At 39.6% G+C, this 60,042-nt stretch overlaps 2 protein-coding genes across 2 annotated transcripts; both read right to left on the bottom strand.

Moving 5' to 3' along the window:
• Positions 1-21,604: 21,604 nt before the first annotated feature.
• LOC121315437 (CMP-sialic acid transporter-like) lies at positions 21,605-36,177 on the bottom strand. Its single transcript, XM_041249537.1, has 8 exons — positions 36,026-36,177; positions 32,630-32,807; positions 31,218-31,377; positions 30,465-30,617; positions 29,948-30,014; positions 27,183-27,359; positions 24,991-25,125; positions 21,605-22,984 (listed from the first exon to the last, which is right to left on the bottom strand). Exons 1-8 carry the CDS (start codon positions 36,033-36,035, stop codon positions 22,851-22,853), a joined length of 1,014 nt encoding a protein of 337 aa, XP_041105471.1. The 5' UTR covers positions 36,036-36,177; the 3' UTR covers positions 21,605-22,850.
• A 4,991-nt stretch (positions 36,178-41,168) lies between these two features.
• On the bottom strand, positions 41,169-58,923 carry cfap206 (cilia and flagella associated protein 206). Its single transcript, XM_041249536.1, has 13 exons — positions 58,829-58,923; positions 57,396-57,504; positions 56,475-56,558; positions 53,842-53,932; positions 52,956-53,144; positions 51,157-51,315; positions 50,541-50,755; positions 49,973-50,092; positions 49,380-49,578; positions 46,065-46,205; positions 45,500-45,693; positions 42,146-42,289; positions 41,169-41,674 (listed from the first exon to the last, which is right to left on the bottom strand). The coding sequence occupies exons 2-13, from the start codon at positions 57,501-57,503 to the stop codon at positions 41,444-41,446; spliced, it is 1,875 nt and encodes a 624-aa protein (XP_041105470.1). The 5' UTR covers position 57,504; positions 58,829-58,923; the 3' UTR covers positions 41,169-41,443.
• Positions 58,924-60,042: the final 1,119 nt, after the last annotated feature.

Genomic DNA, 60,042 nt, shown 5'->3' with positions numbered 1-60,042 from the left:
AAAAATAAATGACTTGAGCCTACAATAATAATTTTCATCCTATTTCCAATCTCTCTTTTGTAGGGGAAGATACTTGAGCGAATTATTGCCAGACAGCTACTTTTGTATCTCATTGTCATGGCAAAATTCCACTCTTGCTTTAGAACCTTTCATAGCATTGAAACTGTGCTGGTTAGGGTTGTCGGCGATCTTCTCAGTGTGGAGGACAGTGCTTCATCAGTGCTTGTTCTTCTAGACATTATGGCTGCGTTTGCTACTACTGACCATTGGATTCTTTTGGAAGCCTGGGCTATGCGAGTGGTTCTGCTCATACCTGTCAGGGCCACATCAGTACATGTCCTATGTTGGTTCTAATTTTACCGCTCAAGTAGTTCATGGCCCTCTCCTTTTTAATATAATGCTGTTATTGGGAGATCCTACACGGCAGCATGGGCTACATTTTACTCGCCCACATTTTACTAAAAAATTAATTCTAGTGCTAGAGCAGTTCTATCTGCATGTCTGGCTGATGTAATAGCATGGATGTCAAGTCATTTCTTGAAATTAAATGCTAACGAAACTGAGTTGCTGGTAGTTGAGCTAAACCCCAGCTTTACAGTCTCCTTGGGTTTTCTTGTTCTTTCAGTGATTGTTCCGTTAATGCTTCTGTGGTGGTCCAAGGGTTAGGTGTTCAGTTAGACTCTAAGTTAATGTTTGATACACACATCTCTACAGGGGTGAAGGCAGGGTTCTTCCACCTAAAGAACATTTCTAGAATTTGTCCTTTCCTGTCTCACAGGAATGCTCTGATTCTGATTCCGGTGTTTCCACTTCTGTATAACTATACCCCATACTTTTACTTTTTCACTGGATCTACGTGAACATATGGTGTCCTATTTGTCAATTGAAATTTGACAATTGGGGGGGGGGATATATTGTATGTCTGACATGTGTGCAACCAAGACATCTCTACAAGGTCCTGACAGATTAAATTTTTTTAATCATAAAAGTGAATACCCAGTACCGAGTGTACACTGATAGCAAGTCCTTTAGGCGCCTGTATTTCACCAAGCATATCAAAGAGCATTTTGGGATATTGGAGGATACACAAAAAATGTAGTTTGGTATTACAGCGTCCACACTGATAAACGGCACTAGCTGATGTGATCTAATTTAGAACTGGACTCGAGACTACCCCCTGACGTGAAATAAAACTAAAAACAACTCTGCAAGATTAATGATTGAACTGTGCAGATCAGTGGAATGACCCTGTGCACTTCACATTGTACTACGAAAATAAGTAGTTATGTCAGTATAAATTTGCTTAAACAAATGCATTAAAAATTAGAGATACAAGAAGCAATCCTGAATAACTGGCACAACAGTGAAGAAACTAAACAAACCCCAATACAGCCTGCTGCACAAACACCTCCCTGCAGGGAATAATCCACACAGACCCCTTTAGGCCATTTCAACACACTGCTGTCAAGAGGAGCACGAAGCCACAGAACTGTGCCAAAAGCTCATCAACGCACAGCACCTACTGTTCTGGGAAGAGAATGCTTGTCAGCTTCATGAATGTGAATGCGTCTTTTCAACAGTGTGTTCAGAATGGGAAGTGCTTGTGAAAAGCACATTAACTGCCACGTGTAGAGTAGTCCATGCAAGCAAGCAGCCAGTAAACAGAACCCTGCTCTAAGTGTCGAGGGGAAGTGTGGAAGGTAATGATAATGAGGCTCCTGCCACGTACTGAAAATCTGGCTTCCTCAGACCCACTTCACTCCATTAAGCCTCCATTTGACACAAAATAAAAAACATTCTCTTGCATGTTGATAGGTAGGGTTAGAGTTCTCTTGGATGCTGATGGGCAGGTCCAGTAAAAATTGTGGTGTATGGATTATGAGAGGTGCCCTGAATAGGTTCTCTAAAAAAGATTTTGCTTACCAACAGATTTTTTTTTTTTTTGGGGGGGAGGTTTTAACCACATAATTAAAAATAAAATAATAATAATTTCCAGAAAATTGTTTGAGATGGCAATATGAAGCACAATTACCTGCCTGTGAAATTGTGGAATATCAAGCCTTTCCAGCACACGGCCTCAAAGTAATGAGCTCAGAGGAATGACAGGTGTAAATAGAGAGCGTGACGCAGCCCAGCCGTACCTACAGCATATCCAGAATAGTGAACCCCTTACTACTCCAAATGATACAGCCCAGTCATACCTACAGTATATCCAGAATAGCGAACCCATTGCTATTCCAAACCCAAGGAAAGACGGTCCATTAATTGCAAGCAAATCATATAAGGATCAACATGACTGTAGGTAACAGTGCTAACACTGATATCTTACTTGGGACATATTGAGCAATGCTGAGATCTGTATCCGTAAATACTCCCTTGTTTGTTTTTCCCTGACCGAGGTTTGAATAAGTTTCCTGTTAAAAAAAAAAAAAAAAAAGAAAGCACCGATTTTCAATAGATGAACCTGTTTGGGGTTCATGTACTTAAAACTGCACTTGAAGAAACAGGCAGTTTCCTGGAGGGTAATATAATATAAATATACTGCACTAGAACCCATTAACAAAATGTTTGGTTAGGGCTTAAAAAAGTATGGGTAAGGCAGGTTACAGCTAACCAACATTTGCTTTTATTATGGCCTAAAGTATTACCATATCTACAGGCCTTTGGTAAGTATAGAAATAATAAAAATCTATAATAAAGAGGTATATTTACCTCCAGGGAGTCATACAGGTTGATCAGTCCCCATCACTCCAGGTGCAGCTTATAGACAATGCAGATATTTGGAGCTGCGTTTGAAATGGCCCCTCCTTCACTCTTCAGGGCTTCACTTTGTAACCAAGTCAAATTGAAAGAAGCTAAAACATTTATTTTTTACAGTTAGTTGCTGATTAGCTAATCCAGTTGTGTGTTGTTTTTAAAATTGCGTCTCACCATTTTACATGCCAATACACTATCCTGTCTCACAAATTCTATTGTGCTGAAACAGGCCATCCATCTCTTTTCAAGTGTGCTGTAACAGGATTATTTGGGCTCAGTAACCCTATTAACTACTCGATATGCGCACCTATCAAGACACAACTGGAACTAATTTAAAAAGGTAACTTGGCTGGTGGCACTAGCCAGATAAAAAAGAATAGACACACAATCAGAATTATAAAACACACAATCAAAATTATTAAACACACAACCCTTAAGTCTGGTTGTTTTATATTGAAATGGCGCTAACACAACCTCATCCATTACTGCGAACTTGCTGAGCACACAGGTACAAATATGCTTGCATCACAGCCTTCAAATTCCAAGCGGATGTTTTGCTGGTAGATGTAAAAACTCACAGCAAATTGTGTCACGTCAATTTGGGTTTGTAGCTTTGCTTGCGCAAGCAGTATGTGTTTTTAACTGTGAAAGTCTGCTCTGCCCCTCAGTAAATTGTTACATGTGTGAAGCAGTTCAGACATGCCTAAAACAGCATGCTTACGAATTCCAGCAGTTACTAACTACATAACATTTTAAGGCAAACAGCAACCTTCAACTGGTTTCCATTTAAAAACTAGGATCTGCCATCAAAACAAGATTCTGGAAGCAGGCATTTCTTTCCATTGTGGCCTGTGTTAGTTATGTGCAGTGCGCTTTGTTTACAAGACCATGATCACTGCCTGACGCAGTCCTTAGAGGTCCACCAAAACTAACTGATTAAATAAACCAGTCTCACTTCATGCCTTGGTTGTAGTGTGTTACCTGGAGGTAGCAGTAGGGGTTGCTGAGGGCGGTCTGGATGGCAGTGCGGGGCACAGTCTTTAAGTGTCTGCGCAGGGTACTGGCTGAACTGTAATAGAAAACATCATGCAGGGGCTGAGACTTGGGAGGCAGGAGATGCTTCCTTAGAGAACAGGAAACAAAAGGAAGCTATGAGCCCTCACAATCACACTGGATTGTTCATTAATACAGAAAGACTGTCCAGATCACTGGCCAGTAATCAAACGCATGCTGGTAAATTCAGAGAAATGAAATAATTCACAAACACATTTGTAAATAAGCATTTCATTGTTATGGCTTGTGCGTGAAATGAGAGGCACCTTGGAACAGGCAGCTCACAGACGCTATGAAGGAGACTCCAGCTTGCAGCTCTGAGCGCTCCTCAATCAGCAATAGTTCAAGCAGACAATGCCAATTGTGCTACATGTATGCAATGTGGTCTCAGGGATGGAAATGTGAATCCTATCACACAACAGTTTCACCCATTCCATATTTTACTATGAGCTTGATTAGCTAGTGTGTATGGATAATAAGCTCAGGTGTGTCGTATTAAACTCATAGTAAAACCAGGTATTGATCAAACCGCTATGCAGTGGGAGTCTTATTTCCATCCCTGCAGTCTATTGTCCACTAGGTTGAGAGACCACCGGATTCATTTTAACAGACAGGGATCTTACCCAGGCTTATACTGAGACGCCTGTTGTTCAATACAATCTAAGACGGCAAGCCTCAGCAACACAAACTTGCTCGTTTTTTTTGGTTCTTCTGGACTCACTAATCTCCAACGAAGTCTAAAAGCAAACAAGTTTGTTTGTAATGTTACCATTATTTTTTTTTAACATGATCCAAATAGGGGTCCTGTTGCTAATGTACTGGAGCCAGCACAAAGTGCACTGTGCTTCAGTTCTGTATGCAACTCCCACAGTAAACCACTGCACATGAAAGCAATGCCACTTCAAGATCGCCTGCAGAAACAGGGGACAGATGCAGAGCATAGATACATGCAGTAAGGTGCAGGGGAGCCAGGAAACAACTGAGCCTTTGTGTTCTCTGCAATGCCAGCACACCTCACCTCCTCTTCCAGCAGCCATTCCCACACACTGCTGTATCCTTGACAACCTAGCCCTGCATGGCACTGCTGTCTTGGTGCTCTTGTATAATTTTATTTCTGGACTCTGTTTTGTAATTGTCTTTAACCTGTAGCCAAGAGGCTTGTAACTTTTCAATCGCAATCTTGTCCTGCATTCTTTGCCACCCCTGGTTTTCTCCAATGGCCCAGCAGCAAGGCTTGTCCTGCAAAGTGATCTGTAACCAGGTAGATAACTATTGTCTCCAATGCAATGCTTATCTTCTCTGTCTCTCACATCCCACAGACAGCTGTTGAGCCTAATATCTTCTCTGCATATCTCATCTACTTCATCTGCTGTTCAGTATACTTTGTGCTTGTGAAGTGGTCAAGAGACTTTTGACCCTAGACAAAAGTGCCGTCTAACGTGATGTGTTCATCAACAGACAGAAAGACTGACCTCTATACTTCATGTCTTTATTTATAAAAAATACTTAGCAGTCCAAAGGTTTGTCAAAAGATTTGACTAGTTTCTTTTAGTCTTGTTACATATCTAATGATTTTATATAGTTAGGGATGATTGACACACCATTGACATTAAACTTTGAAAGATGTCACACAGCACTTCAGTTATTGTCAAATGCACATTCCTGGAACACAAGTGTATAGTATATTGCATTAAGGGTCCAGAAAAGTCCATCCAATATATATGCATTTCATTTTTAAAAGCTGGAACCTTAACCTCTAACCTCTCCTTTGTCCTCAGGACCCTGACCCCTGCTTGCGCCTATTGTTCTGGATGGTACCTGGATGACATACTCATCTATGTATGGTGCTTTCTGAATGCACCTGCTGACTGCGAGCACTTCTGCTTATTCATGTGTGTGTGCGCACACACACACACACACACACACACACACACACACACAGACACACAGACAGAAACAGACAGAGACACACACACACACACACACACAGACAGAAACATGCACACACACACACACACACACACACACACACACACACACACACACACACACACACACACACACACACACACAGACAGACAGACAGAAACAGACAGAGACAGAGACACACACACACTGACACGCACACAGACAGACACACACACACACACACACACACACACACACAGACACACACACACACACACACACACACACACACACACACACACACAGACACACACACACACACACACACACACACACACACACACACACACACACACACAGACAGACACAGACACACACACAGACAGAGACAGACAGAAACAGATAGAGACAGACAGAGACACACACACACACACACACACACACACACACACACACACACACACACACACACACACACACACACAGACACACAGAGACAGACAGAGACAGACACACACACACACACACACACACAGACAGAGACAGACAGAAACAGACAGAGACAGATAGAGACACACACACACTGACACACAAACAAACACAGACAGAGACAGACAGAAACAGACACACACACACAACAGACAGAGACGTGAGACTGAAACAGACACACACACACAGACAGAGACAGACAGTCTTTGTCTGTCTCTGACTCTGTCTACAGTGTGTGTGTGTGTGTCTCTGACAGAGGACACACACGCACACTGACACACAGACAGAGACAGACAGAAACAGACAGAGATAGATAGACACACACACACACACACTGACACACAAACAAACACAGTGACAGAGAAGACAGTCTGTCTGACAGTCTGTGTATGTCTGTCTGTGTGTGTCTGTGACATCTGACACACACGCACACTGACACACTGGTGTGTCTGATCTGTCTGTCATTGTCTGTCTCTATCTAGATCTATGTGTGGTGGTGTCTCAGATGGTCTGTCTTGTCTGTCTGTGTGACTGGGGTGTGACACACACAAAGAAACAGACAGGTTGCTGGGATACCTATACTGTCAACGGAGGCTCCCAGCTGCAGGGTTTGACTATTGTTAGACTATCATTGGCCTTAATTGGCCCACACCTGTAACCTGTAACAGCCAAATGCCTGACTGGTAAAAGGGAGCATGTGCCGCCAGTCTGGTGGGTTGTTTGTTTTGTTTGTCTGCCTGAGAACTTCTGAGGATTATCTACAATAAGACCGGAATGGGATAACTGGAATCAGGGTCGGATAACGTTGTGGTACTTTGCATCTGCAATTCCCTGTTCTCTACAGGGGCTACGAGGAACGGCCTGAAACGCTGCTGGGATTCACAAAGGGACTGGACTGCAGAATAAGGGTAGGAGAAGGGTTTCCTAAAGAAGAAACCAAGCAAGCTAGGAAAAACCCAAAACCCAGGTGGAATTACCTATTCACCAACTGGGTGTGGTTATTCGTCCAGTTGGTTTAGATCAGCATTTTTGTTTTGATGGTTTTGTTTTTGTTTGAAATCTTGTTTGAACTGTTTACTTTCTTTTGGACATTGCAATATAAGAGCAAGCCGTATAGAACACTGGAATAAAGACTTGCTTTGTTTTGGAAACTACTGTCTGTTTTCTTCGTGTGCACCTACCCGCTCACAATATATATATATATATATATATATATATATATATATATATATATATATATATTGATCTAACATGGAGTGTCTAAGCCATGTCCATTCACCTGCTGATCACTATGAACTCTGGGAGTGAAGCTCTCTAGGTCTTTAAAAATCACCACCACTGGAGGGCGCTGTCCACAACCCTTACTGGAGGAGAGACGCTTCTTCCCTGGAGAAAGGGAGGCAGATTTCTGAAGAATAAAACAAACAAGGTATGTCAGGCAAGCTCAGTGAATACAGTTCCGGTGACAGCAACCAGACTGACATCTATACTAGACAGATCCATCATCATGAAACATGCTTCACCAGGACATACTGTACCATCTGTGGGACACAGCTCTCAATTTACTTGGGTGCATTTGCCAGGATAAAGATGTTTCAGTGTATTCAGATCATGCACCTAAACATGCTAGTTTTGCCTTCACAATATGCCACTCATTTCAATCAGATCACCAGCACTCTTGTAAAAGGGAGCATGAACTGGATACACAGCGATGTTTAGATTGAAAAGATCTGTCTCCTGGTGAACTATCTTGTGCTGAAGATATTTAGGTTCTTAGCTTGTTTTTATTTTTTACATCTGATTTTGGGGTCTAGCTCATTTCTTGTATAGGAACATGAGAGAGATATATTGCGGTAATAATACAGAGTACGACTTATTGGAATGATTCATCAGATGTAAGGCCTTGGACCGAGGAGCCTGTGTCTGAACTCTATACTGCCTTCTGGCCTGGATTCACATCATGACAAGTGGAGTCTCTGACCTGTGTACCAGCTGTGTACCAGCCACAGAGCGTGACCATGGAGATGAGCCTCTTCCTGGAGGGGATCTCCGCGGGGCGTGCACCAGGCTGGACCTCCTACTCACCGTCATCCTCCATGTAGCCGAGCACTCCTTCAACTGCAAGCAGACCACATAGGGGGCAAGAGACTCCTGGAGGAGTGCAGACAAGCTCTGGAAGGTCATGGCATGGTCCAGCACATTCACCCCTGCAGGGAAAAAGAGAACAAAATAGATATAATTAAGTTTCACTTATTCAAACAGATGAAGAACACCATTTCAACAATACCACCAACGAGCCATCCTGTTCACTAACCTATAAGAGCACATGCATAGACAGTGGCTCTCAAAAGTATTGACCCCCCCCTTGGTCTTTTTCACATTTTACTATGTTACAACATGGAATCAAACTAGATTTAATTAGGAATTTTTGCCACTGGTCAACACAAAAAGTCTGTAATGTCAAAGTGAAAAATAAAATCTACAAATTGTTCTAAATTAATTATAAATAGAAAACAAAAAATAATCGATTGCATAAGTATTCACCCCCTTGAGTCAATATTTGTTAGAGGCACCTTTGGCAGCAATTACAATCATGAGTCTATTTGGATAAGTCTCTACCAGCTTTGCACATCTGGACACTGCAATTTCTGCCCATTCTTCTCTGCCAAACTGCCTAACTTCCGTCAAGATGGATGGGGACCTTTGATGAACAGCAATTTTCAACTCTTTCCACATATTCTCAATTGGATTGAAGTCTGGGCTTTGACTGGGCTACTCCAGGACACTGACCTTTTAGTTTTTAAGCCACTCCAGTGTGGCTTTGGCTGTATGTTTGGGATCATTGTCCTGCTGGAAGATAAATCTTCTCCCAAGTCCCAGGTCTCTTGCAGACTTCAGCAGGTTTTCCTCCAGGATTTCTCTGTTCTTTGCTGCATCCATTTTGCCCTCTATCTTCACGAGCTTTCCAGGCCCTGACGCAGAGAGGCATCCCCATAGCATGATGCTGCCAGCACCATGCTTCATGGTAGGGATGGTGTTATCAGGATGATGTGCGGTGTTAGGCTTGCACCAAACATAGCACTTAGCGTTGAGGCCAAAAAGCTCTATTTTGGTCTCATCAGACCATAGAATCTTCTACCACTTGGTTTCAGTGTCTCCCACATGCCTTCAGGCAAACTAGCCGAGATTTGATGTGTTTTTTTCAACAGTGGCTTTCTTTTTGCCACTCTCCCATAAAGGCCAGTTTTGTGAAGCACCCAGGCTATTGTTGCCGTATGCACAGTATCTCCCAGCTCAGCCGTGGAAAACTGTAACTCCTTTGAGAGTTGTTATAGGCCTCTTGGTGGCCTCTCTGACCAGTGCCCTTCTCACCCGGGTACTCAGTTTTTGAGGACGGCCTGTTCTAGACAGATTCACAGTTGTGCCATATTCTCTCAATTTCTTAATAATGGACTTTACTGTGCTCCGGGGGATATTCAATGCCTTGGAAATGTTATTATATCCTACCCCTTGAAGAACCTTATTCCGGATTTGCTTTGAATGTTCCTTCATCTTCATGATGTAGTTTTTGTTAGGAAATGTACTAACCAACTGTGGGACCTCCCAGAGACAGGTGTATTTAACCTGAAATCATGTGAAACACCTTAATTGGACACAGGTGGACTCCATTCAACTAATTATGTGACTTCTAAAGACAATTGGTTGCACCAGAGCTTATTTAGGTGTGTCATAGCAAAGGGCCTTTTTCACTTTGACATTATGGACTTTTTTGTGTTGATCAGTGGCAAAAACTTCTAATTAAATCCATTTTGATTTCATGTTGTAACACAATAAAATGTGGAAAAGTCCAAGGGGGGTGAATACTTTTGAGAGCCACTGTATATCTGTAAAGATATATAGAGCAAATAAATATTCAGTCATAAGAAAACCAGCGTGCAAAATCAGCAACCTTATTTGTGGTATATTTTGCCAAAAATGGAACAAAATAAAATATGTAGGACAGACAGGAACAACATTATATAAAAGAATACAGATTCACCTATCAAACGTAAGAAATAAAAAAATTAAACCAACAGTTCAACACTCAATAATTGAATTATTAGTTTCAAGTTTAAAAAAAAAAACCAAAAAACCCCAGGAAAACAATATATACCAGTATAATATTGTGAGAGAGATGCATGGGCATTTACCTCAGTTTCAGCCTTCCTCTGTTACCATAGTGATTGGCAGGTTTTAAACCATGACTCGCTGCTCTGGGAATCGTCTTTCCCATCATGTAACTAATCGCCTAGGAGTGAAATACCAGCCTTTGTACACACATTTTCAAGGGTACGGTTTGAAAAGTTTAAACTGTAATAAAGGCAATCAATGATGTTGGCAAGTTGAAACTAAAGTGAGTGCAAATATTTTTCAGAAACGCCCCTCTATCTTTCAGTAACACCCCTCTGTCTTTCAGAAATGCTGCTCTGTCTTTCAGAAACGCCCCTCTATCTTTCAGTAACACCCCTCTGTCTTTCAGAAATGCTTCTCTGTCTTTCAGAAACGCCCCTCTATCTTTCAGAAACGCCCCTTTATCTTTCTGCAGCACAACCATGTCCTCTTAAATCCCTTGTAAATGGGCTCTCGTCCTGCGCACTGTTCTAGACTTGATCTTCGACTCTGTGATCAGTAATGGTATTGGACCTCCCTGATGTTGGTAGATTAGAGCTGCCTGTGGCCTGTGAAAGCAGCTGTTTACGTGTCCTTCCTGTGCCACAGACGCACCCACCAGGACCCAGGTGAACCTCCTTGTCTCCCACTATGCTTCACACAGGATTCTCCCTGGGTTCAGGAGGTAACCCTATGTGTTCTCTGGCAAGAGAGTCAAAGTAATTGAAATGATAGAACAGTAAGGGGAATGTATGATTTTGAGGTGTAAGGAAATGGATTCTGCCTTCAGGACAGTGCTGTATATTCAGTAACAGTACCCTTCACTATATGAACTGTGCAGAGCTGCAGAACAGTATCCATGCTGTCATTTGCAGGTTGCTAACCTTTTTCATAAAGTGTCATTACTGGCAAGGCAACAAGGCAGGTCAGTTGTAAAATGAGCGTCTCCTACACAGAAAATTACCATTTCCATCCATCACACAAACTCCCATTTCTCCAGCTTCATATTTTACAGTAACATTAGACCCTGGCAAAGAGGAGGTCGTTTCTTGTCTAATGCAGTCTTCAAGCCTTTACATGAGTGTCCAGGGATCCAGCCTGCCTCTACTTTAGATCTCTGTCGGCCAGCACGGCTTCTGCCAACAGGCATGAAACGGAGAATGCACTCAACCAATCTGCATTAATGAACACGCAGCAGAAAACGGGGCATTTCATTTTTTGATGGAGAACATCGTATGGCGAGCTAGGAGTCCCTAATCTGCATATTTAAAAAGTCTAAATATTGATACTATACTATAGAACCAGTCAGACTGAGTCAAGGCAACAGCTTTGAATCAGAATGACATGAACAGGTAGGAATACAAGGTTAGGGTTAGAGTTGTGACTGGGTATAAAATGACTCACTGCAAAGTGACTTGTTATTATGATGTCTTTTACCAGTTAGAATTGCAGAGATTTCCAAGCACCAGAGACTCCAGTGTAAAACAACCTAGGGCTTCCTGCCTGCTTCTAGCAACTGAACGACAACAGCAGGAATGTGACAGGGCAGTAGATTTTGATGTTCATAGTTTTCATATGAAATTTTCACCAAATTGCTTAACAGGTTGGAATGACCAGCAAAGTACAAGCCCAGGATCATCAGGGTGGACACTGAATTGGACTAGCAGGTCAGTTTAAGCGAGATCTCCTGGGAGGCAGCACTCACTTTACAGCTTTTAAGGAATCCTTACTCTTTTTTTTTTTTTTCAAACTTGGTTTGAAAACAAAGTAGCCCTAAAAACAAAGGAAAATCAGAATTAACATCTAACTTTTTTTGTATTACACATGCTTTTTATACTGGCACTTTTCATGTTACATAAATGGGCTGGAGTGCCTTTGGAAGATTAAGCATGGCTCTGAAAGAGAAACTACCCTTATGCATCAAGAGGAAAGTCTTCGACCAATGTGTGCTGCCAGTACTAACTTACAGATGCAAAACCTGGACCCTCAATACAAAAATCACAAAAAAATTACAAACGACTCAATGGCGTATGGAAAGATGCATGCTGGGAATAATAAGAAGAGACAGGAAAAGGAAGGAATGGCTAAGAATGCAAACAAAAGTATGCAATGTTATTGTAAGAGTGAAAAAACTGAAATGGCAGTGTGGGCCGGACATGCAGCAAGAAGAACAGACCATCGCTGGACCAAGAGATACTGGACTGGATCCCAAGAGATATAAAAGCGACCAAGAAGAAGACCTCCAGAAAGATGGCAAGATGAAATTAGGAAACACGTCGGAGTAGCATGGATGAGAGTTGCAGCAGACAGGCTTTTGTGGGAGAATCTTATGGAGGCCGGAAAGTCCCAGGCTGACTAAAAAGGAGGGGTCAGGGTCAGCGCACTGACCACGCCCCCGATCCACGGGGCGCCTACTTCCTGGTTGGTGATGATCAGTCAGCACGCTGGCCCTGCCCCTCTCTCCAGCCTGCCTCGGGATGCGCCATTACTCTCTCTCTCTCTCTATATCTCTCTCTCTCTCTCTCTCTCTCTCTCTCTATATATATATATATATATACACACAAAAGTCCATCTTTAATCCTTTAAAATGGACCTGTGGTTTTCGGCAACACAATTGAGAAAAGCAATGAGCGTGATGCAGCTGTACAATGAAAGTTACTCTGCATGGGAGTGAAACTAAAAGCACACACAGTATCAGTCACTAAACAAACCTTTACCAAGCCCCTACCTTTGCTATAGAGGAGGCTGATGTATGTTATGAACTTTTAAAACTTCTGCAGAAAAAAAAAACTATCAAATTACGAAGCACCTAAGCACATTGGTCTTTCCCGCGGTAGTGACATTGACGGGTCTAATGAGGGCTATACAGAGAATGAGCATTCTCATTGGTTCAGTATGAAAAGAACACAGAAAAAGCACCGACAGAGGTCACATGTTTGAAAAGTGAAACAAGCACTCATTGTACTGTGAATGTTATGCGATTGTACAAATACCTGTGGTACCCTGTATGCCAATGGCTTGTTATTTCCCAAGGGCGATCGCATCGCAGGTAATTTATACTCTGTATAAATATATTTCTATGGTATGCTAATAAACCATAAAGGCACTCCAAATAATAATATCAATGTCAAGACATTTTGAACTTAGCTAGATATGACTATTTTATCACTCTATTTTATTATGCAGTGCATGTCCTGAATGTTAATGTTCTGATTTTGCAATGGATATGCTTAAGAATGGCAAGGCTGACAAAGTAGAATGACAAAGTAGCATCAAGCAAGCATCGGTGGGAAAGGATACTTGTGTCCCTGTCACTACAATGACCTCTGGGGAATGCATCTGCTTGCAAACTGAGAATTGAACCTGTTCTAGAACGGTCAGGTATACCCAACTCATTCTAGAACTGTGTAGAATGGGACAACGAATTTAAGATTTCTCATTTTGATTCAGAAGAGATTTATTTGCCTCAAACAGATCTTTTGGGTTTTACTGGTCAATAATAATAAAATGTATGTTATTCATTGTGCAGTGTGTATGCAGCATATGCAAAGTACAAACTAGACACGATAAGCTAGAGGCCCTGTGGTAGAATAGCTCTGACTGGAGTTGTGGGTAATTGCTTACTGTATATTGTATATGAAATATCAAATTGATTTTCTGTTTTCTGCCCAAGCTCTCCTGGGTTTTGGGACCACCAGAAGAGACATTTATTACAGCAGTGTCAGCTGTCCTTGTCTCCAAAAAACAGTGTTACAGAAACGTAGAGCCGAGATTTTTTTAGACAAAAAATAATGGGATTCAAAATTTATTTTTAAAAGTATGATATGAAATAATAGATACATTATGAGATATACGTTTTAATATTTATGAAAGTGATGTTGACTGTTGTGAGTTTCCCAGATGCTTAAAATAAAGAATAATTTTATTTTTTTGGTTTGATATGGATGCAACAGCCAGCTGAGGATGGCAATATGAAGGATGGCATTACAAGAACGTTTACACAATAGGGAGATCTGCAGGTGGCACATTCTAATTTCAGTCCAGTCCAGTTTCTAAAGCAAAGAATCATGCAATTAAATGTATTTCTGTTTTCCCCCTCTATTTGTGTTTGCCCTTGTTTACAATGTGCTACGGGGCACATTTGAATTGTAACAGCAGCCCCAGGTCAGTGCTGGCATCATCGCCTTCTAGCCGCCTAGCTGGAAGGAATAATGCTTTCAGTGTTGTCAGTATAAAAATATAATAACATCTGCTTTTCTTATTGGCTCAAAGCATAGCAGACTTTTATATGCATGAGAGCCTTTGTCAGCAGGGACAAGCAAACCATCCTCAGAAATGACCTTCTTTACTTTTTATAGTGAAACTGGGCTTAGAAAGTAAGAAAGGGTGCAGAGTGTGGCTTTGGTACTTTAATAGCTAATAACCCTAAGCAGGGCTCTCTCTGAATTGAGATCTGTCATGATTAGCTCAGGCCAGTACTGTCATAGCTCTCTTAATACAAAGAAATATTGCCTTTTGGCTTTCTATAAAAGGATATCCCTGCAACCACATCATATTTGCTCTAATTTGTTAGAAAGAACGCCTGTTCATCCATGAATTGAAGTACACCCTCTGACAGCACTAGGCTGCTGTCGCTTCCTTGTCCTGAGGAGCAAGCATTTACTGCTTGATTGTTTTTTCGAATGTTTTTTTCTCCAGGAAGCTTGAATACAAGCACTTTTAATCACAGGCATTGAGTAGATGTATTTGTGGTGCACAAATAAAGGTTGTGATCATTGACAGTCCTAATTAATCTTTGTATTTGTTTAAAGGGTTTGTGTGTATGGTGTATCCTTTCTAAAGCAACGAATCCTGAAATTAAATACATCTGCCAACTTTTTATTTGTTGAAGTAATGGGTGTAAAACTGTTTATTTAACCCAATGCTATGAAAACGGTTCTTTACAAGCACAAAACGAAAAAGTCTGCAAATGTCAATGGAAGGAACGTTTGAGAGTAAGCCATAAAATCAGAATTGTCATTGAGCGTTTTTGTTTTCTTGTTCAATTCTTTTGCCTGTGATATCTTTCAGTATTTGTCTATATAGCTACAATTTCAGATGTAATACTGAATACTGACAGCTGAGTGTCTTCACCAGTTTATTTATTTTGTCTTTTACATAAAATAACCAAATGTGACTGAAATCTGCTTAAATTGCTTAATACAACTCCACAAAAGCTGGCATTGTTTTATTGAAGATATTGATTTTATCATTTAACATCTATAGAGGTTTGGGGTTTAAGCACATAAGCCTACATTTTAACTGTGCATGCTGCCCATGTATGTGCAAAATGCCAGGGGTTGTGTATTTAGTATTAGTATTTTAGATCTATACTGTGTTTAAACAGCGAAATTGTTTAGATCTGCACTGTGTTTAAACAGCAACCGTGTTTAGATCTGCATTGTATTTAAACAGTGACCGTGTTTAGATCTGCATTGTATTTAAACAGCGACAGTGTTTAGATCTGCACTGTATTTAAACAGCGACAGTGTTTAGATCTGCACTGTATTGCTGGATAGATACATGACTACTCCAATTTCATCAGAGAAGGCTGTGTCTCCAGAATGGCCCAAAAAGTCCTCTCGTTTGAGACTGCTCCTGGTAAAATCGTGTCCCCAGTGCTTCATCCAGTGTGTTTTTGTTCAGCATCTGGGTGTGCACTTTGGGCAGTCCTCTGGAGAATCTCTATACTGGGGGAAGTCTCAGGACATGTTAAACCAGCTGGGAGTGCTTGGACTCCGGAAGAAAACGGAGTATGAGAACTCAAACACCCCAGTGCTGTAAAAGATGGACGGCTCATGCCAATGAAACATGCTGCGCACTGCAGCATTCACAGTCCTCTAATACATAATGCAGTGTGTACGTTTATTAGACATTAGCAATAGATGCACAGGCCTTATGAAATTCATGCAGTGCTTTACATTGCCATGCCCTTTGTAGATCAGTCGATAAATACTAAATACCTTCCCAAGTGGCTGTTTTAGGTGAGCAGAGGTACTGGTGTGGTTGATCTCTCCCCAGCTAGCAACATGCCATTCTATGCCACCATGGTACGAAGTGATGAGACGTCTCTACAAAACCAGGCACGTAGAGAGACAGAATGACAAGCTGTGCACATTTCCTTTGCTTGTAATACATGTATAACTCTCGAACAGTTTACTGGTCAGTGCCTTTACTGGAGCAGCCTCCTTAACTTCACCATGTAGCTAAGCAGGTCATTAATGGTTTGAACAAAAACAAAAAGCTTAAAAAAAGCCCAATCATAACCTCTAACCACCTACGGGTATAAAATTGCAGTGATGGTAACTGGATTAGACCGATATTGAGATAAGTTTTTCACTTTTAAAAAATTCACGACGACGACTTCACGCGCATGTATAAATTTCAAATTGCAGCATAAAATAAGAACATTTCGCGAGCATGACATGTTTGCTGATTTCGCGTGTATTAAAAATCTACAAATTTAATGTGCCGTGAAATATATTTTTCATACATGTTCTGTACATTAAAAGAAAAAGAAGCTTAAACATTTATCGCAGCTAAAATAGACCTTGAAGGCCATTAGCGGAATTAAGTTGCCGCAAAAAAAATCCTATTTTACAGGAACCGGATCATTTGAAACGAGTACGTTTTTTTAAGCAGTCCTGTGGAAACAAGGAATGCCACCAGACGCGTCACTGACGTTTCCTGTGTAGTCTTTGACCTGGGATGGAATACAGATCAGGGATGGAAGTAAGACTCCAGTTGCACAGCAGTTTCACCAGTACTGGTTGAAATACATATTTTAGCAACAACGAAGTGTGCAGTCTTAATGTCTCTGGTCTAACAAATGGGCTCTAAACAAGCCTTGCTATACCTAACCTGTGGTGACCTCATTCTTCAACAAGTCTTCCTTTTGTAACTGTTTCCCTGTATAGCTTGGTAACCTCTTGGTCCTTGTAATAAACACACTCACATGCATTGGACACACACACCCTGCTAATAAGATCTGTTACTACAAGAGATTACAACAGAAGAGTACCAGAGCCCTACAATCTCCTTATATCAAACCCAAAGAAGGGTGCCTTAACATTGAGGCCTTGCACACTTCGAATAGAAGGACAAGGCAGTACACAGACAGAGCACGGCAACACAGAAAACAGAAAACATTTTCTCTTCCAACACCAGTACAGAATAACCCGTTCTCATGGGTTTAACCACTAGCTGTCACTAAACATTTCAGTTCATGTTTCAAACCAGTCCCTGCCATTACCTATAGATTATGCTCCTGTGGATTTCACTCAGTGACATTACTTACACGAACCCTTTTATGCCTCTTGACATTTTTACAGTTTGGTGGTAGAGCGCTCAAGTAACACATTTACACTGATAGCAACAACAGAACCGATGTGTGGAGATTCACAGGGCAGATGCTGTCCGAACAAACTACTGTTTTTAAGAGAGGGGCCCTGGAGTACTGGAGGTTGCAGTAGTGTAAATGAAGCCTGCAGTTAGTCCAAGGTTCTGCAGTTAATCCAAGGTTCTGCAGTTAGTCCAAGGTTCTGCAGTTAGTCTAAGGTTCTGATGTTAGACCAAGGTTCTGCAGTTAGACCAAGGTTCTGCAGTTAGTCCAAGGTTCTGCAGTTAGACCAAGGTTCTGCATTTAGACCAAGGTTCTGATGTTAGTCCAAGGTTCTGCAGTTAATCCAAGGTTCTGCAGTTAGTCCAAGGTTCTGATGTTAGACCAAGGTTCTGCAGTTAGTCCAAGGTTCTGCATTTAGACCAAGGTTCTGCATTTAGACCAAGGTTCTGATGTTAGACCAAGGTTCTGCAGTTAATCCAAGGTTCTGCAGTTAGACCAAGGTTCTGCAGATAGTCCAAGGTTCTGCAGTTAATCCATGGTTCTGCAGTTAGTCCAAGGTTCTGCATTTAGACCAAGGTTCTGCAGTTAGAACAGCAATCATTCTGGATAGGATTGCCTGTTGCTGCCCGGTGGAATTTTTCCAGACTTGGTATTATTGTTGTAATCTGTGTTTTTCATTAACTCGGATATTAAGAGAAACAATAGCCCTCAGAAGAACATTGGTGCAACTGACACAATGTAAGTCATAAGTAAACATTTTAAATAGAGGGTGCAATAAATGCAAGCCATCTGTATTGAAACTTTTATACTGGTGCAAATGGGAGCCATGACCATACAGCCTTATAACCTGTTCTGCAGTATAAAGGGCCGCTTTGTAAAGGGGGAGCACCGTACAACCCTTTCTGTCCAGATCAAGATAAGTATGCCTTCACTATTACAGTAAAGTAAGTATTTATTTTGCTATATTTATAGGGTTGCAATACGTAATACAAGACTGGCTGAGACTTCAGACTTGATTGGTTACTGACAACATCCTAGAAAACGATCTAAAAAATGAGGATCACCACTAACCTGTTCCTTTTATTTTTTCATGCTGTTTCAGGATTTTAAAGGACCTCTTCTCTCTGATTACAAGTTTGACAGGGACAGGATACTGCAAAGCCAAGGACTAACAGGGCTGTTCCTGTAGAACATACAGGCCAGATTTTGTAGGTGCCAGTAGTGTCCTCGATAGTTTACTGTGATATATCAAGATCAAAGCATAGCAAAGGGCAAGCTGGGTTTGGTTACTGGAACACATGCAACATTAACAATAGGTTTATTAATAGTGGATTTATTTCTTCATTGTTTCCCAATTGTAGCACTCTGTAACTTCAGGGTGTCACAACACAAGTGGGTAGTACAAAGGCATTTTTCTTTGTGTCTGTTAAGCACTCGCCATTCAGCCTGTGTACTGAACTAATTCTTCAGTCATGCATCTGCACTGAGCTTTCTCTCTGCTCATGTTTACAGTGGCTCTACTGTTCAGATGCACCGGTAATTACTATCCAAACATGGAATACAGTTGATCACATTTTAATAATCTGAGTACATCTACTTGAAGCTGTGTTATCCACAGCTACGGCCACATGTTTTGTATCACCTACAAGAGCTGAGATATACTTTAAAAACAAAACATAATTTATATCTTTTAACATCATGTAATCAAAAGAAAATATAAAATAATATTGCAAAAGTCAACCGGAAGCCATAATAGCAGTAGTTATTTCACGTTAGATTTTGAAAGGTCACATTTTTCAATTTTTGTCAGTTTTACATTGAGTATATGGAAAACTACAAAGCGATGTGTAATTCAGCAAGTTAATTTAACATTATTCAACAGGTTTCATTCGACTTTATGAAGCATAATTATCAAACCTGAAATGTATGCGTACACCCAGATCACAACAGACCTAATTTCTGTAGGAACATTTGAAATCTTTTTGTTTGTGCAGCTTTTTTTTTATTGCACTGGAAATATCTGACAGTATTATTTACATAGTGTTTGTACCGAATGTAGTAAGTAAATCATTTGTAAATGTTCTAGTTCACAATGGTGTGTGGATAGTGCAGAGTTTCTGTTTGCAGGAATGGTGAGGTGCTCTACCAGTCTTCCAAACTGGCAGCTGTTGCTCATAAAACTCCACCTGTGAAGGGCAGCTCCTCTGTAGATGCACAGGTACAGCAATTACAATCTGGAAATGATGAAGTCACGGTATAGAGTGGCCGGCCAAAATCACCATTTTCTGGAAGCGTACAAAGTGTGTGCTGGGAGCTGCCACTTTTATAGAGCTTGAAATATTCACGTGCCTTCCTGAAATAGTACTACAGCACCTGAGAGGTCACGCCATGGTAATGCACTTTTGTTTGAGAAAAAGGATCCTGTTAACACACGTTTCATTCGCACGGAGCACAGGAGAGTAAAGAATTTAAACAGCAATGGAGAGTCAACATGCTCCAGTTATTTTTTTCTCTGTATATCATGGCCGATAACATACATGGCAAATGGTTTACAGTATAACTTACAATTACATGAAAATACTAGGCTTGTTGCATTTGTGAAACACTTTTGACAGACCCTAAATAGTATGGTTGATGGTTTTTAAAACTAGTTTCTATAGCGTAAAGAGCAGGCAGGAAGTAAGTTTCTTAAAGTCAACATCACTTTCAAACCGTCTTTTACCCTCTCAATAAATGGAACCATAAAATTAGCTTTGTCATAAATTCTTCAGATAAATTGAGAATTGAACAAAACACTTTGTTTGCTGCAAGCTTTATCTATATAGTTTGCATTGGGGTAGAGATTTAACCCCTAAGGGCCAGAACTATTCTTTTGAAGGTGCAAGCTTCTTACTGTTTCTATGGTAGGTTTTTTGATGGAATATTATAAATCATGGCTCCGTGTTCATGAGCATCAGTGTCAGTAAATGCATATAGTTGTGTATTTAGTGCCACATTAATGATTTGATGTCATTGGCTAATCAGCTATATTTTAAATATGCAGTACAAGAATGCCGCACTCCTCTTACCCTGCTGTCCCATACACACAATAGAAATGGTCAGACCCTGAGGGCTGTGCCAAAGTTGGGGAGCTGCTGATCCCTAACTTTGTTCCATGTTTTTTTTTTTTTTTTTTTTTTTTTTAAAATTGCAGATAGTACCGTACTAGCTGGTGTTCGTCTTCGTACAGAACTGAGGTCTATATTCTCATGTTAGTTACAATTAACCAATGGGGTTTTATATATAGGTACATTGTGGTTTTGTAATGCTCTGTTGATTAAGTACAAGTTACAGTATTTGAATCCCGTTTAAAATAACAAGGAGGTTGTGTTCTCCTTTTCAAACTAATGCTCGACTGTATGTGATGTGCTCTGTGTTCTACCTGCCATACTATACTATACACCCCACCCCTTTGCAGGGCAGTAACGCCAGTGTTTATTGTTCTACAGGCTAGACTGCAGCTGTTCAACGGTACCTGTGGTGTTCTGGCCAATGGTATGAGACTCCTTGGCATTACACCGGTTGAGATTATGTGAACCAGAGATGCCAGCTTCCAGTTCAGTCATTTAAAACCAGTTTTACAAATGGGAGGAAGAACACTGCCTTTATGAATAATAATAAATCAAAGTTCATTTACAGTTGTGCCATATTAGCCTTCATTATCCCGATCCTGTTTGGGGACTGGGTGGTAATGAAGGGAGCGGATCCAAGCTGTTCGTCTTCAATCTCTTCACGCTCAGTGTACAGTATGCCTGCACTTCCTGTACAAAGCAAATTAACAGGTCTTCAGACACAGATGCTGCACAATGAAATCTAGAAGCAAGACAGTTTGGAGAGGAACAGAAATATTTATTTAAACCACATCAACAAGGTTGCGTCTGCAATAAAGGCATGTTTCAGAAGAAAGAAGTCGGAACTTTGTAAATAGTACCTTATTAAACTTTTCATAAATTACTATTTGAGGGTTTTTTGATCAATCCATAAAAATGTAAATAAAGTGTTTATCAAATGTGTGCAAAACAGAACATGAAATAAAAACACAAGCCCTGGCCTTGTACCAAGGAGGTGAGGATCAGACAGTATTTCTTCCCTTCAAATCTTGACACATTCAGTTTTTCTTTCCCTCTCTGCACAGCTCATGCTGGTGTTTTGTAGATTAAAACCATTTCAAGTCTAATTTTGAACTTGTACTCTATTGTTATTGACAGTACAGTTTCTAGCCCATATTCTGCAAAGCACAGCACATGCAGAACAATTCCAGCTGCACAGTACACGCATAATAAAGCAGCTCTTTTCCAACTTGCTTTTCTGCAATTATGACACTATTTAATGAAAAAATGTTTTCCAGAGGTATTGGGGGCTGCCTCTTAAAATCACAGCCATGGAATGACGTTACGCACACTCCACACAGATGCAGAGCGCATTACTCACACCATGTCAATCACACCCCTGGGTTTGTCTTAATGCTTTCATGCAACGTTTTACAGCAAAAAATATTTAAATAATTAATACCGATAAACATACATGATATTTCATAAAAATAAACAAATGTCACTGTTAATTAACACATATTGGAGACTCCAAAAAAAGTTTTCTATAGAACCTGTGTTTTTAATCTTAACTATCTCCACAGGAAACATGATGCATTTTTAAAATACTCCTACATGCTTCTCACTTCTGACATTGGTTTCAGGTATTACTTTTAGCCTCAAATAAGATATGGCAAAACCAACACCTGTGCAAGTATTTAACTGTTAAGTGGCATGCTTAAGAGTGATTTGAACTCCTGGACCATTGTATAGTTGGCATTTTAACCTTCATATTAAAATAATGATTAAAATAAATCATAACAACAACAATAATTCTCAACATACAGCAATCACTGTTATCTCATCTGTGCAGGAAACCTTTTCAGCCTATCCGGAGAACAAAAGCCTAGTGATTCTGCTGAAGACCACTGCACTGGCGCAATACTGTGTCCTCTGCAGTTTGTAAACAGAAAAGCGTTCCTGCTGGAGACTCCAGCGTGTCTGACTCACGTATCCATTCCACTCCCCCAGCGCTCCGTAGGAGCTCACACAGCGAGCAGCTTCTCCTTGGACGTACAGGAGCTTTCGTCAGTTCCAAGTTTTGTTGTGTCTTGCTTTGGTAAGCCATACATGTATATAGAAACACACACAAGCAAGGCACCAGTTGCAAAGCTCACAGCTGAAATAGAAAGAGAAAAAGCATAAGCATGGATAAAACCAAAAGAAGAGTGGTGCGATTATTAATCATCCCTGTGCAAGGAGCTTATAGAAGTTTGTAAACGTCACAATGTCAAAGACCCATCAGAATACATTGGAGGCTGGTGCTTCGTATTTGCAGGGTTATAGTGCATGCTAAATGTGTTGTTGACCATTACCTGACCTGAGATTATCTGCCGTATTGCAGTCCAGTAGAAATGAACCATCTCACTGCCACGTTGTTTCAAAAGGTACAGATCTTTTTCACTATATTTACAAACTGGTCCATCCTACAGGACTTTCCCCTGGGGATTCAGGTTTTGTTTAAACCTTTCCTTTAATAAGCATGCAGACAAATTATGTTTACAACAATTATGACAGTCTTCCACAAGCATAACAAAAAAACACTGCATTAAGAAATAAGACAATTTAAGCACGCTAGCTACAGGCGATCCAAACAGCATGTACCCTGTTCAGTGCTTGTTATATAGTGGCTCCAGCATGTACCCTGTTCAGTGCTCGTTATATAGTGGCTCTGAAGCACGTACCCTGTTCAGTGCTTGTTATATAGTGGCTGAAGCATGTACCCTGTTCAGTGCTTGTTATATAGTGGCTCCAGCATGTACCCTGTTCAGTGCTTGTTATATAGTGGCTCTGAAGCATGTACCCTGTTCAGTGCTTGTTATATAGTGGCTCCAGCATGCACCCTGTTCAGTGTGTGTTATATAGTGGCTCTGAAGCATGTACCCTGTTCAGTGCTTGTTATATAGTGGCTGAAGCATGTACCCTGTTCAGTGCTTGTTATATAGTGGCTGAAGCATGTACCCTGTTCAGTGCTTGTTATATAGTGGCTGAAGCATGTACCCTGTTCAGTGCTTGTTATATAGTGGCTGAAGCATGTACCCTGTTCAGTGCTTGTTATATAGTGGCTCTGAAGCATGTACCCTGTTCAGTGCTTGTTATATAGTGGCTGAAGCATGTACCCTGTTCAGTGCTTGTTATATAGTGGCTCTGAAGCATGTACCCTGTTCAGTGCTTGTTATATAGTGGCTCTGAAGCATGTACCCTGTTCAGTGCTTGTTATATAGTGGCTGAAGCATGTACCCTGTTCAGCATGTACCCTGTTCAGTGCTTGTTATATAGTGGCTGAAGCATGTACCCTGTTCAGTGCTTGTTATATAGTGGCTCTGAAGCATGTACCCTGTTCAGTGCTTGTTATATAGTAAGCATGTACCCTGTTCAGTGCTTGTTATATAGTGGCTGAAGCATGTACCCTGTTCAGTGCTTGTTATATAGTGGCTGAAGCATGTACCCTGTTCAGTGCTTGTTATATAGTGCCTCATGAAGCATGTACCCTGTTCAGTGCTTGTTATATAGTGGCTGTACCCTGTTCAATATAGTGGCTGAAGCATGTACCCTGTTCAGTGCTTGTTATATAGTGGCTGAAGCATGTACCCTGTTCAGTGCTTGTTATATAGTGGCTGAAGCATGTACCCTGTTCAGTGCTTGTTATATAGTGGCTCTGAAGCATGTACTGAAGCATGTACCCTGTTCAGTGCTTGTTATATAGTGCCTCTGAAGCATGTACCCTGTTCAGTGCTTGTTATATAGTGGCTGAAGCATGTACCCTGTTCAATATAGTGGCTGATGTACCCTGTTCAGTGCTTGTTATATAGTGGCTCTGAAGCATGTACCCTGTTCAGTGCTTGTTATATAGTGGCTGAAGCATGTACCCTGTTCAGTGCTTGTTATATAGTGGCTGAAGCATGTACCCTGTTCAGTGCTTGTTATATAGTGGCTCATGTACCCTGTTCAGTGCTTGTTATATAGTGGCTCTGAAGCATGTACCCTGTTCAGTGCTTGTTATATAGTGGCTCTGAAGCATGTACCCTGTTCAGTGCTTGTTATATAGTGGCTCCAGCATGTACCCTGTTCAGTGCTTGTTATATAGTGGCTCTGAAGCATGTACTCTGTTCAGTTTGGACTTACTGATTTGTAAACCGAAGAGGATCACAGATGCAATGGTAGAAAGAATGATGGCAGCTGCAGCAGAAAACCCTTTCATAATATTATCGGTGTACTTCACAACCACTGATGTGTACAAACCACCAACACTGGCCAAAGCTGCAAGAAAAGAAATAAAAAACAAAATGTTCAAACAGGGAATAAGGCTATATTATCATCAAAGTGAATGGGAATCACACAATGAGAGCACCCATTAGCACTCGTCTTGGGCAGCCTTATCGTAGGTAGCATTAGGTAGTCTGAGATTAGTGCTAATCATGGTCTGAGAAACCAACCACTGTGCTTCTGAAGATCACTAGCTGTAAAACATACGCAAGCACCGAGCTAGAGATCGCGATGGCTAGCACTTTAAAGCACCCACTGATTCCATTGCATTTCCAGTTGAGGAGCAGCTTTTGGTACTCGAATGCCCAAAACAGGAGTGCCACGTGTGTTTGGTTTTTTGCTTTATCACTTATCCTGGGATTAATACAAATGTTTCTGACTTAATCTTATTTCCAAGCACATGCTTTCTATTTCAGTTAAAACAACCAATGGGTTGCAGTGTGTAGAATTTAGCAGCTGTATTTTAATGGAAGTTGTCTCAACCACTCACACACAGTATATAAATGTGTATTTGGTTTTTTTTTGTGCCAATAATTTATTTTTTTTCAGCTCAAGGGTAAGGACTCTAAAATGAACATTTGCCTTTTGCTTATATTTATTTTAAAGCAAAGGATCTGTTTTATGTAAAGTGTATCATTAAGTAATGTACCGTGACTTTCTTGCTGCTCACTGCTTGATTTAGGGTATGTCTTCAGATGATCTTCTTCAGATCGGGTTTGGGTTAAGTGAATATTCTGCAACACGATGGGTCGTGAACAACCCCAAAAATTCAAAAAATTGTGATTAATCCCAACCTGACGGGGTCGACCCAATCTTGATGGGGGAGTATTTTGGGTTTGGGTTCTAACAATACATTATTCAACAGGTTTCATTCGACATATTATATATATATATATATATATATATATATATATATATAGCTATATATATATTCTATATATATATTATATATATATTATATATATATATATATATATATATCTATATATATATCTATATAATATATATATATCTATATAGATAATATATATCTATATATATATATATACAGGTTATCAGGCAAATATATAATATAAATTTATATTACAGGCAAACCACGAAATACAGGTGATTCGTGAATTGCCTGCTAACTCTGGGCAAAGCTCCAAATAAAAATTAAAGTAACTTTTTCAGGCTTTGACCGGGCAAACCGCGGTCTGCCCACTGCTTCTCGGGCAAAGTCCAAATCACACCCTCTGTTCTTTTATTCCTGTTGAGTGACAGGAAGACCATTGGAATAAATAATTAACACGAGAAACCCCATTGACACTTGCATAGTACCATCGGCAACAGCCAGATAGGAACATATAAAAACTACATCACAGCTCAGAACAATATCAGCCACAACATTGGAACAAAAAAATAACAGGAGAAACCGCACCTACACCATAAGAAGGACAGTATTATTAATAAGATAGTAACAACCAATACTAATAAGGAGTTGTATTGAAGTGCCCAATCAGAGAGGTGGATGCAGTTACTGGGTTGGATATGAATGATTAGCTGATTCACGTTTGACAGTGTTTATGATAAGCAGTTGGAAAGCGTACTCAGTGGAGTGACAGAGTGTAAGTTAGGTATGGAATAGCCAACGTGTCTAGATTTTAATAATTTGTTTAAACTAAATTAGTGCTACAAGTCAATAAATATTTTATATAGTCATGTCGTCAATAAAAATAAATTTTAGAATCAATTTTTAAATATATGCCTGTTTTCAGAAACTGGACTTCCTGTGTAGTTTTTATGAATGAGATGAGTGAGTGAATGAGATGAGTGAGTGAGTGAGTGAGTGAGTGAGTGAATGACGCTACTCAGGTAGGCGAGTCAAATAAGCTCTTTAATTGTAGCTTTAAAGTCTCTGCCCCCTGAAAACATAAAATGAAAGATCTTTGTGAGATTAATTTCAGACTTTGATCGGGTAATCTGCAAATCGTCCTGTTTCGGGATTTGTGAATTATATATAATAATTTATGTTACAAAGGAAAAAAATAAAAAATAAATAAATTACTTACATATGACAAAGCAGACCCATGGTGTGTAGCCATAGAAGAAGCCCTTTTCAATCACCTGGGCTCCGTCAGTCATATACACTCCTGCCAGCGTCACTGCAATCCCAGACAGGTACATCTGAATGTTCCGCACCCACAGAGACGTGTCGGAACTCTTCAGGACTTTCTCGAAGTAGACGCCTTGCAGCGAGGTCAAAAAGAAACAAGCAGAGCTTTCATTCCATTTTCAGTAACTTCTGTGATAGGAAAGTGTTCAATTAGGTATTGCAGGACACATTTTATTGCAGGCACACCCATGACAAGATTAAAACACAACACTCTAATTGAAACGTACCCTACACTTAACCCTTCAGGTACCCAAGGAACAGAGTAGCCGTTGAAAAAGGTTCCTCTTAAAATTCATGTGAGCGGGACTTGAGGATTGTGAGCAGGAAACTGACAAGACTCGGCAGACAAACGGTATGCAGAGAACTGGTCTTTACCTGAAAGTAAGTTCATCAGATTTTGTTGAGGTGTTTCACATCAGTATCAACTAGGATTTAATGATTTCATGAATTAGTAAAAGTAGTTATTTTTGTGTGAATTGTATTTATTGGTTATTTTAATACTTTAACTGCTATTTTATATATATGTGTATATATATATATACACACACACACACACACACACACACACACACACACACACACAGGTATCCTAAAGTATTTGATTAACATTCAGAACCTTCAGTTTGTGTTTATCCTGTTTCTGCATATACTTTTCTTTTATCACTTAATTCTTGAATTGTTTGTGCTCTATTAATCCAGCAATAATACATTCTAAAACAAAATAAAGGGTTTGTAAGAACAGTTTGTTTGTATTTTTTTTTGGGGGGGGGGGGGGGGGGGGGGGGGGGATCGGAATCGGAAAATTGAAATCACAATAGATTCCATCAATTCTTAGGAATCGATTTTGGAATCGGCCATCCGTACAAGATGAATGACGACCAGATCCAGCCTTCCGGTACATTTTAAACCCTGTTTTGTGCACCTCATTGCAAAAATAAGAAAGTCACCATCATTTGCTTTTGTGGGATACAAACGTCCCTTGTACCTTAAAGGATTAAACCATTGAAAAATCAAAAGCAGAATCTAACTTGAAAAAAAGAACAAAGCAGACAAACAAAAAAGGGTATTCCGTGACTTGCAATAATGTGTCACAATTTGGAAATCAAACCATAGTGATTAAATTTGTCTTGTCTCTTTCCCGTACCAGCGTTCTGAATAAATGCTCGGCATTACCTTAAATTACATTACGAATGAAAAGGTTTATCTATCCATCGGGTTGCCGATGCGTTTTGATCCTATTACCTTTTGCAGTTTGAGTGACTGGCTAGTCATCCACGTACTCTCAATCTACTTATAAATGAAATACTAGCCATCTACCTGAAACAATAGATCCTGTTTCACAGACACTCATTAGCACTAACCTGGAACTACCAAGGTAACAGACAGTGAGAGTTTAGTGCCAATCTGTGCCAATTGTTAGCCTTGTTTTATATACAGATTTCTCTTGTTTTTGCATGTTCAGAAAACAGAATGGGTGTAAAACAGAGTGGAATATACTACTGAAAACTTGGGATAGCTTGTGTGACAGGCTTGGTGGTCCAGTGGTTAAAGAAAGGGGCTTGTTACCAGAAGGTTCCAGGTTTAATCCCAGCCACTGACTCACTGTGTGTTACCTGAGCACTTCAGAGGAGACGGAAAACTGAGGGCTTATTGTAAATGACTCGGCAGCAGAAGCTGTTGTTGATGCATATTTCACCCCTTAGTCGCTCTGGATAAAAGTGTCTGCTAAATAATAATGTGAACATGCTTCATAAAGGGGCACTGGGGTATTGAATATGTATGTGCAATTTTAGTTTTTAAAGTATACCAATTACCATAATTTAGATATTTTATTTAACATCATGTAATCAAAAACAAACTACAAAATGATATTGCAAAAGCCTTCTGGAAGCCACAGTAGTAGTACAGTATTGCAAGTCAGATTTCAAAATGTCACATTTCTCAGTTTGACAAGTATATGGAAAACTGCAAAGTGGTATATAATTCAACATGGTAACGTAACATTATTCAGCAGGTTTCATTCAACTTTATGAAGCAAAATGAGTTAGGCCTAATTCTACAGAGTGATGCAAAACATTCGGCCATAGTTGTACCATGTAGTGAGACCTTATTACTGTCACCTGCATACCATCTGCTTCAACATTTCACAGACTACCAGCAATACCATTCTTCTGTTTGGTTTTTTAAAAATGACTATTTTCTTGGCTTTTCACAGTATGCACATCATTCTTAATGTCACAAATGGATCAGCCAAGCACATGTAGAGGAGTCTCTCTTGAAACAGATTTTCAGATTCATTTGTGAACTGAAAAGGTTCCACTTCAAAATGGTTTCTATAGAAAACGTGCTTTGTAATAATAGTAAAAGGATGACTGCCTGTGAACTTTTCCCCATTACATCAAACAAGCAACCGTGTCTATTCCCAAGCAGCAGCATCAAACAGGTCACATGGAAGCTACATAAAAACACCAACCAACTTTCCCATACATGTTTTTTTTGGCAAATATGAATAGTTTACTATAGGAAGCATTTCCACCAAACCTTGAAGAAGCCATGGTAGTATTTTACTACAAAGAAAGAACTAGTGGGCTACCAAGTTAATTCCCCAGTCTGCATGCCATGGAATTCTAAATATCAAGTGTTAGATGTCAATCAACTCACCTGCAAATCCAGAGCACAAAACAGCAATTGCAATCGCAGCAAAACCTAATAAGGGGTTCTGTTCAACCTGCAAACAGTGAACACAAAGTGTAAGCCAAGCCTACATACTATGTAGGTACATTCTATTGACATGCATGCAAGTATGTAGGGATGTATGCATCCCTTTCCACAAGATATATCCCTATCACCGTTGTCAATACATTCACAGCTGTCAATACCATAAAAAGCAGTCACCATGAGCTACATCCAACTCTTGCACAGATGAAAAGTGTAAGGCTGACACACTGTACAACAGCACCTTTCACACTTCAAAACAAAAACTTTCAATTCAATGAACAGAATGATAGATGTGTGGTTCAACAGATAAAGTTAAAAATAACAAAGTGTGAAATTTGAACAGACAGGTGTCTCTGTGCTATATAATAATAAAATATAATAATACATTCACAAGTAGGTCTGAAGAGGAATACTGGTAAAGACCTTTTCGTTTCCAGCTGGATTAGAAACTGCTTCTCACCTGAATATTGGTTGCCTCTGCAGGTTTCCACTGGACTAATACGACTCCTCCACACAACATGAAGACAGAAAACCACTGCAGCTTGCTGAGAGACCTGTTCAACATGAGCACAGTGCAGAGAGCCGTGCACGGGATCTTTAGCTGGTACGTCACCTGAGAGGAACAGAGGGGGCAGGAGCACCTGTCAAACTCTGAATATACTGGAGCAATACTTACCACATTCCGAGACAAGAAGCTGTTTTAATGATTTAGACGGGATCGGAAACAAATGATATTAAAAAAAAAACAAAACAAAAAAAAAAAAACCCAGTAAAACCTGAAGATCAGACAGGGCTTATTCAATTATAACCAGCGCTCCAGATAAAGGGTGGGTCATTTACTCTCCAACTTAAACACGATGTGAGTAAAACGAACGTTACCTTCAAGTCCAGATGTACTTTCAATAAACGCTGTACATGCTTTAACTAACTTATGCGGTGTGCGTTAACTATAACCTTCCAAACATTCAGTTGACAGATAGGTAAATTAGTAGACCAGGTTAGGAGGACTAAGACAGCAATGAAATCAGCAGTCACAAATATGCAGTGGATTCAACAGCACTTTTTTATATATACAACTGAAAACACATCAATTCTGCATCTAGGATTAATATTTTTTTCAATGCATAAAACACCTGTTGTGCAGCTTATCTGGAGTGCCGACTGTAACCTATGGCTGATCACACCTGAAAGTAGTACAAGCGCAGTTTCCCACCTGGTACACAGCTGCGTCGAGATTGCTTAGTGCCACGAAGGCCATATTGTTTTGAATGCCATACACTACAGATGGGACACTCAGCTTGAGCAGCTCCTTGGGACTTCCAAATACATGTTCTCTGATTGAAGACAGCATTCTGCCAACACTTCCAGCTTCTCTGTGAACAACAACAACAGTCAATGTGTCAATGGGTACCGACAATGCAGTTACCTCAACTTGAAATCAAACTGTGGTTAATCAATGTAGTCATAGTATCTGAAAGTAGATTCTAATTTCTCCTACCCTCAGCAATCTCTGTGTAAGAAAGTGGTTCCTAACCTCTGCTGCAAGTTTGTTTCCACGTCTGCTCCTGCTTTCTGTGTTGCACTTAAAGGTTAACTTCATCAACTCTTTTTAAAGTACAGTAAATTGTTTTAACAAAACAACTAGCAAATCTTACCTATATATATATTGCTATCATTTTGTTACAATATACATTATGGTTAAGGTGAGTTTAATTTTTTTTAAGATAAGGTATGGAGGTAGGAGATCTATATATATATATATATATATATATATATATATGTGTGTGTATATGTATGTGTGTATGTATAATATATATATATAAATAAAAAAAATGCAGATGGGAAAAGTCATCATTTAAAAATATGATAAATTCAGGATTTATTTTTCCTACAAGGTCTCAAACTCCCAAAAGCAACTCTAGTGTGCCAAATGCATCCCTTCAATTGGAAGAGTGCAAAATCTGTTCACAAATTTTATAATTTAGAACGGCAATGAAAATACCAATCAAAAAAAAAAAAATTATGGAAAATGTGGTATCTCCAAAGTGAGATAATACACTTCAGATAAGATTTACTGGAATGATGTTAGCTAGATGTAGTTTAGATTTGAACTCGTCACCCCTAATTCTTTGTTCTAGGCTGCATGAATCCCCTTCCCTGAACCTGTCTTCATAGCTCATGGGGGTGAGCCCTGGGATTAGTCTGCTTGCTCTATGTTGTACTCTCTCCACGGTCACCATGTCCTTTTGGCAATCTGGTGAGCATCGTATTCTCAATGCTTGTATTACTGTGTTATACATCCACCAATTAAAACTGTGTCAGCAAGCCAGCAAGAGAAAAAAAAAAAAAAAAAAAAAAAAAAAAACTACTGTATAAACATGGCAAACACAATGCAATACAAGTAGTACTGTATAAACATGGCAAACACAATGCAATACAAGTAGTACTGTATAAACATGGCAAACACAATGCAATACAAGTAGTACTGTATAAACATGGCAAACACAATGCAATACAAGTAGTACTGTATAAACATGGCAAACACAATGCAATACAAGTACTGTATAAACATGGCAAACACAATGCAATACAAGTACTGTATAAACATGGCAAACACATACGTACTTGACTAGAAGCCCTACACTTATGAAGAGCTTAATAATTTCAGCGATACACACTGCGGTGGTGGAAAAGTACAATTGCGATGAAACTGTTCTTGTGTAACGCAATGCTACAGTGTAGGTCGCTGCCACCAGTGTCATCACCGTCAGGCAATACAGCTTGAAAAACATGCTCACATGTTCTGAAAGAGAAGTAAAGCAAAGATGTAATAAAACACAGTATACTGTAGTTGTGCAACAATTAGTCCATGCATCGATTACTGATCATCTGTCCTTAAATTTCCTGAGCTTCGATTACATATTGCTGAATCGATGCATCAAATTAGAAGGCAGTAAACCTTTAGTGTGTGACAGTGTGCTTCTTTTAGTGCTAGTGCGGTAGATGAACATCAGCACGTTGCGAGGATACACACTTTAGGCCTCTACATTGGCGTTGGATATCGTGTAAAATGAGTTGAGTTGCTTCACTGGAGAGTATACATTTTTTTTGCACTAAAAAATGACAAGAATACAGCATACCTTTTATGTTATGCGTAATCATTTAAAAAGAATACCAATATTAAAACTGATTACCTTCTTTCAATTCATGTTGTGTTTGGATTATATGGAGATATTATATAAAAAGAAGCTGAATTTAGTATGATAGTTAAATTATTCAGGATTTGTGAGATGAACTCAAATATCTTGCTTTAGACATAAAATGTCAACAGTAATGAACAACTAAAGCTCAGACAGAAATTACTTCTGTTAAACATAGTATTTTTTATTATTATTACAATGTTAAAGGGACATCGGATGCGGACGCACTCTATTCTTTTCAGTTGTGCAAGAGGTTTGATTTCTTCTTAAAAATAATCAATCTTCTTCAGGTAAAGTCAATCAAAATGTTTATTCAGGAATCAAAATGCAAGCAAGAACAAATCAAAGGTGATCCATCAGTGATCTCAGGTACAAGTTGCAGTCGATGGTATTCTGAGCTGGCATCAGGGTAGATGTTATTTACTTCTGAGCCAAGCTGAGGTTTCATGGCATCAGAGATGTTGGTGTTTTTTCTGAGCTGGCATGGCACAGAGATGTTAGTTTCTGAGCTGAACCAAGAAATGACTTTGACTGCACAGATATACAGCTCGCTTACGGAATTTCCTTGAACAAATTTGGTCTTATTTCCCTAGCATGATGCATGGTGTGAGAGAAAACACATTAACAGTTAACAGCTGCATTTCTTCTTCACCATGATCAGCAGAAACCCAGATAGCAAGAAGTTGCTTTTAACAGTTTTGCTAAATTCTCATAGGCAGCAAAGTGCTATACCCACGCATCACAAGACTGAATGATAAGGCTGGTGATTGTAAACTGCTGATGTACACCAGCTAGGTACAGCTTAATTTTAAGAGTTTATTAACCTTGCGTTGATTCAGAGCTTACACTAAACACAGGAAAAAAAAAATGCACACAATTTTTACAGGCAGGTTCAATGATTTCTCACTTCCTTCATTTAAATGGGAAGCATAAGCATAGCAGTTGAATAATGGAAAAGAACAGATGGCTGATGAAACAATAAGAGCTTGTGTCATTTAACTGGAACAATGTGCACACCACCCCACACAAGCTGCACAGTTATCAGAAAAAGCCTACGTGTTCCAATTGTAAAGTGTGTTGCTATGTGTTCTGTGACACTGACCTAGAGTTACAGTATGTCACCTAACAAAAGTAAATGGTTTTAGAACCAGATTTTAATGGTTTGATTATGGTTTGTACTTAGGGGCTCAGAACAGCTTATTAAGCAGAAACAAACCTTTTTTTCATCCCTCCGAAGTCACAGCTGCACTTTGGGTTATGAAAAGCCTTCCTCTCCCCACAAGGCCAGGGCAATACATAGGCAAGAGTTTCAAAATCCTTACAGTTGTTAAAAACTTCTTTCTATAATCATAGTGTTCTAACTTGAATGCAAGTTCTGCCGTTTTCTTTAACTGTTACGCACAACAGTGTTTTTAGTTATTGGATTTTATGTTATTAATAACAAGAATAATAATGTTTGTACTGTATTTTGAAAAATAAAACGTCAATGTATCGATTATCGTTGATAAATGCCTATAAGATAATCGAATAAGAAATTAGTGTGCCGATTGCACCATTGGTGTACTGTATGATGTACAACATTAGCGCTTCTCAAACTGTACTTAAACTGGGACATCACTGAAGTGACTAGCTAATAATATACCTCATTTTAATATATTACAGAATGCAAACATGTTTTCTAATCCCCAACTACAAAGACAATGGTCTCACATGCGCTGGGATAAAGAAAGGCAAGAGTCTCAGAACAGTGTTTACATGAACTACACCGTGTAACAATTTTTTTTTTTTTTTTTTTTTTGTTCCTGGGTAGTAAGTGTTATTTCCTAATTGCATATGCCTCAAAAGTATACAAAATGTCTATTATTCCCCACAAACTTTGCTTTTGTGACCAGGACAGTGATATTTCAAAATATCACTATTTCCAATGGGATAACGGGCAAATGTGTGTCTTTTCGTTCACATAAAGTCAGAAAAAAACAACATATGAATCCAAATTAACATGTATTTATACTAAAGTAATACATAAATGACTACAAAAGATTTAGAAGTGAGCAGTTTTTCGAGATTTACGTTTTATAATCGTAAATCTCGAAAAACTACTCACTTCTAAATCTTTTGTAGTCATTGAATGAACTGAATAATTAAAAGAAAAGCAACAGGCAAGTGTATGTTAATAAACTAACATTAACAAACTTAATTAACACAGCACCCCTACACATGTTAAAAATGCAGCAGCAGTAATATACAAGACATGCACACTATTAACAGAACGGCGAACCAGTACAGGAAACACCAAATTGCTTGGCGACTTGTGTCTGATTCAGGTTTTTTTCAAGACCTCGAACAATTTCCAACTTTTTGTAGCAAGAGAAACAGCGGCGCATATTGCAGTTTGTTTACATGCCATAGCGATGATGTGCAGTCGTAGAAATCCGAATACAAAACGAGTATGAAAGATTTAAAAAAAGAAATGTTGCTGCAGAGTCGTTAGCAGTTTCATGGGGTGTGATTCAGTTGTGTGCACCATGTGAAAGATTTCTGGGGGCGCGTCTGCCTTTACCCATTTACTTTTTAAAATAAGGCAATCGATAATATACTGTATTAAAAGTACCGTACCACCAGTTATAATTCTTTATATAATAAATACCTAGTCATACTGGCTGTGCACATCAAGATGTAACAAATTCGTAAATTCACTAAATTCAGCACAGCTAATATATCGCGAAAACAAACTAAACAGTAAAATACCAAGATTTCACTCAAACCAGTAAGATCCATACAGTACAACACACATTAAAATAAGTAAATACACATTTCTCACCGTTCACCATGGTTACTGTATGTATTTTCTGTCGCGTCTGCTAAGCAGAGAAGAAACCTGGGCACTTTTCCATTTCGGCTGCTTTTCAGGGTAATGTGCACTGGAGACAGAAGGACGTCACCCTGCAGAGCTGCGCACCATTTCCGAGTCCGCCCGGCATGCTCTGCTCCCAGCACAGGCGAGGGGTTTTCAAACGCATGCGCAGGTCTCAGGGTTGCCAGACTGGGGGAAGATCAAAGCCACGGGGTGAAGAATAGGGGCGAATGTTGCATTGGCGGACAGGGGGGGGGGTATTTTTTAAATAGGGGGCCTCAGCTAAAAATGTGGGATTGTATGCCCTCTATAGTGAGCTCTTTAGTACTTTCCCATGATCTTTAAAAACATTAACCCTGCCTTCTGACAGTGATGGCCGACTGCAACAGTCAATAGTACTAGCCTTTACCATAGGTCCCGCTTTACACTTGACTGCTCTTCCATCCACGCACACACACACACTTTTGTTGGGTCTTGATTTGCAGTGGGTATTTTAATATACCACCTGGGATCATCCTCAGACTGGCAAAACTTTGAAAGACATTCAGGCAGAAAAGCCTGTCAAACGAGGGTTGCTGTTTGTTGGACCTCACGGCACGCATACCTATAAAGATTTGTCGTATTTTCTCTCATTTTGGGTCAATTATTCAATTTGTTCAGCACCGTGACACTCGTGTTGATTGTGATACGTGGGTAAAAAAAAGAATTAGTGAACGCCAACGTGCTATAAGGAATCGTGGCCCTAAACCATCAGTAGCGAGACATTTCCCCCCCAACGGAACGTGACATCTTTTGGGTTGTTGGGTATTGAATTGGTTAAGAATCGAAGGAGGGATGGTGATCTTGATGAAATACTGTAGAAGCGAAAGGGATTTATATCAAAGCTGCCAATAAGCCCCTCCGCGGAGTGACGTCCTCGGTCCCACCTCACCGAGGTAATAAATAGTCACTGTGCGGACACGTCGGTTTCTTTTCTCTTTCAGACAGGTAGGTAAGCTGAGCGTAACTCCAAACTTTTACCAGTCGACTCTTTCAGAGCTCCTTCTACAAGTTTTCCTGGAGTTCCCTTGCAGTTAATTAGGGTCGGCGCTTCCTCGGAATCAGAAACTCAGCAACTGAAGGCTGAGCTAACACTACGCAACTGCGTTCTGTTAAAAAAAATAAAGAAATTATATATTCCTCAACAGCCTACATCGCTCGCAGTTGTAGTCTGTTTCCAACCCTGCAGCTCGCTGCGTGTGTTTTCTCCTGTTTCCTTTGCTTTGCAGCTATGTAAACAATATTAGAAGGGTGATCGTGATTCCAACGAGACACAGCTGCACTGTGATCCGCTGTCGACTCAAAGCCCTTGTGGAGCCTCAGTACACCCACTCGGTGTGCGCGGCCTAGCGCCAGTACAGGTTGTCCATTACTATTGTTTCTTAGTGTTTACAGTACAAAAACAAACAAACAAAAAAAACACTCCAGCATGTTGTCGAGTGTCTCATTACTACTGCTTTGCAGTTTAAAAATAAAAATAAAATAAATAAGACAGCTGCGCTGCACCGGTTGTGTGTTCCACGCGGTCCGGACAGCACCTTGACTGTTCCACACCGTTGCAAGCTGTGTGCTGCCCTTGGTTGCATGACTGCAAGCAGCCCAGACAGAGACACTCAACCCAGTACCTTGGTGCTTTGCCCTCGATACTTGGTGCTAGGTGCTTCTTCACCCCAGTGTTTAGGCCTCAACGCTCGCAGTACCCTCGGGTCCTTGGTGCCTCTGCGCCCTCGGTGTTCAAGCACTTCACAGCATTGGTGGCTTTGTGCCTCCGTGCTCCGTAGCCTCGTTGCCTCGAGAGCTACACGCCTTGGTGCTTCTACGCCTATAGGCTTTTTGAGTCTGTGCAGCTGTGCCTTCAGTGCCATGCTGCCCCAGAGCCTCGGTACCCTGGTGCTTCGACGCCCTCAGTGCTTCGACTCCCTCGAGGCATTGTGCCCTTGGTGGTCCTGGTGCCCCTGGACTCCATAACCTCGGTACCTCGAAACCTTAACGCCTCGGTGCTTCGACGCCTTCATGGCTGGTGAGTTCTACGCATTGGCATCCTTGACGCCCTCAGTGCCTCGAGGACTATATGTCTCAGCACTTGGACGCTTCGAGGTTTTTAAGCCTTGCGCCACTATACCCTCGAGACCCTCGGGTCTCTGGTGCTCCATAGCCTTGGTACCTCAGTGCTTTGACACCCACGGTGCCTCAGGAACTCGCCACCTCGGCGCTTCTCCCAGCACACTCGATCCCCTCAGGGTTTTTCAGTGCCTCGTGATATACAGCCTTGACCCCTCGTGCTTCGGCTCTGTCGACGCTCCAGAGCTAAATACCTTGACTGAAATTGTTGAATTTCCACCCATGCACATCCTGTAGGTGGAAAATGCCTCCGCATGACAAACACACTCTGTGTGTGAAGTACCTGGGCATTGAGCATGCCCTATTTGCGGCGGGTCCAAAGAGAAGACCCTGAAAGCAGAGTGGCGCATTTCTCAGAGAAATATCTCCGCTTCGCCTTTCAGGGGAGCATCTTCGAGTTTTCCGTGCTGCCATTTGGCCTCTCCTTAGCCCCCCGCACATTTTTACAATGCATGAATGCCATCCTAGCTCCGTTGCAGCTGCAAGGGATCAGGGTGATGAATTACCTGGATGACTGATTGATTTGTTCCTAGTCCCAGGAAGGAGCAGTGGCCCACATGACGATTGTGATGGAGCATCTGTTTAGGCTGGGTCTCGCCCTCAGCGACGCAAAAAGCCAAGTAACACCGGTGCAGAGCACATTCTATTGTCTCCCTGTGCTCCGCAACAAACATGTCCTTGTCTGTACGAATAACATATCAGTGGTTGCATACATGAACCATCAGGGAGGGCTTAAGTCCCCGGGTTACACTGCATAACCTTTCGGGTGCTGATCTGGGCACAGAGGCACCTCCTGTCCCTCTGGAGGGAGGGTCCTCACACGTCAAAGTGGTGACTGCACTCTCAGGTAGTGCAGTGCATTTGGGAACGCTTTGGGGAAGCCCAGGTCGATCTCTTTGCCATGGCAGAGATGACCGATTGCCCCCTGTGGTTCTCACTCCACAGCTGCAGACGTCCACTAGGTGTTGACGCCCTAGCGCACGAATGGCCCAAAGCACTTTTATATGCTTTCCTGCCTATATCGCTGCTCCTTGCCTTCCTCAATAAGGTCAGGAGAGAGGTTGCCCCCAGATGGCCCAGGAGAACCTGATTTTCAAGACCCTGCCAGCTGCTACGAGGCCAGCCCTGGGAGATCCCACTGCCCATGGATCTCCGCAGTCAGACGAAATGTACCCTCTGGCACCCAGAACCGGGAAGACTCCAACTGTGGGTCTGGCCCGTGAACGGGACCGTCTGACCACCCCTGGGCTCTCAGACACAGTAGTGAGTACATTGCAGAACGCTAGGGCTTCTTCCACAAGAACGTTGTACACCAATATGTGGAAATATTTTCAAAACTGGCGCATGGCCAGAGGCCATGGTCACGTGTATTGCCCTACAGTGGTTATTTTTACAGTTTCTGCAAGATCTGCTAGAAGTGGGTAAATCCCCCTCTACATTGAAAGTGTACCTAGCAGCCATATCTGCTTGCCATGTTCCCATCGACTCAGTATCCCTGGGCGCTCATATACTGACGACCCGTTTTTCTAAAAGGTGCTCGGTGGTTACGTCCTATAAAGGACGTCCTCCCCGATTGGAGTCTAGACATGGTACTAGCTCAGTTTGAGCCCATAGATACCACAGAGCTGAAATATCTCTTTATGAAGACAGCCTTTCTATTAGCTATCACCTCCGCTAAGTGGGTCAATGAGCATCGTCATCGTTACGCACAAACTCTGCTCCCTCCCTTTCCAGCTTTTTAGATAACAGTAAATAATAATTACAAAATGTTTTACAAAAATAATGTCAGTCTGCTCAACGTGACAATTGCAATAAAATATTCACGATAGTGATTTAGCTGGCGTTGTTTTACTTATTTGTTTTCCTTCATAACACATATTGAATGCACAAGACAATTGATAACATAAATTGAAAACATAGAACTATTAATGTAAAGTATAATAAAATGATGGAACAGTAAATTTCCAGCTGAGAATGTGCACAGTGCAACTGTACGCATGAGTTTAAATACTCATGAGTTTAATCGGTTGCTTCGGCATTTGGCTGTGGCTACCTGAGCTTTGCATACAAGTTTATTTTTGAGCGTGAAATAACGGACAGTTATTTCACTCCATAAAGAGGCGTTCGTTAAATACCATTTAAAATGTAAAAAAAAAAAAAAGTGCTAGAGTTCAAACAAATTGCATTTCATTATATATTATCTCAGTCTCTATGCAGTTTCTTAAATATTAATTTTCGACTTTGTTTTGCTAATTTAACAAGGAGAACACGAAGAACAAGATAGCTCTGACAGATTATATTATGTTAAGTATGTCTAGGTGTGTGCAGAAGCTCAGGTAGATCAAACAATGTAGAGGTGACAATAGTACCTTCCTTTCCTATTAAGTTTGTATAGTCTCAATTGTTGCTTGTCCAGTTGTAATGAAACTTGATAATGACAGTATTTAGTATCATGTATAAGATAAAAACAAACTAAAAATGTTTTCAAGTGAGATCTGAAGACCAAGACCAAGACTGATGTGATAGGAATAGAGTTGCAGAGTGTGAATATATCTATGCTATGAGTGCAGCATGTTATTGCAAGCTGTGAGTGTGACTAAGAAGGAGAGCAACTCATTCAAATAGGAGGGGCAAGGCAATTGAATGCTCATAGGTTAGCATGAACCCATTCCTTATTGCACTGTGGCTATCAGAGTCAGGAAGCAAGGAAGGGGGGAGTAACATGTTGAAGTTTGTGATTTGCTCAGACTGGTTTCATGTCAGGAGTCTAATTGTTCTGAAGAGATACGTGAACATTCCTGGATGACCACTACCTGTACCTGTAGTTTCTTCAGGGAAGTGGGGTGGAATATTGAGTTCCTTGTGAAACATGATTTGTTTCTAATGAAAGTTACAAACACTTGCAGTAAATAGTCTGAAACGATAAACTGTTTGAAGGTTGTAAAGTTTTATTAAACAGTTTTTTTTTAATACAATGAAACAACTTTTGTTTTATATACAGTGATGTGGAAAAAGTGTAGCTGTGTGGAATAATTTATTACTCATTAAAAGGTTTTTAAAAAAGGATGATATAAGTTGCAATCTAACCAGGCCAATATGTTTATAGTGATGTTTGTCTTTCCATATACTAGAAAAAAATAAGTAACATTTAACTGTAATACATTTCAATAATGTATTAAAGACAGCGTCTCTTTAACGAAATACAGCATAACAAAAATCAGTTCATTATGATTCATCAACAGCTCTACTTAAATTAGTTTGAACTATGTGAGCTGTTTTGGACATTTGTCCCCGGAGCCCAGTCAGGTAAATGTGAGGCTTGGGCACGTTGCTCGCTCCATGCTTCTTGGTCTGGCTGCCAGCCTCCTTTGGAAGGTAGACCTGAGAGATGTTGTCCCGTCTCATGTGGCTCAGATTCGTCTGCATCGAGCGGGTCACTTTAGTCCGCAAATTGGCCTAAACAGGTTTATTGAAACGGTTAAACTTTAAAATAGATGTTTGTTTCAAATACAGTATTAGAGATTTGAGAGATAAAGAACTGAGTGCGCAGTGATTTGCAATATAGTGCCTTGCAATAACACTCAATTTTACACTAAAACATCTCAGATTCTGTTACTCTTATAAAGTTGAGGAAAGTTTCACCACAAGTAGATAGGAGCTTCACTAGATATATGAATACATGGACGTGTCACAGCCTCCACAGTTGGGAAAATGGTTCTCTAGGTATAAGCCAGTGTGTCACCAGGGATGTGCATCCCTTGTAGAGGATAATAAAGGAATGGTTGCTAGGTCTAAACAAACTACAAATATGGTAGCAATTGGCTCCTGTATAAAACAATATTGAATCAGTCCTGGGTGTGATACCCCAGCTGTCTAAACAAATCAGCACACTTCCATATTTAAATTACTGTTGCAGTGAATACAGACCAGTTTAATTGCTTTTCTGCGGAGCTCCCACTCATTCCACTCATATGATTTAACGATGTTTGGTTCTACTATGTGGGTGTCTGTTTGTGTACTGCTGTCACTCTTTGTAATTGGTTTTACCATCAGCATGTCTCCAGCTTTAGCCTAAAAGAAAGCAACAGTGTTACTATTTAATCTGATAAATAACACAAGAGACAAAAACAAAAAGAACAGACAATAGTATTCCATTACAGCTTTTAAATGTGGTGTACATTTAAAGGTGAGTAAAAAAAAAAAAAAAAAAAAATACTGTTTTAAACCAGGGTTTTCAATGTGTTTACAACTGGTTTAAAGCAGGGTTTTCAATGTGTTCTGAAGTGGTTTAAACCAGGGTTTTCAATGTGTTTTGAAGTGGTTTAAACCAGGGTTTTCAATGTGTTTTGAAGTGGTTTAAACCAGGGTTTTCAATGTGTTTTGAAGTGGTTTAAACCAGGGTTTTCAATGTGTTTTGAAGTGGTTTAAACCAGGGTTTTCAATGTGTTTTGAAGTGGTTTAAACCAGGGTTTTCAATGTGTTTTGAACTGGTTTAAACCAGGGTTTTCAATGTGTTTTGAAGTGGTTTAAAAACCAGGGTTTTCAATGTGTTTTGAAGTGGTTTAAAAACCAGGGTTTTCAATGTGTTTTGAAGTGGTTTAAAGCAGGGTTTTCAATGTGTTTTGAAGTGGTTTAAACCAGGGTTTTCAATGTGTTTTGAAGTGGTTTAAACCAGGGTTTTCAATGTGTTTTGAAGTGGTTTAAACCAGGGTTTTCAATGTGTTTTGAAGTGGTTTAAACGAGGGTTTTCAATGTGTTTTGAAGTGGTTTAAACGAGGGTTTTCAATGTGTTTTGAAGTGGTTTAAACCAGGGTTTTCAATGTGTTTTGAAGTGGTTTAAACGAGGGTTTTCAATGTGTTTTGAAGTGGTTTAAACCAGGGTTTTCAATGTGTTTTGAAGTGGTTTAAACCAGGGTTTTCAATGTGTTTTGAAGTGGTTTAAACCAGGGTTTTCAATGTGTTTTGAAGTGGTTTAAACCAGGGTTTTCAATGTGTTTTGAAGTGGTTTAAACCAGGGTTTTCAATGTGTTTTGAAGTGGTTTAACTGGTTTAAACCAGGGTTTTCAATGTGTTTTGAACTGGTTTAAACCAGGGCTTTCAATGTGTTTTGAAGTGGTTTAAAGCAGGGTTTTCAATGTGTTTTGAAGTGGTTTAAACCAGGGTTTTCAATGTGTTTTGAAGTGGTTTAACTGGTTTAAACCAGGGTTTTCAATGTGTTTTGAAGTGGTTTAAAGCAGGGTTTTCAATGTGTTTTGAAGTGGTTTAAACCAGGGTTTTCAATGTGTTTTGAAGTGGTTTAAACCAGGGTTTTCAATGTGTTTTGAAGTGGTTTAACTGGTTTAAACCAGGGTTTTCAGTGTGTTTTGAAGTGGTTTAACTGGTTTAAACCAGGGTTTTCAATGTGTTTTGAAGTGGTTTAAACCAGGGTTTTCAATGTGTTTTGAAGTGGTTTAAAAACCAGGGTTTTCAATGTGTTTTGAAGTGGTTTAAAGCAGGGTTTTCAATGTGTTTTGAAGTGGTTTAAACCAGGGTTTTCAATGTGTTTTGAAGTGGTTTAACTGGTTTAAACCAGGGTTTTCAATGTGTTTTGAAGTGGTTTAAAGCAGGGTTTTCAATGTGTTTTGAAGTGGTTTAAACCAGGGTTTTCAATGTGTTTTGAAGTGGTTTAAACCAGGGTTTTCAATGTGTTTTGAAGTGGTTTAAACGAGGGTTTTCAATGTGTTTTGAAGTGGTTTAAACGAGGGTTTTCAATGTGTTTTGAAGTGGTTTAAACGAGGGTTTTCAATGTGTTTTGAAGTGGTTTAAAAACCAGGGTTTTCAATGTGTTTTGAAGTGGTTTAAACCAGGGTTTTCAATGTGTTTTGAAGTGGTTTAACTGGTTTAAACCAGGGTTTTCAATGTGTTTTGAAGTGGTTTAACTGGTTTAAACCAGGGTTTTCAATGTGTTTTGAAGTGGTTTAAACCAGGGTTTTCAATGTGTTTTGAAGTGGTTTAACTGGTTTAAACCAGGGTTTTCAATGTGTTTTGAAGTGGTTTAAACCAGGGTTTTCAATGTGTTTTGAAGTGGTTTAACTGGTTTAAACCAGGGTTTTCAGTGTGTTTTGAAGTGGTTTAACTGGTTTAAACCAGGGTTTTCAATGTGTTTTGAAGTGGTTTAAACCAGGGTTTTCAATGTGTTTTGAAGTGGTTTAAACCAGGGTTTTCAATGTGTTTTGAAGTGGTTTAAACCAGGGTTTTCAATGTGTTCTGAAGTGGTTTAAACCAGGGTTTTCAATGTGTTTTGAAGTGGTTTAAAGCAGGGTTTTCAATGTGTTTTGAAGTGGTTTAAAAACCAGGGTTTTCAATGTGTTTTGAAGTGGTTTAAAAACCAGGGTTTTCAATGTGTTTTGAAGTGGTTTAAACCAGGGTTTTCAATGTGTTTTGAAGTGGTTTAACTGGTTTAAACCAGGGTTTTCAATGTGTTTTGAAGTGGTTTAACTGGTTTAAACCAGGGTTTTCAATGTGTTTTGAAGTGGTTTAAACCAGGGTTTTCAATGTGTTTTGAAGTGGTTTAAAAACCAGGGTTTTCAATGTGTTTTGAAGTGGTTTAACTGGTTTAAACCAGGGTTTTCAATGTGTTTTGAAGTGGTTTAAACCAGGGTTTTCAATGTGTTTTGAAGTGGTTTAACTGGTTTAAACCAGGGTTTTCAATGTGTTTTGAAGTGGTTTAAACCAGGGTTTTCAATGTGTTTTGAAGTGGTTTAAACCAGGGTTTTCAATGTGTTTTGAAGTGGTTTAACTGGTTTAAACCAGGGTTTTCAATGTGTTTTGAAGTGGTTTAAACCAGGGTTTTCAATGTGTTTTGAAGTGGTTTAAACCAGGGTTTTCAATGTGTTTTGAAGTGGTTTAAACCAGGGTTTTCAATGTGTTTTGAAGTGGTTTAAACCAGGGTTTTCAATGTGTTTTGAAGTGGTTTAAACCAGGGTTTTCAATGTGTTTTGAAGTGGTTTAAACCAGGGTTTTCAATGTGTTTTGAAGTGGTTTAAACCAGGGTTTTCAATGTGTTTTGAAGTGGTTTAAACCAGGGTTTTCAATGTGTTTTGAAGTGGTTTAAACCAGGGTTTTCAATGTGTTTTGAAGTGGTTTAACTGATTTAAACCAGGGTTTTCAATGTGTTTTGAAGTGCGTGGCACTCACAAGGTAGTAGGGGGCACCAACGTCATCGAGGTGCATTGGCACATTTGTGCATGGTTTAAGCAGGTGCTAGACTAGTAATGGTAATTGATATTTGAACCTTCTTACCTCTGAGTAGTGGGAGGCAGATGCAAACTGATGGTGGAGCTCTAACAGCTGTATTAGCTCAGCACACTGTTTTGCCTTTTCTGCTACCAATGCAATATATTCATCTGGGTTTGCAGCAAATGCACATGCTGTCACCTTGGAACTAAAGATGTAATACTTTTCCTTGTGTTTCAAAATTCCAATAGCTGGATTACCTGTATAAAAAAAACGTAACATTTCCTTCACAAATTCACAGCTCTGTCTATTTGCATATAATCAATTTACGGGGGGTGAGAATTTATATATATATATATATATATATATATATATATATATCTATATAATATTATATATATATAATATATATATATATATATTAATATGTTACTTTAATGCTGTAGGTTTCTACTCACTATCCAGAGAAAGAAGATTGGAATTGTAGTGCTATGTTTGCATACACAAGCACACTACATAGGTTACATGTGGTACATTGGTAACTATGTGGTTTATATCAATTGTAAACAAAAGTTGCCCACATACTGTATTGGTTATTTTTCTTGTTAAAGGAGATTGCTCAAGAACATACCTGTCAATAAGAGGCCGTCCTTCTCAACAAGTGTATATCCGCAAATGCCCCTGTACTGAAGAGGCAGCCTGTCAAAGTTAACTGTAGTCTCAGGGAAGAGCCAGTCTTGTTTTTTATACTCCAAGGGGTTTATACGCTCTCCTGCAGAACAAGTTGTGCTTATTTTGTTAATTAATCACTATATGGCCTTTTATTTAGAAAACGTTCAATAAAAAGACTTATTCTCCACTGCACAGTAGCAGATGTGTCATCACATGCTTTCTTCTTCTGCTGGTGAAATAAAACTAGTTATTTTTAAAAATATTTACTAAGCTTTTCCATCATCGCAAAGTCAGCCCACTTTATTTCTAAACAGAAAAGTGATTGCTCCAGGCATATACAGTATACTCATTTTATAGATCAGGAATGAACTTCAAGTACTGGTAAATCAACTGGATCTATCATTTGAGACTCATATTAAGGAAGTTACTATCATTTTACCATTTGAGAAATATAGCCAAACCAATTGTTTTTGTATCTGATGCCAAGAGACTAATGCATGCCTTTGTTTAATCTACAATTGATTATTGTAATGTACTTTTTTCTGGTGTTCCAAAATGTGTGGTATCCTGCTTGCAGCGTATTCAGAATACCGCCGCTAGAATTCTGTCTAAAACCAGGAAAAGTGAACACATTACCCGTTTTGGCCTCTTTACACTGGCGCCCTGTGCAGTATAGAATCCATTTTAAGATGTTGCTGTTAACTTACAAGGCCCTGAATGGATTAGCACCTAATTATTTGCAAATCTAGTATCTTCCAAACCGCTCTCTGAGATCACAGGATGCGGGGCTGCTGGTTATTCCTACAGTCAACAAAAGCAGCACGGGAGGAGCGAGGGCTTTTTCTTGTAGAGCTCCTAAATGATGAAATGCTCTGCCTTCGATTGTCAGGGAAGCTGAGACTGTTACAGTTTTCAAGTCAAGACTAAAACCACACTTTTATAAAATGGCTTGTGGATTTTAATGTAACTTTAAAATTGCTGCTTTTGTATTATTATGTGCATTCTGCTATTTAAATGGTCTGACTGTGTCAGTTGTGTGTGTGACATGCTATACAAATGTATTGTGTTTTTTTTTCTTTTTCTGCTATGTACTGTACAGTGCTTTGCGATACTTTTGTATAAAAAGAGCTATATAGATGCAATGAATAAATAAAACAGCAACAAAGCCTGACACCTTGTGGCTAGAAGAACATATTTTAGTCACTGTAGTTGTTGATGCACTGTAATCGCTCATCATAGCTAACGTAATCTTGAATCCATTGCCAGACATAAATAAGAATAATGAATCGACCAATCCGCAGCCACCTGCTTATAACCTCTTACATCAGCATTCTAATGGAACTTGTTTCAGGTTTCACTAGCTCTGCACAAAAAGTGCTGCTGGAGTGTACTGTTAATATAATTAAAAAGTAAGAAAAAAGTAGGGTTTCTAAAGAGAACATTTAGAGTAACATAAACCTGACTATGGTCTGTGCTTTCTCGTTTAGTGACAATGACGCATTTTTTTTTAAGCCTATAACATTTTACAATAACTTTTGCAAATTGCATTAACACCTTTTTGCAAGAGGTTGTAGGGCCATGCAGTAGTCAACTGGCATCTCTGATTCAGCATAACAGTTATTCATGTTTCTTGACCATTCATTGCATGCGAGAGAATGACCTCAAAAAATGGGTTGATTGACCCCATCTGTTACAAGAAAGGTAAACTAAATATCTAATCGTTCTGTAACCTAAAAGCATTCTCGTAAAATATCTTTTGCCTCTTTTCCACTGTACAACCGAGCTGTGCCGGGTCCGTACCGAGCCCTCACGGTGCAGTTAAGGGGAGCCTGGGTTGTTTTTCCACTGCAGAGCCGAGCCGTGCTACTGATGTCACACGCAATGAAAGGCAATTTTTTTCAGTTTTTTGCTTGGGTACTTAAAAAAATGCAACGACAGCCGTAGTTGTATGTATGGTACAGCTGTATTTAGTTATACTATATTTTTGTAAATCAGAATCATATTTCGTGTTTTTGAGTGTGTTGTTAAGTGTACCGTACCCATGTTTATGTCCATTTGCTTCAAAAACGTCAGAACTTCATGTATAAACTTTCTCATTTCTGACGCATGACTCCAGATCTTCCTGAACACTTCTATCTGCCCACAGAGAAGCTAGAGCCTGCACCTCCTCAGCATCCCAAGGCTGTACTTTTCTCTCATCACACTCGCTGCCCACCATGTTTATTGTTCGTCTTTCTGGAGTGTACTGACTGATGCAACATAATGATAAAATTCTTAACTACACCCCTGGCTCAGCTTGGCTCTAAGCCAGATTCAGTTTTGTGAGGCCAGAGTTTTGTGATTTGGTTGTCGCTCAGCTTGACAAATAGCCAGTGGAAAACCAACCGTATCTGTACTATACTGAGCCCTTGCGGGTTGGATGTGCCAGTGGAGAAGGGGGTAAAAGTTTTACCCACTCATATCCAAAAACTACCCATAATATTTTAATATATTTCATTTCCTTCAAACAAGCACTTTTATTTTGCTTCTGGTAGAAGGCTGTGAAAGAAGTGCTTAGAAGTGTGGAAGGGCTGTGGACAGGGTATAATCTTGGAAGGGCTGTGGACAGAATATAATCTTGGAAGGGCTGTGGACAGGGTATAATGTTGGAAGTGTGGAAGGGTTGTGGACAGGGTATAATGGAAGTGAGGAAGGGCGGCTGTGGACAGGTATGACAGAAATACAATGAACCTTGGTTTGTAAATCTCCCTACCGGCCTGTGAGGGTGCTAAGCGAAGACAGAGTTCTTTGGACAGGACAGCATATAAGGGGGACGGAGAATCGTAATCTGTTCCTTCGCATTTGGTTTGCAGTGAGTAAAAGCCAGAAGGACAGTAAAAGTGTATTGTTTCCAGAAATCGTGAGTGTTGTGTTTTTGTTTGTTTGTAATTGTCTCATCTTGTCTTGTCTTGTACATTACCAGACAGAAGGGCTGTGGACACGGTATACTGTTCGAAGTGAGGAAGGGCTGTGTACAGGGTATAATAAAAATGTGGAGGGCTGTGGACAGGGTATACTGGAAGGGCTGTGGACAGGGTATAATGTTGGAAATGAGGAAGGGCTGTGGAGAGGGTATGACAGCATCACTGTCACTGATGTCCCACTGCCTGTTTTGCAGTGCTCTTCCTGGAGCACGGGCACTTGGTTATAACAGGTGGTGGACAATGGTGTGACAAAGCAGAATTCCAGAGAGGCAGAGGAATATGACCGGTTACTGTGTAATCACTGTACTGACCTGCGGTTCCCTTCATCCTCTCCTCATCAGTTCTGACATCCTCCCCTTCCAGCAGGGGCTCAATGTCTCTTTGTGGGAGGAGTTCTGAAAGGTTACCCTGGAAGGTTCGCAGGTGGGTCACAATGTTACTGAGAACACTCAGTAGCACCATCTCATCCTGGAACCCTGACCAATAGTTTGACAACGCTATAAAATGAGGCTAAAGTCAAAAAAAAAAAAAAAAAAAAAAAAAACATTAGGAGAATTGATTTTCACAGGAAAGTCCAGTCTTGACTGAGCATTTCCATAGATAGGCTGCTTCCATACAGTAACAGAACTGGGAGATAGTGAGGAACAAGGTCCATTAATGACCGTCTGATATTGTGCTGCCATTCAATGAACATCCAGTAATCAAGCTCTAGTGTAAGGTCTTCTTTTGACCAGCATTGTGTATGTGTGAAGCTTTAGCTATAGAGAGTAAAAAAACCAGGTAAATAAAAAATCTAATTAAAAATGTATTTAGAAAAATCTCAAAAAAAAAAGAGAAAAAAGCGGATGGGTAGAATCATGTGATGATCAGATTGAGTATATGCTGTATATTCCTTGGTACTTACAAAGACCTGTGCTATGGGAACAGCAGTCTTGGCCTTCACTGTGGATTTCAACTGTTCCATCCTTGCTCCAAGCTCTTTCTGCAGCTTTTCCACTTGCTGTGCACATGTGATCACGTCAGACTATGGAAATGAAAGGGGCACATTGTGAAATGCATATAACAGATGTTAATGACAGAAACACAAACAGATGGAACAGTCACACCGATGAAGACACAATGGCTATATATTCTATTATTGTAAGTGGATAAAAAAGAGAATTAAACGCACATACTGCAGTAAAATATTCCATATTACTAAACTAAAACAGACCCATTTAAACTTCTGAGGCCCACAGGGTGTTAACAATGACATGAAAAAGGAAGAATTAGGCTGAATAAATTCCAGGTTTGTCAGTAGCACAGCCTTTTTAAACACCTCTTCTGTTTTACTCTTTGAGGCCAACAACCAGTAAACCTGAAAGAGCGCTATTTGAAGATCAGGACAATGGATTGAGGCAACACTCTTCCTCTCTCCATGATGAGATAATGGGACAGTATTTATCAGAGGCAACATGTTCTTTTTAACTTACCACAATAATTTGCAAGAATGCTTCGTGTTGTCTCACATTATATAATGCTTTTTTCAGCAGGTGCGGATGTACTTGATGATCTGTGCCCAGGGTGTCCTTGCTGTCCAGTTTCTCAATGAGAGCTGTGTAGCGGTATGCTAGCTGCTGGGAGTCCTGTAGTTCTGATTCAATGTGTTTGCAGGTCGCTGGAACAGCCTCATTTAGGATTGCAGGCACTAAACATGAACATTACACAAAGCTTTTCTTGTGTGTTTCTATCTGCAGCACGTTATTAAATAAACATATATGTACTTTAGTTTGCTACAGTAGATTAGAAAGGTGCATTAAAATGTGAAGAACAGAAAATCTGTAGTATCACATTTAAACATCACATTGATTTCTACCTAAACAACAACCCTTCTCAATCTATTAAAATACAGAAAAAAAGCATTACTTTACAAATATGCAGCAATAAGATTGTGCATTTTCTTTGAAGAGTTAGTTTAGTGGTTGGCAGAGAAATTACTTCAGTGGCGATGCTCCACCTAACAACTCTGACAACTTCCTTATACATTCAGATCTACACGGTCTACGAAGATGACCTGTGTGGTAGGACACATTGTCTATAGGAACTCACAGTCATCAATGGAGTCCCCTCCCTTTCCACAGTCTTTGTTGAAGAGCCGGATCCCTGTGACAATCATGGTGAGTTCATTCAGCTGCCGCTCTTTATCCCTCTTATTGAGGGACAGGAAGGTGCTCAACTCAGACTGGGGGAACACGCTCTGAAGGGCCGCTGCCGTGGATGGAACAATGTGTTAAACTGTTTTCATCCACTAGTTAACATCACTATATACAATACAAATACATTCATTTTAGGGCGGCTGTATTAAGATTGGCTACTGTTTAGCCCCATGAATTACTACTGTCTTAAAATGAAAGAGATTCTGCTGTTAAACAATTATCATGAGTCTTCATTGCTGTAACATCACTGGTTTAAGGTAGTAGACAGAAATGTAAAACTAAAAGCAAATTTATAATTTTATTTGTTTTTTATATACTAAGATGGCTAGTATGTCCAACACATTAACACACTCAATGCCTGTATCATACTGATAATGCTGTATCCGCACAGAAATCGAACATCAGCAGCTTGATGTGCCACTCGCACTGTGTTGATGTCAGTGATTCTCTACCGGTTGTCTCTCACACTGTGTCAATGTCAGTGTTGATCTAATTCTCTACCGGTTGCCTCTCACACTGTGATGATGTCAGTGATGAACTCATTCCCTACCGGTTGCCTCTTGCACTGTGTTGATGTGAGTGTTGATCTGATTCCCTACCGGTTGCCTCTCATACTGTGTTGATGTCAGTGATTCTCTACCGGTTGCCTCTCACACTGTGTTGATGTCAGTGATTCTCTACTGGTTATCTCTCACATTGTGTTGATGTCAGTGATTCTCTACTGGTTGCCTCTCACACTGTGTTGATGTCAGTGATGGAACTCATTCCCTACCGGTTGCCTCTTGCATTGTGTTGATGTGAGTGTTGATCTGATTCCCTACCGGTTGCTCTCACACTGTGTTAATGTCAGTAATTCTCTACCGGTTGCCTCTCGCACTGTGATGATGTCTGTGATGAACTGATTCTCTACCGGTTGCTCTCGCACTGTGTTGATGTGAGTGTTGATTTAATTCCCTACCAGTCGCCTCTTGCACTGTGTTGACGTGAGTGTTGATCTAATTCCCTACCGGTTGCTCTCGCACTGTGTTGATGTCAGTGATTCTCTACCGGTTGCCTCTCACACTGTGTTGATGTCAGTGATTCTCTACCGGTTGCCTCTCACACTGTGTTGATGTCAGTGATTCTCTACTGGTTGCCTCTCACACTGTGTTGATGTCAGTGATTCTCTACTGGTTGCCTCTCACACTGTGTTGATGTCAGTGATGGAACTGATTCCCTACCGGTTGCCTCTCGCACTGTGTTGACGTGAGTGTTGATCTAATTCCCTACCGGTTGCCTCTCGCACTGTGTTGATGTCAGTGATGAACTGATTCCCTACCGGTCGCCTCTTGCACTGTGTTGACGTGAGTGTTGATCTAATTCCCTACCGGTTGCTCTCGCACTGTGTTGATGTCAGTGATTCTCTACCGGTTGCCTCTCACACTGTGTTGATGTCAGTGATGAACTGATTCCCTACCGGTTGCCTCTCGCACTGTGTTGATGTGAGTGTTGATCTAATTCCCTACCGGTTGCCTCTCGCACTGTGTTGACGTGAGTGTTGATCTAATTCCCTACTGGTTGCTCTCGCACTGTGTTGATGTCAGTGATGAACTGATTCCCTACCGGTTGCTCTCGCACTGTGTTGATGTCAGTGATTCTCTACCAATTGCCTCTTCCACTGTGTTGATTTCAGTGATGGAATTGATTCCCTACCGGTTGCCTCTCGCACTGTGTTGATGTCAGTGGGGGACCCCAGCCCTGAACGCAGAAGCAGGAAGCTGACAGTCTTGCGATACAGGCTCTCCAGCTCCTCTCGAGTCCGCGCACGGCTGTCTGTGATCTCTCGACTCACTGGGGCTAGCCTGGACTCCAACACGCGCCGGTGCTCATCCAAGAATTCTCCTAATTGGAACGTGGGAATCAGTGAGAAATACCATGTACTGTGCATCACACTTGCCTCCCTCAATCTGCATACAGTAAACATCTTAATAAGAAGAAAATAACACAATGTATAATTTCCAGTAGGAATTCAGTAGCTTAGCTTATTATTTTAAAACTTTTGGACTGAATAATTTAAATACTGTTATTAAAAAATAATGCAAAGCTATAATGCAATGAAAATGGATACTACTAAAATCCCAAATCCTTTCTACTTACTTTCAAAAAAATGAAAAGTATGTACATGTAGTTTAAAATTACAGCCTTACGTTTTTGCTTTATCCCCTTACGATTTATGATTGTTCTGAATGGAATTACTATTAATTCTGGAACTTCAATTCTAGTTGCTTGCCATAGACAAATGTAATGTAGCCCAGATCAGCCCAAGTGTATTCTATTAGCAAATGTCACCACTAAGATCCACTCAGCAACATCATAAAAAGGTAAAGTGACAGTAAACAAATTAAATAAGAAAACTGAATTAGTAAACAAATGTTTCTGCTTTAATTATACAGGGGAAGTCTACCTGGAAATTATCTTTTAGTCTCATTCTTTTTTATATTTGGTATTTAATGTCTTTAGATAAATAAAATAAACTCTATTGTACAAATAATTGGATTAGTTCATTGTCAGTTGACACAAAAGGAGGAACAATACTTACCCCTGCTTGTGTAATTCATATCAAAGTAAACCTGCATTTTGATTGTATCAAGAGACAGACTTTTTGGATCCAGTAGTCTGTCCACACAGAGCTGGGGGAAGAGTTTTATTGGCTGTTTAGAAATATTGTTCTCAACAAACACTTTCCATTATGGATGAATTCTTAGTCTTTACACGCTTAATTAATTACAAAGCAGTATTGTGCAGACCAGTGATGGCTGGTGGCCAAAAAAAAAAACCAGGGAGGCAACAGGAAGAAAAAAGCCAGAGGGCTTGGGATCCCCTTAGGCTCCCAGCAGCAGTAGAATCTTATTATTGTATTCGGACTGACAACACTTTTCATTTTATTATTATTATTATTATTATTATTATTATTATTATTATTATTATTATAAAAGGTGATTTACAGGTGTTACAGGGCATTACATGGTTACAAAGCAAGATTAACATTTAAATACAATGCAGTTTACAGTAAGTGCAAATAATACTACTAAAATACAATATAAAATAGGATGCAACAAGTTAGGATTACAGCAAGTAATATCTACAATGACTTCATAGTATTGCAATAGTGCAAGGACAGTGCACTAGCTGAGGATCCAGTAACATGGCGCTGAGGTCAGGGAAGTCTAGTGCATAGTAGGAGGTGCAGATCAAGAGATCTACAAGTGCAGTCTAAACAGGTTTATCCCAGTTTGGCTGTTAAATGCATTTTCTCCACTAGCCAACATCGAAATGAAAACAGCAGCCCATCATAGTTTATTCTAATATACTTAACTGTTACACACTGCCAGCATATGTTTAAATAGATACTATATATAACATGGCTATAGCATTTAGAGCTCAAGACTTCATCACTAACATACTTTGCATACAATATTTTCTAAACAATGTTGTTATGGCACGAGAAAGGCAGACAAAAATTAAGCACATCCTATAAAGACTTAATTTGCTAAACTTAAATAAATGACCAACAAAATAATTATGTACAGTACAGCTGAAAAGAAAGTGAAAGAGTTTACCTGTGCTGGAGAAAATAAACAAACTCAAATAATATGTGTCTTCTGGGAATAGTAGTTTATTTTGTACACAGTAAGGTGTTTCCAATCAGCAGAAATGCGGATGAAAACTACAACTCCTGTCATGCCAACAACTTGAGGGCTTCGTATTTAACTTTGTCAAGTTTTTTAATTTGTCCTACCGATGATGGATTTTTTTTTCTAGTCACTTTTAAAAATCTCCTTCAGAAAATTGAATATGAAACCATATCATTGAACACTTCACTGATAATCGAGCACACAGTAGCAGTGCTTCAGCAGGGGGCGGGAGGGTATGAGGTGCTCCTCCAATTAAAACCAGGGCTCAGACTATATCACCTAGTATTGTAGTACAGTAGTCTCCACGTATAGGAACACTCAAGAAAACACTTCGCCTAAAAGAACACCCTTGTGGTGAAACTGATTTTTCCCCATTGTAAATGCTCCGGCTAAAGGAACAGGAAACTTTGCTTAAAAAAACACCTACTTGGTACCGATAGCAATTCGTTCACAATGGATACAGTTCTGTTTTGTAACCTGATAACTCGTCATCACCAAACTTAAATTAAAATGGTTTATTCAGTCTTTTAAAAAGTGTCTTGTCATCGCGAGTGTCTTGAAGCACACTGATTGTTTTTTGTTTTTTTTTTGTTTTAATCTTTCCATATCATTGACTGGTTTTGTATTCTGATTTCTATGACTGCACATCATCGTTACAAAATGGCATGTAAACAAACGGCAAAATGCACCGCTGTTTCCCTTGCTACAAACAGTTGGAAATTGTTCGAGCTCTTGAAAGAAACCTGAATCAGACACAAGTCGCTGAGCAATTGGGTGTTTCCTGTACTGGGAGTTGCCTCACCGTTCTGTTAATAGTGTGCATGTCTTGTATATTACTGCTGCTGCATTTTTAACATGTGTAGGGGTGCTGTGTTAATTTAGTTTGACAGTTTATTAACATTTGTGTGTCTGTTACTTTATTATTAGTTTATTAACATTCACTTGCTTATTGCTTTTATTTTACTTATTCAGTTAATTTCACATGCACATGCGTCATGACAAGTGATACATATGTATTTATTTATTTATTGATTCATATGGTGTCTGGTGGCTAACTCCTTCTTAGAGAACACTTCAGCTATAAGAACACTTCACTTGCTTCCCGGGGGTTGTTCTCTTAGGTGGAGATTACTGTACTGTGATTATAGAAACAGGAGTTTATAACAGCTTGTCTCTGATGAAAAAAAAATTCACAGCTCCTCCAATAAAAACCTGTGCTCAGATCACGTGATCTGCTACTGCTAGTACTGTGGTTAATAGCAGATAGGAGTTTATAACAGAGACTTGCCTCCTCTGTGGAGCCATATTATTATTATTATTTTTTTCACTTTAAAATGAAACCTTTAACTTACTTATCTACACAGATTATACAGAGAATTCTGCGGCAAACTTAAATAAGAAAAACAGAAATATGGCCATTTTGGAGAACAACTAGTGCTATAACATTTAGAAAGGTTTACAATTTAAAGCCACACAGAATGGTGTTTACATTTCAGTGGAACAAGCCTTGTTTATATTTCAGTAGAACAAGCCTTACCTTGATAAGCTTCTGGACATCGCTCTTTGTAAGCGTTCTGTCAACGTTGAATTGGTTTCTCGGATCCAAAACTACAGCTTTTACCTGGATGATATTAAGAGGGATTTTTAGCTATGGAAAGATCTTTGTCATTTGACCCTGACATGAGAAAGCAGTACTGCAATTAAACAAAAGATACTTTGAGAAGTGCTTCCTGCTGTTTTTAATGGCCACAGCTCATTTTTAAAAACCATTAGAAGACAAAACAATGTTTAGTAGTTTTAATGAACATGTGTAGCAGCTGATGATGGCAGTATACTGCATGATTCATCTTCAGTGACCCAACTTGGAGTTAAATGTATGTTTGTAAGTGTTCTGTAGCTACCTCTAATGTCGAGTCATACCAGGAGTACAAGAGAAAGTACACACTCAGCTTGATTAGACCTAGCCACCCAACACTTACAAATATAATACAGTATAAGGGATTAATTAAATAAAAATAAAAATAGACGTAACTTGATATTAAGGTACTTAATGTGTTTTTATAGAACAGGTTGTGGTTTAAACAATGGGATGCTTTGTCATTGATATTGTGGGTGTGAGAGCTAGTTAGAATAACTGTAGCTGCTGCTAATAGGTTTCAATAGGGACGTGACACGTTAATTGCAGAATATATTAGCTATAACTAAAAATACATATTCTATTTATAATTCGGATACATATTACAAAATTTGGATCTTAATAGACTTCTGGTGTTGGTTTCTGAAGGCAATGCAAACAACATAGCAAATACCACCAGGAAATCAGCAACAGGAATGTATACCCTTTCAAGCATGAATTATTAAAAAACTAAATAGCTTAAAGTGTTAACTGGGTACATATCTGTAGGCTTGTAAAAATCTGCATGCCTATTTATAAAGTGTTTGTTATACTTAAGCCTACCATGAAAGCGACCAGAGTCTCTGACACAGCTTGGCCTTTACCACCACATTCTTGACCAATTTCTCTAATGATGTTCTTGATGACACTTTCAGCCTGAGCACGGGACATTCTGAGTCAGAAGAAAAGCCACATTTAAGAAAACATAACAATAACTTAGGGCAGTTTTAAGTAGTGTTTTTAATAAAATTCGGCCATCTAGAGTTTCACGGATATCAATTAGCCTATTTTTATTATTATTATTATTTTATTCATCAAAACAAAAAAAGACATTGGGATGCTTTTATTAAATATTCCAACCCATTCTGGAATCGTTAACTAAACCTGCAGAGTAAGTCTGCACTTTGCTTGGCATACATTGTAGCTGTCTCACTTTTAAAATGAGTATTCCCTAATATCACCCCTGAACACACTGGCACCAGTATTGGTCTCTAAACACCATGCAGTCGAATCTAATTCTCCACCATGATACACAGGAATAAAGCAACAAACGTGCCTCTAAAGCCAGGGCGCTGGCACATTGCAGCTTCTTTGCCAATCAAAGAGGACAAATTTGTATTGAAGCCCATTTGCGTTAATACAACAAAAAACAAAACAAAACAAAACAAAAAACTTAATACATTTTAGGTTGACATACTATCTCATTATTTTGACTTTGTATCTCGTTATTTCGATTTATTATAGTAAGTCGCTATAACGAGATCCTAAGCCAAAATAACGATATCTTAAGTCGAAATAACGAGATACTACGTCAAAATGGGCTGAAATGGGCTTCCATAAATTTGCAGATGGCTTCTAATACGAAGTTTGTATTGCTTCCTTTTCTTAAAAAGTTTCTGTCCTACCAATGCCCTTTAACATGAAACCAGCCTAGATGTGTTAATTTTAGCACAGTAAATTTGTCTGTGAATTTTGAAAACAAAGTAAATTTGTGGTGTTGGTATATGATTTTGGAAAAGGTTAATGCAGTGGTCAGTGTTGATGTTCATAGGCCTACTAAAAGACTAACCCCGTTACTCAAATGACTCAAATGTTTAGTGTGTGTGTGTGTGTGTGTGTGTGTGTGTGTGTGTGTATATATATATATGTGTGTTAGATTGTAGTCGCCTGGTCTCATTGTATTCAATGGAGTGCACGTTTTAATTTCCTGAAATATCACTCTGGAAAATCTCCCACAACTTGCTTTTATTACCGAACAACAAGTATACTGTGATCCCAGCATAGCAGGTGGTCTAGGGCAGTTTTCGAGTCACAAATGTTTAAATCTGTATAATGCTGCTGGCTAATCTAAAGCCGTCTATACCTCAGAATGCGACAATTACACAACATAGTTCGTCTCCGGTATTGACTGGTGACTAAGCCGAAGGAAAAAAAAAAACAACCAGAGTTAAATAAGACGATAAAAAAAACAACAACAAAAAAACCAATACACCTACTTTTTTATTATCGTCAGCCAGGTCCACTTGGTTTCTCAAACGGCTTTTGTGTGTGGTTCAGTGGAAAGAGAAACACCTTGCGTTGTTCATGCCAGCCATTTGGTTGCCATAGCGACAAACATTGACACTCGCTTCTGATTGGGAAATCGCAACCAATGCTTCCATGGCATTTTACCTAAACCTTTACACAATTTGCATTCTGCAAAAGAGGACGTGGAGCGTGTGGTGCAAGGACAGAAGTGGGGGAAAAAACAACTAAAACATTTCATATTACGTTTGAAAAAGAAAAACAATTTTTATTATGACCGTGTCACTCAACTTGACAAAGCTTTACAATAGGTAAATAATCTGTTGATTTTAATGGTTTGTTTTTGCACTGTAATCCGTGTTATGCGGAAAGGTAGCTTTGCATCATTGCACAACGGATTGTACCCACATGACCTATATTTAAATTGTCTGATTTTCTTGGACTGTCTGATATTGTTCAAAGATGACGAGATTGCCTTAAAGTAAATATTTTGATAAACCACATGTTTCCTGCCTTCATTTATATGAACGTGTTCAATAATAAAATGTGTTGGACTTGACAACTAGACAGGCCCTTAATTCCTTAGGTGAATCTTTGGTGCAATGAATGAATGAATGAATGTTTAAAAGTTATACACCATTCAGCCTGCAGTATTCTACCATACACTGACCCTCCTTCATGAAATACAATATATGGACAATTCCGAGAATGGGAGCATTGCACCTCAGTTATGTTATTTTTTTGCAAGTAGATGTAGTCTGTTACATCACAGATCCCTATTAGCATAGCTCTTGGATAATCTAAATGGCAAGGAGTTGAATTAGGATTGTGGAACCAGCCTTTAACGGTCTCGAGGCAGTTAATGACAAAGAGGTTGAACATGGTTAACTTATTATCGAAAAAAGAGCGTGCAGACAACACCACCTAAAATAAACTTCACAGAAATAAAGGCACTCACACATTGGACAATTACACGTTTCCCATTTCCCTGATTAAGCAAGTCACGAAACAGGTTTGAAATGTAAAAAATATTTACACATCCAAAGACAAGGTTACAGAATATAATAATAATAATAAATAATAATAATAAATAATAATAATAATAATAATAATTTGAAGTAAATAATAAGTCTGACATATTTCAGATAAAAGTCCACAGTTTTATACTCCATTTAAAAAAAAAAAG

This window comes from Polyodon spathula, chromosome 5 (assembly GCF_017654505.1).
Source record: "Polyodon spathula isolate WHYD16114869_AA chromosome 5, ASM1765450v1, whole genome shotgun sequence".
Lineage (NCBI taxonomy): Eukaryota > Metazoa > Chordata > Actinopteri > Acipenseriformes > Polyodontidae > Polyodon > Polyodon spathula.
Note: the sequence above shows the minus strand (reverse complement) of the source record. Positions and strands in the feature narration are given on the sequence as shown.

Coding starts and splice junctions, on each gene's coding strand:
- cfap206 (XM_041249536.1), bottom strand. CDS start 57,503: ATGTCCCGTGCTCAGGCTGAAAGTGTCATCAAGAACATCATTAGAGAA. Junction 49,579..49,972: donor TTCCCATAGCACAGGTCTTT/GTAAGTACCAAG, acceptor TTTTGACTTTAG/CCTCATTTTATAGCGTTGTC. Junction 45,694..46,064: donor GGACGGCCTCTTATTGACAG/GTATGTTCTTGA, acceptor TTTTTTATACAG/GTAATCCAGCTATTGGAATT.
- LOC121315437 (XM_041249537.1), bottom strand. Junction 30,618..31,217: donor TCGACGCAGCTGTGTACCAG/GTGGGAAACTGC, acceptor TGTTCCTCTCAG/GTGACGTACCAGCTAAAGAT. Junction 22,985..24,990: donor CCTCTTCGGTTTACAAATCA/GTAAGTCCAAAC, acceptor TTTCTATTTCAG/CTGTGAGCTTTGCAACTGGT.